General features: G+C 44.4%; 1 protein-coding gene across 1 annotated transcript; it reads right to left on the reverse strand.

The window, feature by feature from the left end:
* Positions 1 to 5,358: 5,358 nt before the first annotated feature.
* Positions 5,359 to 15,214, reverse strand: LSM5 (LSM5 homolog, U6 small nuclear RNA and mRNA degradation associated). Its single transcript, XM_031952789.1, has 5 exons — positions 15,050 to 15,214; positions 13,590 to 13,685; positions 11,057 to 11,084; positions 8,604 to 8,676; positions 5,359 to 5,799 (listed from the first exon to the last, which is right to left on the reverse strand). The coding sequence occupies exons 1-5, from the start codon at positions 15,093 to 15,095 to the stop codon at positions 5,767 to 5,769; spliced, it is 276 nt and encodes a 91-aa protein (XP_031808649.1). The 5' UTR covers positions 15,096 to 15,214; the 3' UTR covers positions 5,359 to 5,766.
* Positions 15,215 to 71,370: the final 56,156 nt, after the last annotated feature.

The raw sequence follows: 71,370 nt of genomic DNA on the forward strand, positions 1-71,370 counted from the left end.
TCGTGACCCTCATCAGAAAGGCAATGAGAAATCTCAAAGAAGTTACATTTTGGAATATCTCCCCACGTCAGGACCCCATCCCAGACATCGTTTTTGATGGCTGGGTCATCGCCACGTGGGAAAATGGAGGGAAGAACATGGATAGAGTGGGCAGAGTCACAACAAAAACCCCTGCTCTGACTGTAAGATTGCTTTTTCTTACTCAAAATATCTACTCACAATTATTTTTTGAGCGTGAATCTGGAGGGAACGTTCCAGGGTGGGAAGAACCTGAAGCAGAAAGCCAGCCGGCCTAGCTGGGACTCTCATCTCTACCACACTGGCTAAGCCCGTGGGGCAGGTCCTAGTTTTCTTGGCCCTCGGTTTCCTCATCTGTAAAATGATGGTTATGGATGTTGGGTTCAATACCAACATGATGTGGGTGCCATAGACGCCCGATGATGGCAGCCCCCAAAAGGTGGGGTCAAGCACCTGGAGTCACAATGGCTGCTCTCTTTGGCAAAAAGTAGATTTATTTAAGGGGAAGGAGTGACAGATAAAATGGAGGGACGCAGTAGACACTGGGAACAGTAAATATGAAATAGAGCATGTGAGGGGCAGGGTCCTCAGTGGAACTCACAGCTAATTACCTAGGAGAAAGGGAGCCCCCCCCCCACCAGAGGTTGGGCTCACCCTTTGCTGGCAGGCCAAACCCTGAAAGGGACTCAGCCCCTAAAAGGGCTAGAAGTGGGGTGGGGGCCCAGTGGGGTCAGGGGAGATGCCTCATGGCATGGAGGAAGGGGAAAGCCCACCAGGCAGAGCTCCGCAGGGGACTGACCTAAGGAGGGCAGCCGCCATGGCGGGGCAGTCACTGTGGGATGACTGTGAGCAGATTTTAGAGGGAAGTTGGAAGCTCCAGGGCATATGACTGGGAGTTCTGATAGGGCATGGCAAGGGGAAATGGCTGGAGACCTCTACAGAGGGAGGGTCTCTGGGGTTTGACAGAGCTTGGATTTCCGACCTCCCCAAAGGTGGGCCCGTGGAGCTATCTCTATCCTGCCTGTCTTAGGGATTCTTTTCTACCAGTTCCTCTGCTAACTACACCCAACCCTGAAGACCCCATCAAAGGGATCGGGCCAGATGACGTGCTATACAATGACTATATAGCACATAATTCCAAAGAACCCAGAAATGCTTTAAGAACAATACACATTTTTACTGTTACTCTTACCAACTGTTATATAAACTGAGGAGGCAGAATTGAGGGAGGGCCGGTTCCAGTCCCAGGACACCAGGCCTAATGATGCTCTTGGTGGTTTAAGGGAGACTGTCAAGGCTCTTCTGCCCACCTCTCTGTTGCCATGGCTGGCACAGCACTAAGAACGGTGCTGGTGATACAATCTAAGTGGAGCTGGCTGTTGGAATCTTTTACAAAGTGTTAAGCCATTAGAGTTAATAGAGACAATAATTATCCAGTTTGGCGTGGTTCAATATGATTGATTTGATCTTAGAAGGAGATATTTTGGGCCAGAACTTGAAACAAGGTACGAAGTACAACTGATAGACAATAATGCTTGTGTTCACACCTCCCTTGACGTTCTTAGGGCCAGAGAGCACTCTGGGAGATAACCCAGAATCCCTCTCTCTCAGAAGAGGAGTTAACCTTTGGGAGATCATATATATGGAGGAGGCTCTTAGAGCTGAAAAGGAATTTCTCCAGAACATTGACTGGGGTCGGAAAGGAGCACTCAAGAAGGAAGCTCACAAGCCCTATCTTCGAGGCAAGAGAGATTCATTGCATCTTCCAATTTGGTGCTGGCTGGAGGCTGAAGAAAGCAGAGGCAGAAGCCAAGGACAAAGCTGCAAGAGCTCTTGGAACCAAGCAGAGAGATAGGCCTGAGCTAACCGGGCTATATTGGAGGACACAATAAAAGATCGGAACTTTTATCAGCTGGCTGCGATTTTGGAGTAATTATTTACTTGTAACTGAAACTAAGGCTGCCTCCAGAAAACCTCCCCGAGAAACCTGCTTTCTCCCAGAAAGAACTATTATTATTATTTTAAAGAAGAGAAAAACACCAACAGCTGGCCATGGAGGTTAACGCATATGCTTGGGTGCAGCCCTGAAGGATGAGCATGACTCCTTGGTCCCCAGGACCGCGGGCTGTGTCTAAGACAGTTGCTTCCGACCTCTTTGTGGGACACGGCCAGCTCTCCCTCTCCTTGGACTTCCACGTCTCTTAAGACGCCACTACCAAGACAAAGTCTCCCTTTTTTCTTGTTCTGAATTTAAACATCAAAAAAGAGCATTTCCATACACCCAGAACACAAGATTCTTCAAGATGGCAGGGGTCGCCAGCCACGTGACCCTGGGTATGTCCCTCAACCTCACTCAGGCTGTTCCCTCAAATCTGTTACACAAGGATGACAACTGTACCCATTTCATAGGTTGTGAAGATCAGATTGTATCGGAAGATGATGGAGAATTTCATCTCATGAAGATCAGGTGATGTACGTCAAGTATTTTGCAAACCTTAAAATGTAACGTAAACGCTTCTTTGTCTGAGTCTCCATGAGCCCAGCTGACAGCTTCCTGGCAAAGACATTGGGTTTGCCATTTCCTTCTCCAGCCCACCTTACAGATGGAGAAAGTGAGGCAGACAGAGCAAAGTGGCTTGCCCAGCTAATGTGAGGCCAGATTCAGACTCAGGAGGGTCCTGGCAGCATCCACTCCAGACTACTGTGCCCCAGACACCCGCTAACTGCTCCCACTACGGCTTTTGCTGCTGGTGGTGAAATGAAAGGGACGGCCTTCATTGTTCTTCATCACAGAAAACTTGCCCAAAGAGGTGAGGCTCCCAGCCCGGAGGCTCTCTGGTCACCCACGAGCCCAAGCAACCCTTTCTCTCGACCTTCCTTGCTGCACTTCTGCAACATGACCCCAACTGTTTCCTTCCCAGGCTCCTACTACAGCGACCATGCTTGAATTCTCCTGGGTCTCCTTCAGTGGAGCTCTGTCCACATCAAACACCCTGGGGGCATCCTCCGAGCCTCCCTTCTGGGTGCTCTTCCCTCCAGCCTCCCTATGATCTCATCTGTCATTTTTATACAGGTGATTTGCAGATCCATGTGACTGCCCTCGTCTCCCACTTGTGCTCCAGTTCCACCATTACCAATTGGCTTTTGTACACTGAGAACTAGATGATTATATTTTATGTTGTGGAAATCAAGGAGACTCCAAATCTATCAATGATAATGAGGGATTTTACTCACCAAGTAAGGTCCAGACCACCCTCCCCCCACCAAAAAAGGTCTGTTAGCTGAGTGATTGAAAGCATGGAGTCTTGCCTTATCTCGAATCTTCACTCAACTGAGAAAAACCACGATTTGTATTTAAAATAACAAAACATTAGCCCCCAAATTCTTGATACCAAATCTATTCTAACCAGTTGGTCAATTTTCTGGGCAATAAAAATAGTCCCATTTGACCAACACAAACCTCACTCAGCCTGTTCCCTCGCATCTGTTACACGAGGATGACGTCTGTACCCATTTCATAGGTTGTGAAGGTCAGATTGTGATCTTCAGATCACATTTAGCAGTTTATTTTTTTCTTCTTTTTTAACTTAATGTTTTATTTTTTCCAATTACATGTAAAGATAGTCTTCAACATTCATTTTTGTAATATTTTGAGTTCCAAGTGTTTCCTACCACTCTCCCTTATCACCGGTCCTCCCTCCCCGAGACAAGTTATACATGTACAATCATGTTAAACATATTTCCATATTACTCATGTTGTGAAAGAAACAATCAGAATAAAAGAGAAAAACCAAAAGGAAGTGAAAATAGGACGCCTCCATCTGCATTCAGTCCCCATAGTTCTCTGTGGACGCTGATGGCACTTTCCATCCCAAGGCTGTTGGAACTATCTTGGATCACTCTATTGCCAATCAGAGCCAAGTCTGTCCCGGCTGATCATCACACAACCTTGCTGTTAGTTGTGTTCAATGTTCCCCTGGTTCTCCTCACTTCACTCAGCATCAGTTCTCGTCTTTCCAAGTTTTCCTGAAAGCCACATGCTCATCATTTCTTACAGAACAATAGGGCTCCTATGTACACAACTACTCAGTCATTCCCCCATTGATGGGCATCCACTGGGTTTCTAGTTCCTTGCCACCACAAAAAGCTGTATGTTTTCACACACGTTTATGATCTCTTTGGGGTACAGGCCCAGTCCGGCACTGCTGGATCAGAGGGGATGCAGTTTCATAGCCCTTTGGGCAGAGTTCCAAATTAGCAATTTGTCTTTCAAGTAACTGAGACTCTGATGACATCCTCCTGGGTGTTTATAAACTCCAGGGGCCCGAGGTCTCTAACATGGGTCCCTTCTCCCACCTCTTTAACACTATCTTCTCATTCTTATTTAAATGAAAGACATGAGAACAATTCTGCATTTGGAGGCAGTGGCAAGGAAGGGGAAAGATCACCTGGGAAGCAAAACCCAGCCCCAGGTCCTGTGGAGCCAGGAGGCCCCTCTTTGTGGCGGTAGGAGGCCCCTCTTTGTGGCGGTAGGAGGGCTGGTTGGAGGACCCGAGTGCAAATCCCAGCTCCGCAGCTCACTAGTGGTGAGACAAGTCATGTAGAAGCAAGGACCCGAGCATTAAAAGCACGTGCTGACCCCACGCCAGGCACCCTGCTGAGCACTTCCCAAGGACTGTCTCATTGGACGCTCCTGACCACCACCCTGGGAGACAGGTAAGAAACCTGAGGGAAGCCAGGTGCATGTGGCCAGCCCAGGGCCCTTCTGGTCTCAGCCTCCTCCTCTGCAAAACCATCAGCGCCAGATCCACGCCCCTATGGCACCAGGGGAGTTTGGAGGGCACATAAAGGCAGGGGGGTGGCTCTCACGCAGAAACATTTGTCCAAAAGCAGCTAAAGGAGGCTCAATAACGTAACTGACCTAAGGATTTCTCTGACTGGAGGAACAACCCAAGGAAGGAAAGCTGTCAGCCCCAGAGCCTATTCCTACAGAGAAGGAAACTGCTCCAAAGAACTTCCAAAGGTTCTTCCCACTGAGGAGTCTCATGTGTTGTACAAAGCTGCTTCCTTTGAAGAAGAATTGGTGGGACAAAAATGCCTGAAGCTCGAAGACCCTCAGCCCCAGTCTTCTGGCACCAGCCAAACTCCAGGCCTTCCCTGAGCCGAGGAAGCTGCCCATTGCGGCTCAGCAGGGGACCTTGAGTCCTGCACAGGGACCTTGAGTCTGCTGCAGTCCACCAACCTCCCTCTCAGAACTGTTTTTACTACAGAAGATGAAATACACAGGATTATAACGGAAACAGTATCAGCAATTATCAACATAATTCTTAATTCACAAACCTCCTGAAATCTTCCATAGATTCCATGAACCTCAGGTTTCTTAAGATCTCTTATTTTCCCGGATTTTCATTATGATGTGGAGTCAATTCTTCCAAGTCTACCACAGAGACAAAATGCTGTTATCTCCCCCTGCCTTTGAAACCAGTAGTGTCATAAATAAAACCAAAGGTAATGAAAAAAAGGACTTTATTTTAGGCTTGGAACATCAAACTGATTTCTTTTAGCAGAAATTCATGATTCCAAATTACAAAAAATATAATTTACAATCCATCCTTGAAGAATTTTCCCTTTAACAGGAAATTTAACTATCAAATATCAACATTAAAAGTAAAAAAAACAAAACAAACAAAAAAACCTCTCCACTTGACAAAAGAAGATCCACATATGACAAAAAGATCCCTTCAAACATCATACTTCAGGTCCTTCTCCTCCAGGAACCAGCTAAATAAAAAAGAAAATAAAAAAAATCATTGCAAAAAAGTTTCCATGAAGTACAATTAGTTGTCATTGAATAAATGTCTATACCTTCGCCACACAAACCTCATCCAGCAATTACTAGTTTAAAAGTTTCCAAAAGAATTTTTCACAAAACCTGATCCAAAATGCTCAGCCCTTCGGGTAAACAAAAGTTCGTCACTCTTTTAAGTTACAATCTTCTCTGAATATTTAGAGGAGATGTGATGTCACTATAATAGTGACATCTGGCTTAATTTGTGAAGTTTAAAGATAAGTAACTAATTTTTTTATGTTTCCAGCAGCCCTTTTTGTGGCTGAAAGGAACTGGAAACTGAGAGGATTCCTGTCAGTTGGACAGTGCTGAATAAATTATGGTATATGAATGTCGTGGTTCTGTAAGAAAGGATCAGCAGGATGCTTTTGGAAAATCCTTGAGAAACGTACATGAATTGATACTAAGTGAAGTGAGTAGAACCAAGAAAATATTGTATAAAGTAAGAATAAGATTATGTGATGATCAACTGTGATCAACTTGGCTCTTTTCAACAATAAGGTGATTCAGACCAATTCCAATAGATTTGGATGGAGAGAGCCATCCACATCTAGAAAGGGTGCTATGGGATTGAGTGTGAATCGCAACATAGTATTTTCCCCCTTTCTGTTCTTTGCTTACTTTTTGTTTTCTTTCTAATTTTTTTTCCTTTTTGATCTGGTTTTTCTTGAACAGCAAGACAATTGTGGAAATATGTATAGAAGAACTACACTTGTTTAACATGTAGGGGAATAGGGGAGTGAAGGAGAAAAATAAAACACAAAGTTTGTAAAGGTGAATGCTGAAAACTATCTTTGTATGTGTTTTGAAAAATAAAAACTATTATAAAAAACTGTTTTCACATTCTAAAAAGGTTACATAACAATACAATTTTCACAAATTGTCAACATTCATATCAAATGCTAAATGTTCTTATTGAAAGATGTTTAAAAATTCTTTTAAACTTATCAAGACTAAAGGAAACTATTATTAGCACAGAAAATATAATATCAATAAGTTAACTAACTAGGATATTGCTTCTCATCAATTTATATAAATATCACTTCAAAGATCTGCCTCTAGAGGGATTACATTCTACAGGAACACAGATCACAAACAAGGCAACCCTTTGGTAAGGATCCTTTCTACCTGAAATGAAGTGGTCCAAGACCCTAACGAGCTAACCATGTACACCTCAGGAAAGAACACAAGGATGGTGTCACCCTCCCACCCCGACCCCATTCTGGCATACAAGGCCGCCGGGCATGGGAGAGCAGAGGAAAGCTGGAGTCAGCAAGACGAGGGCCACGCCTGCCCCAGACATACAGCGGGGCCCCTGTCAGTGGCCCACAAGTCAGTCGGCACCGGGAGGGGATCTCCACCCCAGAAGGAATGCTGCAGGCCCACAAAATGCTGCTGCCCATTTTCCCCATCACTTTCCTCAAGCCCCTGTTAGGGTTCAGGTGGGTCAGAACACCATGGGTCCCACATGGAAATGTCTTCAGCTTGACCCCGCCAGGGCCTGTGCGCCCCTGGAATAGTCTCCGAGAATAATCTAGAATCCCCTCCCATCAGTGAAGCAACAGAGGGAGACGCTGGCCGATGAGATTTCAATCCCTGGACCTACAAGGAAGCTTTAAATCCTGCCCCACTGATGGGCAGGCGACCTCCCCTCCCTGGGGGTCAAGGCTGGGAGCTCCGGCCCTGAGGGTGCGGTCTCTCCCCAGCGCCCACTTGGGTGTCTGCCTAGGAGACGTTCCCAAAGGTGCCCAGATTGTTACTCCTCACACGAGGTGTGGGGCGCTGTGGGCGAGCTCTGGCCCCTGAGCCAAGTCCTGGCATCTCCTCCCAGGTTTTATCCACATTTATCTAAAGACACAGAAAATCACGCCAGCAGTTCTGGGGCCAACACCGTGGACATTCAGTGGGCATTTCTGAGGGCATGAGGACGGGAAGCACTACCCCGCCATAATACCTAAAGTGTCCTGGCTCAGGGGGAAGCCAAGGCCCTGGGGAGGAAGCCACTGCAACCCATCAGGGGGCCAGGCCTGTGCCCTCCCACTCTCACAGCCCAAGAATGCTTCAAACTGGCACCTCTAGTGAAAGAGCACAGTTGCCACGATCAGCTTGCTTTTCCTTACCTGGGGCCCCATAAAACCATGAGCCTAAGGCCCTTGCTAACAGCCCCAGGGCTCTCCCCTCACTTCACCCCAAGCCACTCCTAGAGCTGTTATCCAAAAGCCTTCCAGGTGCTGAGATGCCCCATGACTTTCTACTACATAAAGAAATCAAAGTTGAGGCAGATGACAAATGTTTCCTGCAGATTCTTTCTCCAAGTATTTCCCCATTTATATATGCTAAATGCTTTAGGGATAAGTCATGAATGGAAAAAATAATGCTGAACTAAAATTTAACACAGCAGTTCAAGTATTTTCAAGCTCACCCCAAAAAATCTGCCTGGACTCCACCTACATTCCCCTGACCACCCTGGCCACTCTAACATTAATGGCCGAGACCCCAAAGTCCTCCCAGACGCCAACGACAATCTAAAGAGAAAGTGCAGGATCCAGGATGCTCTGGCCTTTCAGGGCCACCCCTGGTTCACTGGCCAAGACAGGAAGCTTTTTAGGTACTGAATACACAGCCCGGACCTCCACTGCCATCTTAGACGCTCAGTGGCCTCTGGCACCAGTGAAAGCCCCAAGACGACCTCCATCTTTCTCCACACCCAAAGACTACAGCTGGAAACGCGCCTTACCATTGTTATGTTATTTCCATTCAGCAAGATCTGATCAAGCTTGGTGATCCTCCTTCCTTCAGGGGTGATCTCACTAAAGGAAGCCAGAGAATAGAAACTGGGTTAATTTTTGCAACATCAATCAATATTTTCAAAAAAAAGAATTTATTCTCTAACCCAAAAATATTTCCTATTAAAAAAAAAGAGAGGCAGAAGTCCACAAAAGTGGGAAACGGGGCCGGGCTCTTTCCTAAAGGAACCACGGAGGATACTTGGCTGCAGACGTGAAAAGGCAACAGCAGGAGCCAGAAAGCTCCCAACACGGGTGAAAAAGAAGGGGCCCCCTCCTTCTAGGCTCCTGGCCGCCCACTAATCCCATCCCCCTGGCAGGGGCCTAAGACATCAGCTAGGCAACTGTAAGATTTCCATTAAAATCCTATTCTGGAAATAGATGGTGCACGAAGCCATTCCCTTCAACACTCACAACCTCTCAAACCTCCTCAAAACACCAAAAAGAACGTAACTTCAGCTGGCTCTGGTCTGGGGTGCACAGAATCCAAAAAAGGTTTCAAACAAAGAACCCAACATGAACTGATACTGGCTACCCAAAGGCCCCTGCAGCCCCCTTCTCCCATCCCACAGTGAGGTTCCCCCCGCAGACCCAAGATCACAATAAGCCCGACCCTGCACTCGGGGCCCCCGGCCTCTTTCCAGCATCACAGAGAACCTGAATTCAAGCCATGGAAATCTGCTCGGGTCTCGGCGGCCACACCGGCCCCAGCCGGGACGTCTACTCAGAGGCTGCCCCTGAAGGCAGCCCCAGGATCTCCATGTCAGGGCCAGCAGGTTCCCTTACAGAGAAAAGCTTCCCATCAGCCAGGACAGGCCCACAGCTCACACACTGCGCATATTGAGTCTCTTGGCTCTGACTGCTCAGAAAGCCCACCCACTCAGATGCAGAAGGCCCTTTCACTGCAGTGCTGAGGGAGTACCCCCACCTAAAACTAGAAACACCTGAGATGGCAAACCTACCACCCATGCCCCCAACACTCCCGAGCTCCGGCTAGACAAACTCTAACCCTAATTAAGAAATAGCTAACAAAATGCAACAAAACAAAAATGCAAGATAATGTTAATAAGTCGTTTTCTAATTCTTTAAGTAGCCAAAAAGGATCTCTATAAATTTAGTGGCCCTCGTTTCTGAGTCTGACACCATTGCTCTAGACGCATCACACTAAAATGATTTGTAAATGAATATTATGCTCATTTATAAAGTAGCTTCAAGATCAGATACAACAAAGGCAGAAGCTGAACCCTATGAATTCATTTGTTTTCTGAGATTAAGTCAAGAAACTAAGCCGACTTCTCCAAGTCTCTTCATAGCTTGAGCAACCTGAACTCTTCTTCTGCTAAGTTTTTAAATTTATTTTAAACTTAAATACAAAATAAGAAAAGAAAAAAAAAATCACTGCCATGTACATAGGACATGGGAACTTACCTTCCCCCTTCCCGCCTCCAGTATACACACACCCTACATATATATAAATATCTATAAACATATATACACTCATTTACATGTGCATAAGACCACACTAGACTTATTTCCACTCAGCATCTGTTTCACAGCATCTTCCTTCCTAAGTCCAAGTCTTTCCAGGTTTTTCTGAATCAACCAGCTCATTTTCCTATACCACAAGCAATATTCTAGCTCAATCAGAATCTGAGAAATTGAATATGAGTTTCTAACTTTCTACATTCTTTCTATCCCTGGCTACATAGATTTTATTTATACAATAAAATTTTAGTTTAAAATAATCAGAACTATCTATTTTACACTTCAACAATTAAAATCCATTATCACTGAATTTGCTTCCTTTACATCTTTTTTTCCCCAGTTTCTTTAAAGTTCCCGATATTTTCTTCTTCCAAATGAACTTGGTTATTTTTTCTAATTCAATCTGCCCTCCTCTTAACAATTATTGTGATCAGTCTGCCTATCTGAACTAAGCCTTGAAATCCCTAAACTGTTAACAGGATCTATCTTTGTTGAACTGTGTCTACTCTACTTAATACATAAGAAAACAGATTTCATGACAATTAGATTAGAGCAATTACTCCATGACGGTCTGATGGCAAGGTATTTGTAATTTTTAAGTCATAAAAGGAACAGATCTTATGTTGGCTCATTAATATTACCATAAAGGGGCCAGAGGGAGAAAGAGAAAGAAGAGACAGAGACACATAAAGAGAGGTGAGATGAAAAATAGAGCATTTATTAAGAACCTTAAAAGTGCAAGGCACTGGGCTCAGTAATGGGAATACAAATTCAAGCAAAATGAAAGACATTCCTGGTTCTCACTTCCATTCTAATGAAAAAAGGAACTGGAAAGCCAGGGGAGGAGGGCAGGAAGGGAGGGAGCCAAGTGGAAGTGAGGAAGAGAAATCTTCCCAAATCAAATTTGAATAATACTCACAACTCAGTGACATCTTCTAGCACCATGTCTTGAAGTGGCAGTCAAGGAAATAAAAGCAGATAAATATTAGTCCCCTCCCTGTTTTTCTGCCTCTTTGTGTCTCTCTTCTATATCTCTCTATCTACTCTCTTCTGTCTCCTTGTTTCTGTCTGTCTTTCTTTGTCCCTCCTGTGTGTCTGTATCTTTTTCTGTCTTTCTCTGTCTCTAATTCTTTCTTGTCTGTCTCTCTCTTTTTCTATTTCTCTCTTTTTCAGTGTTTATGTTTCTCTTTCTCTTTTTGTCTGTTTCTGTCTCTTCTGTCCTCTATCTTGTTTCCTTCTGTCTGTTCTCTTCTCTGTTTCTTTATCACTTTTCTACTTACCTGTCTCTTCTCTGCCTCTTTCTGAATCTCTTCTTCTGATTCTTTCTTCCAGGCTCTACTTTTTCTCAGTCTCTCTCCTTGTCTCTCTGTGACTGTCTTTCTTTTTCTCTATCTCTGTGTCTATCTCACTTTTTCTTTCTTTTTAAAACTCTGTCTTTTTCTGCCTATTTCTCTGTCTTCTGTCTCTCTTTAACTCTCTTGTGTCTCCCTTTGTTTTCCTGTCTCTTTTTTATCTGTTACTCTATCATTCTTTGTCTCCTGACTGTCTCTCTCACTTTCTCTGTCTCTGTTTCCTCTGTGTCTGTATGTCTCTCTTTTTTCTGTCTATCTGCTCGCTTCTCTCTCTGTATCTCTTGTCTCCCTGCCTCTCTGAATCTCTCTCTGTGTCTGTTTTCTCTGGGTCTGTATGTCTCTCTCTTTTTTCTGTCTATCTGCTCGCTTCTCTCTCTGTATCTCTTGTCTCCCTGCCTCTCTGAATCTCTCTCTGTGTCTGTTCTCTCTGGGTCTGTATGTCTCTCTCTTTTTTCTGTCTATCTGCTCGCTTCTCTCTCTGTATCTCTTGTCTCCCTTTGTGTGCTTCTCTTTCTGTATCTGATTGTCTGCTTGCGTCTGCCTCCGTCTCTCTGAATCTTCCGCCTCTCTTCTTCTTCTGCCCCCTTTTCTGTCAGTTTCTTCCCCTTCCTGCCTCTTGCTCTGTCTCTGTCTCTTTTTCTGCCTGTTTCCCTCTGTACTGTCTCTCTCTCTCTCTTGTCTCTGTTCCTGTCCCTCTCCTCTCTCTCTCTGCCTCCGTCTCTCTCTGAATCTTCCGCCTCTCTTCTTCTTCTGCCCCCTTTTCTGTCAGTTTCTTCCCCTTCCTGCCTCTTGCTCTGTCTCTGTCTCTTTTTCTGCCTGTTTCTCTCTGTACTGTCTCTCTCTCTCTTGTCTCTGTTCCTGTCCCTCTCCTCTCTCTCTCTGCCTCCGTCTCTCTCTGAATCTTCCGCCTCTCTTCTTCTTCTGCCCCCTTTTCTGTCAGTTTCTTCCCCTTCCTGCCTCTTGCTCTGTCTCTGTCTCTTTTTCTGCCTGTTTCTCTCTGTACTGTCTCTCTCTCTCTCTTGTCTCTGTTCCTGTCCCTCTCCTCTCTCTCTCTGCCTCCGTCTCTCTCTGAATCTTCCGCCTCTCTTCTTCTTCCCCCCCTCGTTCTTCCCCCTTCCTGCCTCTTGCTCTGTCTCTGTCTCTTTTTCTGCCTGTTTCTCTCTGTCTGTCTCTCTCTCTCTCTTGTCTCTGTTCCTGTCCCTCTCCTCTCTCTCTCTGCCTCCGTCTCTCTCTGAATCTTCCGCCTCTCTTTTCTTCTGCCCCTTTTCTTAGTTCTTCCCCTTCTGCCTCTTGCTCTGCTCTTCTCTTTTTCCCTTTTCTCTCTGTACTTCTCTCTCTCTCTCTTGTCTCTGTTCCTGTCCCTCTCCTGTCTCTCTCTGCCTCCGTCTCTCTGAATCTTCCGCCTCTCTTCTTCTTCTGCCCCCTTTTCTGTCAGTTTCTTCCCCTTCCTGCCTCTTGCTCTGTCTCTGTCTCTTTTTCTGCCTGTTTCCCTCTGTACTGTCTCTCTCTCTCTCTTGTCTCTGTTCCTGTCCCTCTCCTCTCTCTCTCTGCCTCCGTCTCTCTCTGAATCTTCCGCCTCTCTTCTTCTTCTGCCCCCTTTTCTGTCAGTTTCTTCCCCTTCCTGCCTCTTGCTCTGTCTCTGTCTCTTTTTCTGCCTGTTTCTCTCTGTACTGTCTCTCTCTCTCTTGTCTCTGTTCCTGTCCCTCTCCTCTCTCTCTCTCTTGTCTCTGTTCCTGCCTCTCTCCTCTCTCTCTGCCTCCGTCTCTCCCTCTCTCCGTGTCCCCCTCCACCTCCCGTCTCTCTTTCTAGATTCAACTTTTGAACCACGATTAAAGATCATCACCAAGAACAGCCTAACTGAACTCTGCCAACATGTAACAAACGTCCTACTCTTCACAAGCCTGAGATTTCACACAAGTGACACAACGGGAGGCAGAACAGGCCGAATGCAGCGAGGCCACACACAGCGGTGGGAGCGGCCTCGGCCGCCGGAAATCTCGCGGTTCTTCGGGATGGGCCCCCCACCCCCACCCCCGGCCTGCGGGCACCGAGAGAGAACAAAGGCCCCCGGGCGGCGCGGAGAGAGGCTCCCAAGGATACTGACGAAGTCGTCGAAGCCCAGCAGCGTGCCCACGATCTCCTTGTCGCTCTTCATCACGATGTGGATGCGGGAGCCTATGCACTTGTCAACCAGTTCTGGAGGGGCAGAGACGGAGCGTGTGACAGGTCTCCCGGGCCCCCGCCGGCCCCGCCCCCCGCGTCAGCGGGGACCCCGAGACCAAGGGACAAATGACACCTAGAACCGAGCTCCCCCCCGCGGTGCTTCCTGGGCCTAGGCCGGGTCTTTCCGTCCCCGCCCCCTCGGCTCCCCAGGAGCCGGCCGAGGGAGGCCCGGAGCTGCCCCGCCCCCTGCCCGGGCAGCCCCGAGGACAGGCCGGGAGCGGGTGCGAATCCTGCCCCGGCCGGAAACGGCTCAGGTCCTGTTCCAGGCATGTCCCCGGCTCCAACAGGGGAAACTCTGGCGGGGAAAGGCCCAGAAGCGGATCGGTTTAGGATGCGAAGGGACCTCAGGGCTGGCTGGCAGATAAGGAAACTGAGGCAGGCGGGGGCTCAGGGTCACGTGGGGAGTCTCAGGCAGAACCCGAACCCAGCTCTTCTGGGTGACCCCAAAGGAGGCCGTGGGGCCGCTTGGCAGAGGGGGAGGCTGAGGCCCGGGGCGCTAACGGACTTGCCCGGGGTCCCACAAAGGGAAAAGCCCGGAGATGGGGGCCTCAGGGCCCATTCCCCAGAGGGGGAGACTGAGGCCCGGGGCGCTAAGGGACTTGTCCGGGGTCCCACAAAGGGAAAAGCCCGGAGATGGGGGGCCTCAGGGGCCCATTCCCCAGAGGGGGAGACTGAGGCCCGGGGCGCCAAGGGTCCGGGGTCCCACAAAGGGAAAAGCCCGGAGATGGGGGCCTCAGGGCCCATTCCCCGAGAGAGGGAGACTGAGGACCCAGGGCCTTAACGGACTTGCCCGCGGTCCCCCAAAGGGAAAAGCCCGGAGATGGGGGCCTCAGGGGCCCATTCCCCAGAGGGGGAGACTGAGGCCAGGGCGCTAAGGGACTTGTCCAGGGGTCCCTAGGGAAAAGCCCGGAGATGGGGGGCCTCAGGGGCCCATTCCCCAGAGGGGGAGACTGAGGCCCGGGGCGCTAACGGACTTGCCCGGGGTCCCACAAAGGGAAAAGCCCGGAGATGGGGGCCTCAGGGGCCCATTCCCCAGAGGGGGAGACTGAGGCCCGGGGCGCTAAGGGACTTGTCCGGGGTCCCACAAAGGGAAAAGCCCGGAGATGGGGGGCCTCAGGGGCCCATTCCCCAGAGGGGGAGACTGAGGCCCGGGGCGCTAAGGGTCCGGGGTCCCACAAAGGGAAAAGCCCGGAGATGGGGGCCTCAGGGGCCACGGGACCATTGCACAGAGCGGGAAACCGAGCTCCAAGCCGCCCCGGGACCTAGCCGAGCCGGGCCCGGCAGGCGGAGGGCTCCTAGGCCTCCCCGCCCTCTCCGGGCCCCCTCCCCGACCTTACCGAGCGGCAGCAGCTGGGACGGGTTGGTGGTCGCGTTGACCGCCATGGCTCCGGAAGCGGCGAGGGAAAACTAGTCGGAGTCGAGCCGCACTTCCGCTCTCCCCCCCCCAGGCCCGCTCAATAGAAGAGCGCAGAGCTCTCGATCGCCGGCACGCACACGCCACGTACACACTTACGTCCGCCACACTCACGCACGCCCGCAGTCACGTAGGCGCACACTCACGCGCGCGCCCGCTCGGGCGCGCACCCCACCCCCACCCCGCCCCTGGCTGGCGCATGCGCACGGAAAACCTGTTGCGGTGCCGGTGGGATGAGGCCAGAGCTGGTGCTGCAGGGCCCCCGCCCTGTCTGGCCGCCGGGCGCGGCTGAGACCCAGCCTGCTCTCGCTCCTTTCTCCTCTAGGGGGAGCCCGGAAGCACCAGCGAGGCCCGATGGAGAAGAGTGCCGCAGCCCCCCTCCCACCGAGCTCTGAAACTTCTGGAAAGCCGGAGGGCGGGGGCGGAGGGGGACAGATACAAAGAAACACAAAGCAGATACAAAGTAACCTGCGGAAGGCGGCTCTGGGGCCGAGCCCGGGCGGGAGGGGGAAGGGGGGGGGAAAGAGGGGGAAGGGAGGCAGGGGGGCTTCCAGGCGGGGGACCGAGGCTGGGGCTGGGGTCCCCAACACCCCGCAGACACGAGCCAGCCCCTGCCCTCCCGCCTGTTTCCTCACCCATAAAAATGAGACAAGCGGCACCCCCATTTCTGAGGAGGAAATGACTGGCACACAGTAGGCGTTTAATAAGAAAAATAAAGAAAACCTTCCATGGGGGGGCGAATTCGTCTCTGATCGCTCTCCCCGGCTGTCACACCCACGCCTGGAATTCTCTCCCTGCCGCTTCCTTCCAGCCCCCCCGAACTCCCACCTCGGAAACTCTCCCCGCTCCCCCTCAACTCCATGCCCCCCTTGCTTGCTTTTTGTCCGGTCTATAATCTGTACCTAGTTGTTTAGTTATTGTCCCCCTTATTCAGCCTGAGGCCGTGCAGACCCAGGAGAGTCTGCCCCCCTTTTGTGGCATCCCCGGTCATGTAGCAGTGTCTGGCCCAGGTGACTGATTTTGGGGCGGGGGGCGGGGGGCGGGAGAGGAGCAAGGTTAGGTCATTTTGACCAAAACCGAGTAGGGGAAAGTGGAGAAATGTGGAATCCATCTAGAAACATAAACTGGAGCTTGTTCAGCCTTCCCCACCCTCGTTTCCAATTCTGACACCCCAAAAAGCTGCGGGAAACATCTGTGTACATAAAGACGCTTTTCTTTGTCCTTTTTCCTTTTTCTTTATCATTGGGGGGGGGGGGGGCGGAGAGATACAGCTTAGTCCTGGTACTTAGTCCTGGGTCAAAGGATATTGTGTCAGCTAGGCTGGCCCTTTCGGGCGCCGCTTCCCTCCGCTTTAATGGCTCTTTCCCTCGCCCCTTCCAGCACTTGGCATTTCAGCTGGGCGTGAGGGGCTACCTCAGAGTGGTTCTAATTTGCTTTTCTCTGATTAATAAAGATTTAGAGCGTTTTTCCGTGCAGTTAATGACAGATGTGATTTCTTCTTCTGAAAACGGCCGGTTTCCAGCCTTTTAACCACTTTTCCATCGGGGACCGGCCGAACGACATGACTGGGATAGAATATTATTTTTTAAAATGACAAGGGAGATGGTTTCAGAAAACCACGGCGAGACCCCTGTGAAATAACGCAAAGTGGAGCGAAAAGAACCTTGTCCCCGTAACAGTCATGTTGTGTGATAATCAGTTCTGAATGACTCGGCTCCCGGGATCAAGACAATGATCCGAGAGGACGCAGGATGAAAAATTGCTATTTACTTCCAGAAAGAGAACTAAGAAAATCGGGTGCAAACCGAACTCGAATTTCCTCACTTGATTTTTCTTCCTATTTAAAAAATACGGCTGATCCGGAAATATGTTTTGTATCATTTCACGTGTATAACTGCTCTCATATTGTTGGCTTTCTCAGAGGGGATGGGAGGGAGGGAGAAGGTCTGAAACTGAAAACGGAAAGGGAAAAGAATGCTAAAATAAATAAACAATAAACCAAAGTGTTAACGAATCTATACACACACATACATACACAGATATGTTTGTAGATTGTTTGCTTTCCCAGGGGAAATGGGAGGAAGGGAGAGAATCTGAAACTCAAAACTTAAAGGGAAAAGAATGCTAAAAAATAAGAAACTGAAATGTTAAAATCTACCTCTACACACACACACACACACACACACACACACATATATATTGTTTGCTTTCTCAGGGGGAATAGGGAGAAGGGAGAGAATCTGAACCGCCCAAATTAAAGAGAAAGGAATGCTAAAAAGAAATAAACAATCAACTGAAATGTTAAAATCTATCTAACTATACACACATACATAAACAGATATATAGATATAGCTCTATTTACATTACATTACATATATATATATATATATATATATATATAATTTGCTTTCTCAGAGGGGATGAGAGGAAGGGAGAGTATCTGAAACTCAAACTTAAAGAGAAAAAAAGAATGCTAAAAATAAATAATAAAACAAAATGGTAAAAAAATATCTATACACACATGCATACACAGATATTGTTTGCTTTCTCAGGGGGAATAGGAGGAAGGGAGAAAATCTGAGACCCCAAAATTAAAGAGAAAGGAATGCTAAAAAGAAATAAATAATAAAACAAAATGTTAAAAAAATCTATCTCTACACACACACATATATTGCTTGCTTTCTCAGGGGGAATAGGAAGAAGGGAGAGAATCTGAAATGTCAAAATTAAAGAGAAAGGAATGCTAAAAAGAAATAAACAATAAACTGAAATGTTAAAATCTATCTAACTATACACACATACATAAACAGATATATAGATATAGCTCTATTTACATTACATTATATATATATATATATATATATATATATATAATTTGCTTTCTCAGACGGGATGGAAGGAAGAGAAAGAATCTGAAATTCAAACTTAAAGAAAAAAGAATGCTAAAAATAAATAAATAAAACAAAATGTTAAAAAAAATATCTATACACACATACATACATATATATTGTTTGCTTTCTCAGGGGGAATAGGAAGAAGGGAGAGAATCTGAAACTCCAAAATTAAAGAGAAAGGAATGCTAAAAAGAAATAAACAATCAACTGCAATGTTAAAACCTATCTACCTATATACACATACATAAACAGATATGTAGATATATCTCTATTTACATTTTATATATATATAAATGTTAATGAAATGTTAAAATCTATCTACCTATATACACACACACATATACAGATTTTCTATATTGTTTGCTTTCTCAGAGGGGATGGAGGAAGGGAGTGTATCTGCAACTCAAAAAGAAAAGAAAGCTAAAAATAAATAAGAAACTGAAATGTAAAAATCTATCTACTTATATATACATACATATACAGATATCTACACATACATATGTACATATAGATATACATATATAGTTTGCATTCTCAGGGGATGGGAGGAAGGGAGAGTAAATATCTGAAACTCAAACTTAAAGAGAAAAGGATGCTAAAAATAAATAAGAAATTGAAATGTTAAAATCTATCTATATACAAATATACATATACAGATTATCTATATTGTTTGCTTTCTCAGAGGGGATGGAGGAAGGGAGAGTATCTGAAACTCAAGCTTAAAGAGAAAAGAATGATAAAAATAAATAAGAAACTGAAATGTTAACATCTATCTACTTATATATATACATACATATACAGATATCTATCTGTCTATCTATTTATATATATATATATAGTTTGCATTCTCAGGGGATGGGAGGAAGGGAGAGTATCTGAAATTCAAATTTAAAAGAAAAAAATGCTAAAAATAAATAAATGAGAAACTGAAATGTTAAAAATCTATCTATATACACACATACATAAACAGATTATATTGTTTGCTTTCTCAGGGGGAATAGGAAGAAGGGAGAGAATCTGAAACTCCAAAATTAAAGAGAAAGGAATGCTAAAAAGAAATAAACAATCAACTGAAATGTTAAAATCTGTCTACCTATACACACATACATAAACAGATATGTAGCTATATCTCTATCTATTTAGATAGATAGATAGATAGATAGATAGATTATAGTTTGCTTTCTCAGAGGGGATGGGAGAAAGGGAGAGTATCTGAAACTCAAACTTAAAGAGAAAAAAAGAATGCTAAAAATAAATAAATAAGAAACTTAAATGTTTCAATCTATCTATACATACACACACACACATATTGTTTGCTTTCTTGGGAGGAGTGGAAGGAAGGGAGAGTATCTGAAAGTCCAAACTTAAAGAGAAAGGAATGCTAAAAATAAATAAATAAACTGAAATGCTGAAATCTATATATACACATACATATACAGATTATCTATATTGTTTGCTTTCTCAGAGGAGATGGAGGAAGGGAGAATATCTAAAACTCCAAATTTAAAGAGAAAAGAATGCCAAAAATAAATAAATAATAAAACAAAATGTTAAAAATCTATCTATACACACACACACATATACAGATTATCTATATTGGCTTTCTCAAAGGGGATGGAAGAAGGGAGAGTATCTGAAACTCAAACGTAAAGAGAAAAGAATGCTAAAAATAAATAAGAAATTGAAATGTAAAAATCTATCTACCTATCTACACATACATATACAGATAGATAGCTATCTATATACACACACACACACACACACACACACATATATATATATATATATATATATATATATATATAGTTTGCATTCTCAGGGCATGGGAGGAAGGGAGAGTAAATATCTGAAACTCAAACTTAAAGAGAAAAGGATGCTAAAAATAAATAAGAAATTGAAATGTAAGAATCTATCTATATGCACACATAGATATACAGATTATCTATATTGTTTGCTTTCTCAGAGGAGGTAGAGGGAGAGTATCTGAAACTCAAACGTAAAGAAAAAAGAATGCTAAAAATAAAATTATAAAATAAATAATAAAGAAAAAGAATGCTAAAAAAGAAATTGAAATGTAAAAATCTATCTACCTAAACACACATACATATACAGATAGATAGCTATCTATCAACATATATATATAGTTTGCATTCTCAGGGGATGGGAGGAAGAGAGAGTAAATATCTGAAACTCGAGAGAAAAAGATGCTAAAAATAAATAAGAAATTGAAATGTAAAAATCTATCTTTATGCACACATATATATACAGATTATCTATATTGTTTGCTTTCTCAGAGGGGATGGGAGGAAGGGAGAATATCTAAAACTCCAAATTTAAAGAGAAAAGAATACCAAAAATAAATAAATAATAAAACAAAAGGTTAAAAATCTATCTATACACACACACATATACAGATTATCTATATTGGCTTTCTCAGAGGGGATGGAGGAAGGGAGAGTATCTGAAACTCAAACGTAAAGAGAAAAGAATGCTAAAAATAAAATTATAAAATAAATAATAAAAACAGAATGCTAAAAAAGAAATTGAAATGTAAAAATCTACCTATCCACACATAGATATACAGATAGCTATCTATCAACATATATGTATAGTTTGCATTCTCAGGGGATGGAAGGAAGAGAGAGTAAATATCTGAAACTCAAACTTAAAAAGAAAAGGATGCTAAAAATAAATAAGAAATTGAAATGTAAGAATCTATCTATATGCACACATAGATATACAGATTATCTATATTGTTTGCTTTCTCAGAGGAGATAGAGGGAGAGTATCTGAAACTCAAATGTAAAAAGAATGCTAAAAATAAAATTATAAAATAAATAATAAAAAAAGAACGCTAAAAAAGAAATTGAAATGTAAAAATCTACCTATCCACACATAGATATACAGATAGCTATCTATCAACATATATATATAGTTTGCATTCTCAGGGGATGGAAGGAAGAGAGAGTAAATATCTGAAACTCAAACTTAAAAAGAAAAGGATGCTAAAAATAAATAAGAAATGGAAATGTGAGACTCTATCTATATGCACACATAGATATACAGATTATCTATATTGTTTGCTTTCTCAGAGGAGGTAGAGGAAGGGAGAGTATCTGAAACTCAAATGTAAAGAGAAAAGAATGCTAAAAATAAAATTATAAAATAAATAATAAAGAAAAAGAACGCTAAAAAAGAAATTGAAATGTAAAAATCTATCTACCTAGACACACATACATATACAGATAGATAGCTATCTATCAACATATATATATAGTTTGCATTCTCAGGGGATGGGAGGAAGAGAGAGTAAATATCTGAAACTCAAAGAGAAAAGGATGCTAAAAATAAATAAGAAATTGAAATATAAAAATCTATCTACCTATCCACACATACATATACAGATTATCTATATTGGCTTTCTCAGAAGGGATAGAGGAAGGGAGAGTATCTGAAACTCAAACGTAAAGAGAAAAGCATGCTAAAAATAAATAAGAATTGAAATGTAAAAATCTATCTACCTATCCACACATACATATACAGATAGATAGCTATCTATATACATATATATATATAATATATATACATATATATAGTTTGCATTCTCAGGGGATGGGAGGAAGGGAGAGTAAATATCTGAAACTCAAACTTAAAGAGAAAAGGATGCTAAAAATAAATAAATAGAAATGTTAAAATCTATCTATATGCACACACACATATACAGATTATCTATATTGTTTGCTTTCTCAGAGGGGATGAAGGAAAGGAGAGTATTGGAACTCAAAGAGAAAAGAATGCTAAAAATAAATAAGAAACTGAAATGCTAAAATCTATCTACCTATATACACACATACACATACAGATAGCTAGCTAGCTATAATTATATATATATAATTTGCATTCTCAGGGGATGGGAGGAAGGGAGAGAATCTGAAACTCAAACTTAAAAAGAATGCTAAAAATAAATAAATAAGAAACTGAAATGTTAAAATCTATGTACCTGTATACACACACACATATAAAAGATATCTATCTATCTATCTATCTATATAGTTTGCATTCTCAGTGGGAAATAGGAGGAAGGTAGAGAATCTGAAACTCAAAGAGAAAAGAATGCTAAAAATAAATAAACTGAAATGTTAAAAATCTATCTCTACACACATACATATAGAGATTTTATATATATATATATATATATATATATAGTTTGCTTTCTCAGAGGGAACGGTAGAAAGGGAGAGTAAATGAAACTCAAATTTAAAGAGAAAAGGATGCTAAAAATAAATGAATAAGAAATTGAAATTTTAAAATCTGTACACACACATATACAGATTATCTGTATTGTTGCTTTCTCAGAGGGGATGGAGGAAAGGAGAGTATCTGAAACTTAAAGAGAAAAGAAAGCTAAAAATAAATGAATAAGAAACTGAAATGTTAAAATCTATCTATACACACATACATATAGAGATTATATATACACAGAGAGAGAGTCAGAGACAGAGAAAGAGTCAGAGACAGAAACAGAGTCAGAGACAGAGTCAGAGACAGAGACAGAGTCAGAGACAGAGACAGAGACAGAGACAGAGTCAGAGACAGAGACAGAGAGAGACAGAGACAGAGACAGAGACAGAGACAGAGTCAGAGACAGAGACAGAGAGAGAGACAGAGACAGAGTCAGAGACAGAGACAGAGACAGAGACAGAGTCAGAGACAGAGTCAGAAACAGAGACAGAGTCAGAGAGAGAGACAGAGAGAGATCTCTCTGCACACACACACACACACACACACACACGGGACGGCGTCGGTTGCGGAGGGATTTAGGCGCCAGACTGAGGGATTTACATTTTGAGGCGCAATAAGCCGCCCGGAGGCTTCGGGACCCGGCCCCGCGGCGGCCTCCCGGCCCCCGCGCAGGGTGCGAGGGCCGCCTGGGGGACCCGGCCCCTTGTTCCCGGGCCGCGCGTGTGACCGGTGCGGCCCGCGCGCCCCGGGGACAGCTCCGAAGGCGAGCCGGGCCGGGAGCCGGGCCCCTGGGGCCGAAGCGGAGGTCCCGGGCCGGAGCCGCCTCCCTCGCTCTGCTGTGCGGGAGAAGAGCCCCGGGCAGCCTCCGTGACTCCCCTCCGGAGAACGCGCATCCCTCAGGGAGCGGGCCGGGGGGAGAAACGGGGCAGAGGCTGCAGAATAAATCACAGATTAGGGCTCGCAGACTAGAGAGGGGCAGTTTGTCTGGGAGCCCCAGCGCCGGCTCAGAGCCAGGAAGACCGCGCGCCCAGCCTCCTGTCGGTGCCAGTGACCTGGCGCCGCGGCCGCTCGCCATTAGGGAAGGGGAAACCGAGTCCGGGAGCCGGGCCCGCGGGGAGAGCGGGCACTCGGGGCGGGGCACCAGGCACGCCCCCCCGATGGAGCGGGCGGGAGGAGGGCGGGACCGGCCCGGAGCCCGAGCGTGGGCCCGAGCCGGCCCCTCTCCCTCCCGGGACCCCTTTCCCGCTCTTTCGAGTGGCTCAAACCCCCTCTGAGGTCGCATCATCTGGGCGATCCCGGGCAAGTCCCTTCGCTCCCCCGGGCCTCGGCTGCCCCTCGGTCCGCGGCCTTTGAGGCGCCTCCCAGCCCTGGGGCTGCGTACTGTGAGGGACGGGAGCGCGTCCCTTCGCCTCCCGGGCCTCAGCTTCCCCCTGCGTCCCTTCGCCTCCCGGGCCTCAGTTTCCCCCTCTGTCCCTTCGCCTCCCGGGCCTCAGTTTCCCCCTGTGTCCCTTCGCCTCCCGGGCCTCAGTTTCCCCCTCTGTCCCTTCGCCTCCCGGGCCTCAGTTTCCCCCTCTGTCCCTTCGCCTCCCGGGCCTCAGTTTCCCCCTGTGTCCCTTCGCCTCCCGGGCCTCAGTTTCCCCCTGTGTCCCTTCGCCTCCCGGGCCTCAGTTTCCCCCTGTGTCCCTTCGCCTCCCGGGCCTCAGTTTCCCCCTCTGTCCCTTCGCCTCCCGGGCCTCAGTTTCCCCCTCCCCGCTCTGGGGCTGGACACCGTGAGTGATTCGGGGCGTTCCTTTCACCTCTCAGGGCTCTGGGCCGCCGTGTCAGACTACATGGGGCAGAGAAGGAAGGCGCCCCTTTGCCTTTACCCGGAGGCTGTTTTCTCCTCCGCGCGCTCCCTACATCGGTAAATCTCACGTGCAGCCCACAGCCCCAGAGCCTAGCACAGCGCCTGGCACACAGTAGGCGCTTAATAAACGCTGGAGATAGACTGTGAGATGTCTTTGCTGCTTAAAAAACAAAAAGGCATCGGTACCATTTTAAAAATAATAATAAAAAAAAAAAACAAACACCTCGGCCACTTCTGCGCAAACCTTTGTGGGTTAAAAAATAAAAAAAGGCATCAGTACCATTTTAATCTAAGAAAAATTCTCGGCCACGTCTATGCAAACCTTTGCTGGTTAAAAAATAAAAGAGCATCGGTACAAATTTAATTTAAAAAATATCCCGGGGACTTCTATGCAAACCTTTGCTGGTTAAAAAAAAGGCATCAGTACAATTTTAATTTTAAAAATCTATCTCAGGCATTTCTATGCAAATACAGAGATTAAAAAAACTGGTTTTGCTGGTTAAAAAAAAGGCATCAGAACAATTTTAATTTTTAAAATCCCTCTCAGGCACTTCTCTGCAAACCCGTAAACAGTCTAGGAAAAAAATTGTTTTTAGTTAAGGGGAAAATATAATTGGCTGGAGAAACTATTTTTTGTTATTTTACTGAGATTTCATATATTTTGATATTTCGATGCATCGATGATCTCATCCAAGTGGGCGCCTTTTCCCCCTCCTTTTCTCCTTCACTCCCCCCTTCCCCCTCCCCTATTCTCTCCTTATCTCATCCTGTTTATGCCCATCCATAAATCCTGGCGGGGCGCGGGGCGGGGCGGGGGGGCGGGGGAGGCGAGGGGGGCTCCTAGCCCCGCAGTTGGGGACTTGTTGATTCATTTATCCGGAGCCGGTTTTTGTTTTCGGATGGGAGGGTTTCTCCTATTTCCCAGCAGCCTCTAGGCGTCGCTCTCGGCAGACAGACCTGGGCGGGAGAGACAATGCCCCAGAGTCACCCTGTCTCTGCAATGCGGCGGTTTGGGGAGTTGGCCCGAGGAAGAAAGAAAAGCCTCTGCCCAACTTTCTGGCCGCCTCCGCCCCGGGCCCCCCGGCCCCCAGACCCTCAGGCCCCCGGACCCCCGGGCCCCCAGACCCTCAGGCCCCCAGCCCCCCAGACCCCCAGGCCCCCAGACCCTCAGGCCCCCGGACCCCCGGGCCCCCGGGCCCTCGGACCCCCGGGCCCGTCTCCTTCCCCCGGGGCTTAGCTCCTCTTGGGCCCGGAGGAGCGAGTCTCCCAGGGAGCCGCCCCGCGGGACTCGGGGAGCGCCTCCCAGAGGCGCCTGCCTGGTTCCCGGCACCCTCTGCGGCCCCGGGGCTGCCTGGCAGAAGCGGGCCACAGCGGCCCGGGACCAGGCGCTTCAGATGGTCCTTTGTGAGAGGAGGCCGTCCCAGCGGCGGCGGCTGCCCCGGCCAGCGGCCCAAAGGTCACCGGGCCTGCAGAGGGACCCGCCGCGGCCGAGCGGACCAGAAAACCAAACGTTTCCTAACTAGAGAAACAACAAAAACACAGAAAGAAACCATGGCCGGGAAACGGGTTGTTCCCCCAGAACCACCCAAGATGGAAGCAGTCCCGAGCTCCAAGGTTAGGGCCGGAGGGAGCCCGAGGGGCCGCGGGTACAGCCCCTCTATTTCTCGGATAAGGAAGCTGAGACCGGGGTCACACAAACAATTAGTGTCAGACACAAGATTTGAACTGAGGACCCCGGGCACCCTGGCTCTCTCCTGGCGCTCTCAGTGCCTCCGAGTCCCCTGAAGCTTCTGCAGCCTGGCCCGGAGAGAGCGCCCAGAGAGCAGAGCCTCCAGTGGGTACCCAGCATGGGGCCGGCTAAGAGACCACCCTGTCCCTCAGGGCTCAGGACCAGGTTTAATTAGTTTTCTTTGAGTTTACTTATTAAAAGAAGAGCTTCAACAAGAGGGAAGGAAGTTGTTGGATAGTGAGAAAATAAATTTTAAAAAGTATGGGGAAAAGAAAGAAAATAGCATCAATGACCCAAAAAAAAAAGAGGGGGACACAAAACAGGGAAGTGTTGCTACTACTTGTTAAATTAAATAATATTTTTAAGTAGCTGAAAGAACAAACTGCTTTGTAGTCTGTCCCCCTCCCATCCACCTTGACTGTCTCGGTGCTGTCCCTGTCCAGACCTTCCTCCCCTTCCATCAGGCCCTCAGAAACAATGGCTCTGAAACTGCCAAACTCCCTTTCATCTTAAAGCTCTTTTCTCATTCTTTTCATCTTTTGACCCTCAGAAAGCCATGACTCCCTTCAGACACCACCGGCCTCAACTCCCTTTCCAGTGCCCCCAGCTAAGGAGAGACAGGCAGAAAGAGAGAGACAGAGACAGAGATACCGAAGCAGAGAGAGACAGAGACAGAGAAAGAGAGAGAGACGGGTGCAGAGAGAGACACAAGGAGAGAAACAGAGACGGATACAGAGAGACAGAGAGACTGAAACAGAGACAGAAACAGAGAGATACCGAAGCAGAGAGAGACAGAGAAAGACAGAGAAACAGAGGGAGAAACAGAGAGAGACAGAAGAGAAACAGAGATACCAAAGCAGAGAAAGAGAAACAGAGGGAGAAACAGAAAGAGACAGGAGAGAAACAGAGATACCAAAGCAGAGAGAGACAGAGAAAGACAGAGAAACAGAGGGAGAAACAGAGAGAGAAACAGAGAGAGACAGGAGAGAAACAGAGATACCAAAGCAGAGAAAGAGAAACAGAGGGAGAAACAGAAAGAGACAGGAGGAGAGAAACAGAGATACCAAAGCAGAGAAAGACAGAGAAACAGAGGGAGAAACAGAGACAGAAGGAGAGAAACAGAGATACCAAAGCAGAGAAAGAGAAACAGAGGGAGAAACAGAGAGAGACAGGAGAGAAACAGAGATACCAAAGCAGAGAAAGAGAAACAGAGGGAGAAACAGAAAGAGACAGGAGAGAAACAGAGATACCAAAGCAGAGAAAGAGAAACAGAGGGAGAAACAGAAAGAGACAGGAGGAGAGAAACAGAGATACCAAAGCAGAGAAAGACAGAGAAACAGAGGGAGAAACAGAGACAGAAGGAGAGAAACAGAGATACCAAAGCAGAGAAAGAGAAACAGAGGGAGAAACAGAGAGAGACAGAAGGAGAGAAACAGAGATACCAAAGCAGAGAAAGAGAAACAGAGGGAGAAACAGAGAGAGACAGAAGGAGAGAAACAGAGATACCAAAGCAGAGAGAGACAAAGACAGGGAGAGAGAGACAGAAAGAGATGCAGAGACAGAGACGGAGAGACAGGGGCAGACAGAGAGAGAAACGGAGGCAGAGAGAGGGAGGGTTATGCCGAAGCCCTGGCTCCCCTCGTCCCTCCGGCTCTCTCCCCACTTGGAGATCCCCACGTCCCCCCCGGGGGAGACCCGTTATGTTGTGCTTTGGAACTGCGGGCCGTGCGGGCCGTGGGGCCCCCGGCCCCGGGCCAGAATATTCTCCTTCCTTCCCCGGGCGGGTGCGGGGCCGAGCTCCGGGCCATTTTGCCCTCCCCGCCTCCAGCCCTCCCAACAAGGGCTTCACTGAGCACGCGGCCGCCCCTCGGACGAGGTCCCGAGAACCTCGGGCAGCCCGCGCCCCCCTCCCCTCCCCCCTATTCATGTGCTGATGAATAGAGATGGAAGAAAGGCAGAAAGCGGCCGAGCCGCGCAGCCCCGTGTTATCTTTTCTCACCTAAGCCCGGGCGGCGGCGGAAAACATTCCCTTTCTCCCTAATTGATTCCCTGTACCCCTCTCGGCTCGCCTGCGGTTTCCATGGCAACCGTTCCCCTCAGTCTCCCGGCTGAGGCCCTCACCTCATATGACTCATCCTGTTTTAATGAAAACTCTGAGCCCAACTTCCAGGACCTCCTCTCTCTCCCCTTCTCCCCGGCCCGCGCTGTTTAGACATCCCCCGCCGCCCCCTCCGCTCCCGCCTCCGATGGGGAGCTGACCTTTCTCCCTGCCAAGACTACCCTCTCCCCGCGTATTCCCGTCCCCTCTCATCTTCCTCAGCAAATTGTCCCCTCTCCCGTCTGGGGCTGGGGGAGCTGAGGGGGGTCTCTCTCTCTCTCTCTCTGTTTCTCTCTCTCTTTGTCTCTCTCTCTGTGTCTCTCTCTGTCTCTGTCTCTCTTTTTTCTCTGTCTCTTTCTCTCTCTGTCTCTGCCTCTCTGTTTCTCTCTCTTTGTCTCTCTTATGTCTCTGTCTCTCTCTCTCTCTCTCTCTCTCTCTCTCTCTCTCTCTCTCTCACACACACACACACACACACCCCTCCCCTCTCAGCCTTTTTCTTACTCCCTATAAACAGGTCTATGTTTCCCCCAAACTTAAAATCCCTCATTTGCTCTAAACATCCTGCCTTATATTTCAATTTAATAAACATTGATTTGAGCACCTACTATGTGCCCCACACGGTGCTAAGAGCTCAAGATACAGAAAAGAGGTAAAAGACTGAAAAAAGGACAAAAAGCCCTCGCGTTTTTTACACTCTAATGGGGGAAAACAAATATATCCCCCCCCCCCAAAAAAAAAGCTGTATTCAGGAGAAATAGGAAGTCATGAACAGAGGAAAGGAATTTGAATTAAATGGGGAAAAGCTTCTTGTCAAAGATGGACTTTTAGTTGAGACTTAAGGAAGGCGTGGCCTTTAACTTAAAGTCATGGACACCCTGGAGTCAGGAGGAGCTAGTTCTGTCTCTGCCTCTGACCCCCTATCTCCGTCCATCTCTTTCTCTCGGTTTCTCAGTGTCCTTCTGTCTTTCTCTTCTGTCTCTGTTGTCTGCCTCTGTCTCTCTTCGTCTCTGTCTCTGTCTTTGACTCCCTGTCTCTGTGGGTCCATCTGTCTCTCTTTCTGTTGCTCGTTGTCTATCTTTTCTCTCTGTTGTCTGTCTTGTCTGTCTCTCTGTGTGTCTGTATGTCTTTCTCTTTCTCTGTTTCTCTGTCCCTCTGTCTCTGCTTTTTTTCTGTCTCTCTCCATCTTTCTGTTGCTATCTCTAACTTTCTCTTCCCGCTCTCTGCCTCTCCCTTTGTCTTTCTGTCTCTGTTTCTCTCTGCTTTTCTGTCTGTCTCCCTCCCTTTCTGTCTGTCTGTCTCTCTCTTTCTGTGTGTCTATCTCTGTCTTGATCTCTCTCTCTTTTTCTGTTTCTGTCTCTAACTTTCTCTGTTTCTATCTTTCTGTTCATGTACCTCTGTTTCTCAATGTGTATCTGTCTCTGTCATGTCTCTTTTTGTCTCTCTGTCTTTATCTCTCTGTTTCTGTCTATCTCTGTCCCTCTGCTTTTCTATCTCTGTCTGTCTCTATGTCTCTATCTCTGTCTCTCTTTCCCCCCGTCTCTGTCTGTCTCTTTTTCTCTCTTCTCTATGTATTTATGTTTCTGTCTGTGTCTTCCTCTGTGTGCCCTTCCCTTTCTCTTTCCTCTGTCTCTTTCCATGTTTCTGTCTTGTCTCCTCCTGTGTTTCTGTCTTGTCTCTTTCTGTGTTTCTATCACTTTGTCTCTCTATTTCTCTTTTTTCTCTGTCTCCGTGTCTCTCTCTCCTTGTGTCTCTCTATATCTCCATTTATTTCTGTTTCTGTCTTTTTGTGTCTCTCTGTCTCTCTCTGTCTGTTAGTCTTTCTCTGTGCCTCTGTCGTCTCTGTCAGTCTGTCTCTCTATTTTTGTTCTGTCTGTTTCTCTCTGTGTCTCTCTGTGTCTCTTTCTGTCTCTATCTTTTTCTATATCTCTTTCTGTCTGTTTTCCTCTCTGTCTCCAGATCTTTCTGTCTTTATCTCTCTCTATCTTTCTTTTTCTATGTCTGTATCTGTCTCTCTATTTCTTTCTCCGTTTCTGTCTATTTGTCTGTCTCTGAATGTATCTTTCTTCTCTCTCTGAGTCTCTGTGTGTCTGTTTCTCTGTTTCTTTCTCTCTGTCTCTGTCCCTCTGTTTCTCTGATTTTCTATCTCTCTATCCATCTCTCTGTATCTCTGTCTGTCTGTCTCTGTGTCTCTCTCTCTGTCTCTACCTTTCCCTCTCTTTCTATCTCCATCTGTCTTCCTGTCTCTGTGTGTCTCTCTCCCTCTCTCCCTTCCTCTCTCTTTGTTTGTTTCTCATTCTCTGTCTCTCTTTGTCTCTACCTCTCTGTCTTTTTATATGTGTTTATTTTTGTCTATTTTTCTCTGTCTCTATCTGTCTCTCTCTCTCTCTCTCTGTCTTTTTCTCTGTCTCTTCTTTTGGTTCTGTTTCTCTCTGTCTTTCTCTGTTTCTCTATCTGTGTCTGTCTGTGTGTGTCTCTGTCTCTCTCTTTCTCTGTCTGTGTGTTTGGTTTTCTGTCTCTCCGTTTTTGTCTCTCGGTGTCTTTTTCTCTGGATATCTGTCAGTCTCTCTCTGTGTGTCTTTGTCTCTCTTGTTCTCTCTGCCTTTCTCTCTCTCTGTCTCTTTGTGTGTGTATCTCTTTCCATCTGTCTCTCTGTTAATCTGTCTCTTTCTATATCTTTGTCTCTCTCGTTCTCTAGTTTCTGTCTCTGTCTGTCTGTGTATGTGTGTGTATGCCTTTCTGTCCCTCTGCTTCTTCTATGTCTCTCTTTGTCTTTATCTCTCTGTCAGTCTCTCTCTCTCTCTCATTCTCTCTATCTCTCTCCCTATATTTCTCTCATTCTGTCTCTGTGTTGTATCTCTGTCTCTGCCCGTCCATCTGTCTTTCCCAATCTGTCTCTCCCTCTGCTCTCTTCTGTCTCTGTCTCTTTTGTCTATCCCTATCTCTGTCTGTCTCTGTTTCTGTCTATTGTTTTTGCCTGTGTCTCTCTGTCTTTCTCTGTGTCTTTCTCTATATCTTTGTCTCTCTCTGACTTTCCCTCTCTGTCAGTCTATCTTTTTCTGTGTCTCCACCTTTCTTGTTCTCTCATTTCTGTCTCTCTCTCATCTATCTCTGTCTCTGTCTCTCTCATCTATCTCTGTATGTCTCTGGCTCTCTCCTATGCCTCTGGCTCTCTTCTCTCTGTGTCTCTCTGGTTTCCTTCTGCCTCTCTCTGTCTGTCTGTTAATCAGTCTGTCTCTCTTTGTGTCTCTGTTTCTCTCTCTTTCTTGGTCTCTGTCTTTCTGCCTCTGTGTGTGTATGTCCCTCTGACTCTCTCTCTCTCTCTCTCTGGATCTCTTGGGTCTGTCTCTATCTCTCTATATCTATGTCTCTCTCTCTCTCTCTCTCTCTCTCTCTCTCTCTCTCTCTCTCTTTCTCTCTTTCTCTCTGTCTCTCTCTCTCTGTGTCTCTCTGTCTCTGCCAGCACCTTCCCCTCCGTCCATATTCTCAGTCCTCCAAAAGTCTTCGTTCCCTTTAAGCTGAGGGCCCAGCCCTGGACCACAACCTCTCCAGACCTCCAGAATCTCTGTGGTCTCAGAGCCGCCAGATCAGGTCAACAAGCATTTATTAAGCACCTGCCACAGACCAGACATCATCCTGTATCTCAGGAATACAAAGAAAGGGATGGGACACTCCCTGCCCTGGGGAGCTCCCAGTCTATGAGGGAAACTCCATGCCCGGCTGTGAACAAACAGGACAGACACAGGGCGGCCCAGGGGGGAAGCCACCAGTTCCAGAGGGGGAAGACCCTTGGGCAGGGCCTTCAGCTCCTAACACCATTTGCTCCTAAGCTCCTGCACCCTCCAAGCCCTTCCAGTCAAGAGGGGAGAATCTCGCAGCTAGGAGGCCAGGAAAGGCCTCCAGGAGGGGAGGCCCCGAGCTGTCTTGGGGGAAAGGTGGAGATGAGGAAGGAGGATGCTCTAGGCATGGGAGGGATGCCCTTCATCCTCCTCCTTCCTTTTCTCTGGTCAGGCAATTGGGACTGAGTCACTTGCCCAGGCTCACATAGTCATAAATATTAAGTGTCTGAGGCGGGACTTGAACCCAGGACCTCCTGACTCCAGGATTGGTGCTCTAGCCACTGTGCTACCCAGCTTATCCTTCATTTTTTGAAAAGGCCTTTGGTGACATCACGAGCAGAGTCTTGATTGCACGTGAATAAAGTTTAAGGGAGGCAGGATTGCAGGAAGCCTCAGCCCCCGTGTCTCTTCCAGAGAGGGTCTGGAGGTGAGAGGAGAGCCGAGCTTCCTGGTGACGGCCAGGACCGAGGGGGGACTTGGGATCTCTGGTGTCTGACCAGGCTCTGGGCGCCCCCGGGCACCCGTTGGAACACTGTTCGGGCCCATCGACTCCTCCCAACCCTTAACTCAGCCCCGGCCCCTGCTGCTGAGCTGGGTGAGAATCCACCCAAGGCGGACGAGCGACCCCGAAGGGGCTCGCCAAGCCTCCCGTCCTCCCTGAACACCCCGGCTCTGGGGATGGAGAGACTGGGAAGGCAGAGGGGACTCCCGGTCTCCAAATCCCGGTAGCCGAAGAGCAGCAGCCACCTCAAGAGAAACAGGGAAACTCAGGTTTAGCTGCCCTTGGAAATCCCATCAGTTTTACATGAGGCGAAACCTCTATAGCCAGGGAGTGGCTGCTCTGCAGGGCTGCACAGCCCCTTCCCCTGTGAGGAAACACTGTGGGCTGTGAGGAGGGGTCCCGGGGAGAGCTTCAGAAACATCCGGGAAGGCTTCGATAGACGGAGCAAAAGCGGAGTGAGCAGGACCACAGAGTGACGTATACAGAGACAGCAACATGGTGAGGGCAGTCGGCGGGAAAGACTGATGGGTACCGAGGACAGCTCAGGTCCGAGGGACTCACGAAGAGAAACGCTTTTCTGGGGGCCCAGCCTCAGACTGAAGCACATACACATGGGCACACACACGTACATTCCCTTCCTGAGGATCAGAGACGGGCAACGAAGGGTCAGGTACAAGGGGAAAAGCAGAGAAGCCGGCGGCGGGATCGTAGAGGGCCCAGAAAGGAGTAGAATGTGAGAAGACTCAGGAGTAAGGAAGGGGTCGTGTGATGAGGGTTGTCAATAAACTAAGCATTTTATCCTGGCTCCTGGAGGGGATCGGGAGCCACCGGAGATCACTTAGAAGGGAGCAGCAACAGGGTTAGGCCTGTGCTTTGGAAAACCCATTCTGGCAGCTGGAGGGGGCGAGGAGAGAGGTGAGGAAGACCTACAGAGGTGGTGGCTGTGGGGGTGGAGAAGAGGGAACGTGAACTGAAGAGACGGCGTCAAGATTGAAAGGACAAGATTGAATATAACATGTCAGTGCAAGGAAGGGAAGGGAAGAGAAAAGGGAAGGGAAAAAAGAGAAGGAAAAGAAAGGGAAGGGAAGGGAAAGAGAAGAAGAGAGAAAGGGAAGAGGAAGGGAGAAGGGAAGGGGAAAGAAAAGGGAAGGAGGAAAGAAAGATAAGGGAAAAAAAGAGGGAAGGGAAGGAAAAAGGAAGAGGAAGGGAAAGGAAAGGGTAGGAAAAGAAGGGAAGGGAAAAGGAAGAAGAGAGAAAGGGAAAGGGAAGGGAATGGAAGGAAAGGGAAAGAAAGGGAAGAGAAAAAAGGGAAGGGAAGGGGAAGAAAGGAAAGGGGAAGGAAACAGGAAGGGAAGGGGAAGGGAAGAAGAGAGAAAAGGAAGGGAAAGGAAAGGGTAAGGAAAAGAAGAGAAGGTAAAGGGAAAGGGAAGAAGAGAGAAAGGGAAGAGGAAGGGAGAAGGGAAGGAGAAAGAAAAGGGAAGGGGGAAAGAAAGATAAGGGGAAAAAAGAAGGGAAGGGAAGGAAAAAGGAAGAAGAGAGAAAAGGAAGAAGAAGGGAAAGGAAAGGGTAGGAAAAGAAGGGAATGGAAAGGGAAGAAGAGAGAAAGGGGAAGGAAACAGGAAGGGAAGGGAAGAAGAGAGAAAAGGAAGGGACAGGAAAGGGTAAGGAAAAGAAGGGAAGGGAAGGAAAGAGAAAGGAAGAGAAGAGACAAGGGAAGGGAAGAGGGGAAAAAAGGGAAGGAAAAAGAAGGGAAAGGAAGGGAAGGGAAAGGGAAAGAGAAGAAGTGAGAAGGGAAGGGAAGGGGAAAGGAAAAGAGAAGGGAAGGGAATGGAAGGGGAAAGAGAAGGGAAGGGGAAAGACAGGGAAGGGAAAAAGAGAAGGGAAGGGAAGGGAAAGGGAAGAGGAAGGGAAAAGAAAGGGTAAGAAAAAGAAGGGAAGGAAAAGGGAAGAAGAGAGAAAGGGAAGGGAAAGGAAAAGGAAAGGGTAAGGAAAAGAAGGGAAGGGAAAGGGGAAGAAAGGAAAGGGGAAGAAAACAGGAAGGGAAGGGAAGAAAAGAGAAAAGGAAAGGAAAGGAAACGGTAAGGAAAAGAAGGGAAGGGACGGGAAGGGAAAGGAAGAGAGAAGGGAAGGGAAAGGAAGGGAAAAGAGAAGGGAATGGGGAAAGAAAGGAAAGGGGAAGGAAACAAGAAGGGAAGAAGAGAGAAAAGAAAGAGGAAGGAAAAGGAAAGGATAAGGAAAAAAAGGAAGGGGAAGGGGAAGAAAGGAAACAGGAAGGAAACAGGAAGGGAAGGGAAGAAGAGAGAAAAGGAAGGGAAAGGAAAGGTAAGGAAAAGAAGGGAAGGGAAGAGGAAGGAAGAGAAGAGAAAAGGGAAGGGAAGGGGGAAAGAAAAAGAAGGAAAAGAAGAGAAGGGAAGAGAAAGGAAGAGAAGAGAAAAGGGAAGGGAAGGGGGAAAGAAAGGGAAGGAAAAAGAAGGGAAAGGAAGGGGAGGGAAAGGGAAGAGAAGGGGAAAGGAAGAGAGAAGGGAAGGGAAAGGAAGGGAAGAGAAAAGAGAAGGGAAGGGGAAAGAAAGGGAAGGGGAAAAAGAGAAGGGAAGGGAAAGGGAAGAAGAGAGAAAAGGAAGGGAAAGGGAAAGGAAGATAAGGGGGAAGGGAAGGCAAGAGAAAAGGGAAGGGGGAAAGAAAGGGGAAGGGGAAGGGAAAGGAAGGGAAGGGGAAGGAAAAGGAAGGGAAGGAAAAGAAGGAAGGAAAGGAAGAAGGAAAGGAAAGGGAAGGAAGGGAAAAGGAAAAGAAGGAAGGAAGAAGAAAGGAAAAAGAAGAGAAAGGAAAAAGGAGAAGAGAAAGAAAGAAAAGAAAGAAAGGGAAGGGGAAGGGAAAAAGGAAAGAAGGAGGAAAAGAAAGGAGAAAGGGAAGGAAAGGAAAGGAGAGAAGAGGAAGGAAGGGTAAGGGCGGAAAGGGAAGGAAAGGGAAAGGGAAAGGAAGGGAAGGGAAAATGGAAGGAAAGGAAGGGAAAAGGAGAAAAGGAAAGGAAGGGAACGGAAAGGAAGGGAAATGGAAGAAGAAGGAGGGAAAGGAAGGAAGGAAAAGGGAAGGGAAAGGAAGGAGGGAAGGAAGGAAGGAGAAGGGAAGGAAAACAGGGAAAGGAAAAGAAGGGAGAGAAAAAGGGAAGGAAAACAGAAAGGAAAAAAGAAGGGGGAAAAAAGGAAAGGGAAGGGAAGATTAGGGAAGGAAGAAGGAAGGGAAGAAAGGAAACAGGACAAGGGAAGGGAAGGAGAAAGGAAGGGAGAAGGAAAGGGAAGGGAGAAGGGAAGGAACGGGAAGGGGAAGGGAAGAGAAAAGGGAAAAGAAGGGGAAAGAAAGGGAAGGAAAAGGAAGAGAAGGGAAGGGAAAGGGAAGAAAGGAAAAATGAAGGAAAAAGGGAAGGGAAAAGAAGGGAATAGTATTGGCTGTATCACTCAGGGCAAGTCACTTTATTTCTCAATGCTCTAAGCAACTGTCTAAAATTATAGATTGAAAACAAAATAAAAAGTGCTGATCTCTGTTGGTAGAAGGAATTTCCTTCTCCAGGACTCCCTTGTGACAGTGAAATCATAGATCTAGTTTCTATTCATTTTGATAAAAAGTAGAATGTACAAGACCTAAGTTCAAATCTTGCCTTGGATTCTTACTAGCTGGATGGCCTAGAATGAGCCACTTAAGCTTTATATACCTTTAGAATGAAAGGGTGGTTTCCAGTAGCCTCCTTCCAACTTCAAATCTATGATCCTTCGACTCAAGCCAAATTCAAACCATCATTTGAATTTGTCCTCACTAATGGTTCCCATACCCAAGCCCTGTTCCTAGCCTTCTTCTACCCACTAAGTCCTGACAGAGATTGCAACTGCAGTTCCAGAAGTGATGGTATATTCTCCAAAATCATAAGCTTCCCTCGTAGAACAGAGAAAGAATATTAATGAATTGAGGGTGACATTTTTATAGATCGATTCATTAATCTCCAACACCATCCCTCAATTTCCCAGCGTTTTTAGTGTCTCTACAGTGGCTCTCTGTCTGGCACTTTAATTAGGGATCACATTTGTCTTATAATAAAAAGGAACAAAGAAGTATTAATCAAAAGATGTCCAACTTGGAAGGGAGCTCGGAGGCCATGAAGATCGCTCGGTTCTAAGGTAGAATGGCCTCTACAGATAGACTCCATGGATGATCATTCAGCTTTGGCCCAAAGATGCCAATGAGAGGGAGCTCAACCACCCAAGGGCAGCCCCGTCCACCTGGGATCACACCTAGGTTTAGTTGGCTGATTATTCCTGACCTCAAGCTCTGGGCCGCCTCTTGCACACCTTGATCTGTCCCTGGGAGCATCCCCGTAGGAGAGATCTTCAGGTGCCGCAGCCAGCTCCCGAGTTCCCCCAGCTTCCTCTCCTAGATGCGGCACTTGGTGCCTTCTACTGCTCCTCCCGTGGCATGAACCCCAGGCTCGTCACCAGCTTCCTTCTGGAGCTCCCGGCGCGTCATCATTCCCCGTAAATGGAGGGCATGAGAGCAAACTCGTCAGTCCTGCCAAGGGCTCACATGGGAGTTCGGGGACCTCTTCCCCATCCTCTCTCATTCTCGGCCTTGCCAAACTGCAAACACTCAACATTTGCTTTCTTGTCTGCCATATTTTAATTGTTGATCTTTTCTCATCAACTGAGAGGGAATTTGGGTTCTCCCTTGCACTAACCACTCCTTGCTCTTCCCCCCATTAACCTCTTGAGTTAAAACCAATTTAGCTCTGCACTGCCCACTCTCTTGAATCATCCCTAGCCTCCTTATTATCCCTAGCCTCACTAATTATGCCCAACCAAGCCCCGGCTTCGGATCCCTCCCACCCTTTACCACCTTAGTGCCTACACACGTTCTACTGAAGGAAGGTGGGAAAAGCAGACTGAGTCCACTAAAATGTGTGTTCTGTGACTCCCCGAACCCCCACTGCTGCTGGGCAATCCTTCTGTGCTTGTCTTCCAGTTCCTGACCCATTCTTCACAGCAGCTCTTCCCAACCTTCCCATCCCTCCTCCAACCTCCCATGGCTTCCCCTTCCCCATCTTCTCAACCAAGAACCTTGTCAATGTTACTGGAAAAACCGAGACCGTCCCCTGAGATCTCTCCTTTCTCCCCTCTTCCTCTTCTCCTGTCTCTCAGGGGTTTGGGGGGCTCTCTCTTCCTTTATCCTTGTCTCACATGATGAGGTGGCCTTGCTCCTAACCAAAGCTAACCCCTCTACTTGCCCAAGTGACCCCTTCTACCCTCTGTCACTCATTCTCAGTCTCTCCCCATGGCTGGATCATGCTCTGCTGACTACACACAAGCCCACGTCTCCCCCATCCTTACAAGGCTTTTGCCACTTTTGTCCTGTATTTCTTCTGCCCTTTGTAGCTAATCTCCCCTGAAAGGTCCTCTACACAAGAGACCTCCACTTCCCTCCTTTGCCTCTCTTCTCCATCCCTCACGATCCAGCCTTCATCCTCCCCAGAAACCTCTCTCTGAAGTAATTCCTGCTCCCTGAGTTGCCAGCTCCAAAGGCCTTTCCTCACTCCTCATTCTCCTTGACTGTCTCTAGCCTTTGACCAGATGGATCACTTCCTCCTTCTCTCTCTGCTCTTCAGCTATCCCGCTTTCCTCATGCTCTTCCCATCAGTCCCTTTTGCTGGGTCCCTCAGGCAGAACACTCCTTCTAACCGTGTGTCTCTCTCGAGGCTCTGTCCCGGGCCCTTCTCCCTTCTCCCTTGACGGCCCTTCTCCCTTCTCCTTCGACATCCCTTCACTTGGGGACTTTGTTAGCTCCCACGGATTAAATGACTCTTTCTCATGTGGATGATCCTCAGATCCCCCTTTCCACCATCAAGCTCTCCAAGGTGAGATCTCCAGCGTCCGGTCGAGGTCTTACACTCAACATGTCCAAAGCTGAACTCAGCAGCTCTTCCCCTGAACCCTCCTCTCTCCTCCCCCTCGCTCGGGCTCCCCACCCAGACTCCTCACTGCCTCCATCCAGGCTTTTGTCAAGGCCTGCTGATTCCCTCAACTCATCCCCTGCTCTCCTCGGACACGGCCCCCACCCTGGTGGGCCCTGGGTCATGACAGTAGCTGCTGGGGCTGGGGGAGTGCGCCCTGCCCCCAATCACCTTCTCCACTTCATAAAGCCCACTTGGGACCATGTCCAAGCCCTGGCCTCCCCGTCACTTCCAGAAGAAAATACCAATGCTCTGCTTGGCGTTCAAAGCCCTTCATCACCCAGCCCCTGCTCCCCCAGCCTTCCTCCCCAGGATACAGCCTCCGGGCTGCTCCATAATCAAGCCGCTCCAGGCTTCTCTCTGGTGTCCACCCAAAATGGCAGGTTCTCTCTCCTCATCCCTATCCACCAGCAAGTCCCAATTAAAACCCCATCTCCTTCAGAAACCTTTCCCAACCCTTCCTAATTCTACTGCCTTCTCTCTATTCATTATTCCCCATTTATCTCACATATGACTCCTGTGTATGTATTATCTTCCCCCCCCCCCCCATTTTGCAGAAGAAACTACCTTCTGCCTTTTTTTGTGTCCCCGGCACTTAGCACAATGTCCCACCCATTGCTGTGGCTGTCCAGTCCCGTTCTGCTCTTTGGGACCCTGCGGACCGCAGATACTGTCTTTAGGGTTTTCTTAACAAAGATCCCGGAGTGATTGGCCATTTCCTTCTCCGCCAAATTAAGTCAAACAGGTTAAATGGCTTGCCCAGAGTCACCCAGCTGGTAAGTGTCAGAGGCTGGATTTAAACCAAGTTCTTCCTCACTCTTAGGCCCAGCATTCTAGCCAGTGAGCCACCTGCCTCCTAGAAGGTGCTTAATAAATGCTTATAAAGTGGTTTATATCATGTGATATTATGTAAGATTAGTTACCTTACCAACTTATGAGTTCCATTACTACCACTGGTGCCGAATTTACTATTTCTGTTAAGTTTATACTCAGAAGGCTCAAGAATTTAAAATATCTGGCCATTTCATTTTGAGTTTCTATTGTTCGATGCTTCGAGTCCAGAATATTATTATTTGTGCCCCTTATTGTACACTTTTGCTTCCAAAAGATCATCGAGGCACCTTGAGTAACTTCTAGGTGGGCTGCCCTGAATTACTTACAATTATTTCATTTTAAAAACTAGAATCAGATTGACTATCCATTTGGTTCTTTTGTTCATTCTCTATTCTTTGGATCCCTCTTGGTTAAAACCTGAGTCCAACCTATAAAGGTTTTACATATGCTGAATTGATTTTTATATGGTACAGGTTAACACTTTTTTTAAAAATCCTACAACTTGAGCAGATTTTGTGGGATTGTGTCATTGCCTGAACTCTACAATGCAGTCTCTTTGTTGACCATTTATATCTGAGACAGTGATAAATCAAAATATAATCAAATTATATATTCAGAAATTTGCATCAGTAGGGGCACTGTAAAAAATAAAGTTGGCTTTTAGGGTTGCCATAATTTTTTTTCTCTTTAAAATACTATGTGATTATTTTTCTTGTGCAACAAGATAACTGTATAAATATATATACATATATTGTATTTAACATATACTTTAACATATTTAACATGTATGGGACGACCTGCCATCTAGGGGAGATGGGGTGGAGGGAAGGAGGGGAAAAGTTGGAACAGAAGGTTTTACAAAGGTCAATGCTGAAAAATTACCCGTGCATATGTTTTGTCAATAAAAAGCTATAACAATAAATTAATAATTTTTTAAAAAAAGATTAAAATAGCAATACTATGTGATTTCATATAACTAACCTCTTCATCCGAATTGTTTTCTTCCATTTCTTGAAGTGGCCAAGAGACTGCAGTCTCTTAAACTTTATCCCATGGGTCAATTTATTTTAATCCCATACAACAAGTATTTTATATTAGAACCAAATGAATATTTTCAAATTGGTGAACATGTTCTTTGTAGATATTGGAGAAATCTTCATTTTTGTAGTTTAAATGTTGAGAATTTTGAGGAGCTGAGCTTCTAAATAAACTTTTTTTTTCCTTTTAACATAGGCCCTCCCACCTTACATGCAGAAGCTGTTCTTGGTCTGTTTGGTCTTCCTTGATGAATGTTTAGCTATTGTGGGAATCTAATTCTGTTTTTTCCAACAACTATTACATTTTAATTATGGGTTATTTGTATCTTTACTATTGGAGAAATTCCTATTAAATTAATTAGATGGAATTTTTATTGGTTTCAATATATTTCAATATAGTTCAACAAGCATCTATTAAGCCCTTCATATGCACCAGGTATTATGCTAGACACCGGAGAGAGAAAGAGCAAGTACATCGGACAGTGTCAGACTGATTCAAATCTGACCTCCGACATGTAAGTAGCCCTATGGCTTTGGTCAAGCTGCTTAACTTTGGTTTGCCTCAGTTTCCCCAACTGTAAAATAGAGATAACAATGGCCTCTGAATTATAAGGTTGCATTGAAGATTAAGCGAGATAACATTTGTAAAGTATTTTATAAATTTTAAAACCTTGCATAAATGTTAGCTATCCCTGTCCTCCTCCTCCTCCTCCTCCTCTTCACAATTATTTTTTTTTCCTCACAATTATTATAAAATCTGGATTTTTCCTTGAGGCAGAAGCCGGCTGGGTGACATTTACCCTGGGTCCCCAGCTCCATGTAGACCCCTTCTCCCTTTTGGGGCTACCACCTGGACTGCTTGCTTTTCCCCAGTCGCCACGAGACCCCCGCTCCTCTCGCTCGCTCTATCTCACTTGGCATCTTTTCATTTGTGTCTTTCCACTCTGTCACAGTCGTCACATTTGCTATTTCCTTTGGCACCATAACATTCCATTACTTTATTATGTTCTAATTTATTGAGTCCGTCGACAGACAAAGAGCTGGGCCCAGCATTGATTAGAGAGGGAGGGACGGGGAAGAGAGTGGGCTCATTTCCAGTTAGATAACAGTGCAGGCTTTCAATAACTCTAAGCTGCCCCTGAAACAAAAAACCCACCATTTCTCACCCCAATATCCTCTCGGGGTGGCTATCTGGCTGCCAATCGTGAAACGGCTCTGTCTCCAAAGTATTAAAATCACAGGAGACCCAACAGCAATAAAGCCACGGATATTAAACTCAGCAGACAGCGCCGTATCCTCGTGGGGATCTGATCAGAAGTGGACAGAAAGATAACACCCAGAATATGGGAGGTGGGAGGTGGGAGGTGGGCAGCGAGAACAAGGGAACTTTCTAAGTCCGTTCTGAAGTCTGGTCATTGGGGGACCCCGGGCTCAGCCAGCTGACCCCAAAACAAAACCCAGAGCAGAAGGGGTTCTCACCCTCACCCCAAGCAAAAACAACCAAAAGCCCAGAGCAAAAGCCCTTAGACTTCTGCCAGTCTCCTTTTGGTTGTTACTCCTTGATGGCAATTGATTTGACTTGGGGCAAGAAAATGATTATGACCCAGTATAAATATTCCAGACAAATGCCCTCCTTAGTGGAGGACCAGCACTGATCCGGATATGTCCAGAATGCTCAAGTGTTGTCCATCCCACTAGGCCTTTCACTTGGAGTCTGACTGACACAAGAGCTGGAAATGTGTTGAATATCCTAGGATGTATTGGCCCAGAAGAGCTCATTTTTGTTAAATGTATTTTTCTTTATTTTATAAAATGTTTCCCAATTATAGTTTAAGACATTTTTAACATTAATTTTAAAAAATTTTGAGTTCTAAATTTTCTCCTATCCTCTGGTCCTTCCCTATATCTTAAGAAAGCGTTTAAATATGATATTAATCCTGGAAAACATATTTCCATATTAGCCATATGCAAAAAAAGAAAAAAGAGTAAAATAAATGTGCTTTAATCTCCACCCAAAGAGTTCTTCAGTTCTCTCTCTGGAAATGGATAGCACTTTTCATCAGATGTCCTTTTCGATTGTCTTAAGTCAAAGTCTTGGGCAGAGTGACTGAGTCCTTCACATTTGATCATTCTTATAATGTGCTGTTACCATATAAGATGGTCTCTTGGTTCTGCTCAAGACTTCCCAGGTCTTTCTTAAATCGTCCCCACTGTCATTTCTTATAGTACATTAATATTTCATCACAACTTGTTCAGCCATTCCCTAAGTGATGGACATCCCCTCAGTTTTCAATTTTTTGCCACCACAAAAAGAGCTGCTACAAATATTTTTGTCCATATGGGTGCTTTTCCCCTCTTTTTGATCTTTTTAGTAGCAATACAGTCATGGTATTGCTGGGTCAAAGGGGATGCACAATTTGATAGCCCTTTGAGCATCGTTCCACATTACTCTCCAGAATGGTTAGATGAGTTCACAGCTCCACTAACAATGTTTCAGTGCCCTCATTTTCCCACATCCACTCAATTTTTGTTGGTTTCAATATATTTCAATTCAGTTCAACAAGCATTTATTAAGCAACATTTTCCTTTTGAGTCATGTTAGCTGATGGGATAGGTGCAAGGTGGTACCTGAAAGTTGTTTAAAAAACTTACATTTCTCCAAAAAGTGGCAATTTGGGACATTTTTCTTGTACCTTTTGATAATTGCTAGGCTGTCTCACTTTTTCAAAAGTTGTACCATTTCTCCAACATAGGAGCAGAATTAGCAGCAGAGGTGGCAGAAGCAGCACAACTGAGTCACAAAGATTTGATTTAGACGAGGGTCCCAGTGACAAAAAGCTACAACTTAGGCCAGAAAGAGAGAGGAAGTAATGTCAAGGGAACCTGAAGACGGTAGAAGGACAAAATACCAAAGGGAGAAGAAAAGTTACCTTTGTAGGAAACCCCAGAACCAAGAAATGGAGTCAGATCCAAAGAGGGAACCAAGGACCAATAATACACAGAACTAAGATGTAAAGAGCACACTTGTTCCACAACCCACACTGTACTGGGAGTCATATGAACTTTGCAGGTCTGGTGATGGAAGTGGGAAATAAGAGCTCAATTAAGAAGTAATTTTCAGGTTTCCCCCCCCAAAATCCCTAATATGGCGTGTCTGAAAAAATACACAGGTTTCTGAGGAAGGTTGGGGTACTTGGATCCCTAATAATTCTTTGTCTACACTGGAGGCCTGAGCTACAGACTAGCATTCAGAGCAACTGCATAGCTCTCTGGGGGAGATGAGACACACAAGAAAAGTTTCTTGATTTTCAAAGGGTTGGGATATGAATTCTTTATTTCTCAGATGCATATAGGAGAGCTAGAAATGAATTAAATTCAAATGCTTTCAGGGCCTAAGCTCTAAGCAGGGAAGCAAAGAGGAGGTTAAAAAAATCACTAGTTATTGAGAAGCCTTGACTTTGAATCTTGTCTGTATGAGCTAGGAATATTTTTATGTATATAGTATTTTCCCCCTTTTAATACCTTAATTACAGACTAACTACTTAAGGACCTTTATTTAGACTAATATCCCACAGTGGATTTTCTAGGTCAAAGGATGTGATCAGATTTGTGATCCTTATTATATAGAGATGACTTAAATTTGAAGCCATCAACAAATATTTATTATGCACTTACAATGAATTGTAGTTACTGGACCAAGAGCTAAGGATACACACAGAAAGACAAAAACAGATCCTGGCCTCAAGGTTCTTACATTCCAGCCCTCTGTTTTAAACAAAATGAAAATATAGCAGCCCCTATAGCTCACTCTCTCACACACACCCCCATTCACACCAATTGGTAGAGTTGACTATTCCTCCCATAAGGTTCCATAAGGTTCCCTGAGGTCTTAGGACATCTACTAATATTGGTCACAAGCCTGATACTGGTTCTTCCTTCCAGTATCAGTCAGGTTCTATCAGATTGCTTAGAAAGAAAAAGAAAAAGAGTTTTTACAAAACCATCTCGCAAAACGAGGAGATTTTCTGCCCTCCCCTTATCTACACAAGATTTCAAGAGAAATTAGGTTTAGACTTGAAGTCCAGAGGTACTCTTGAAGAAAATACATGAAAAGGATTTTGTACATTTGCAGTATCTCTTGTATATGTGCAGTATCTCTGCACTCATGGCCCCAGCTATTATTTTTCTCCTTCATCCCTTGAAGGAGTTGTCACCAAGTTCACTTCTGGAGACGGTATGATCAGTGGATTAGTTGCTCCCTTATTTAGCTGGATAAAGCATTAATCTAATCCATTCATATGGATGGATATGAATCATATACCCAAGATTAGGAATAAAAAAGAAATGAGAAAACAAGAAAGGAAAGGAGGGAGGGAGAGAGGGAGAGAGAGAGGGAGGGAAGGAGGAAGGAAGGAAAAAAGAAGAAAGAGAGAGAGAGAGAGAAAGAAATGAAAGGAGAAAAAAGGAAAGAAAAAAGAATGAGTGAAGGAAAGAAAGAAAAAGAGAGGGACAGAGGAAGAAGAAAGGAAAGAAAGAAAGAAAGAAAGAAAGAAAGAAAGAAAGAAAGAAAGAAAGAAAGAAAGAAAGAAAAGAAAAAAAGAAAGAAAGAAAGAAAGAAAGAGAAAGGAAGGAAGGAAGAGAGAGAGAAAGAAAGAAAAAAGAAAGGAAGAAAGAAAGAAAGAGGAAGAAAGAGGGAAGGAGGGAGGGAGGGAGGAAAAAGGAAGGAAGAAAAGAGAAGAAGAAAGAAAGAAAAAAGAAAGAAGAGGAAAGGAAGAGAAAAGAAAGAAAGAGAGAGAAAAAAAAAGAAATGAAAGAAGAAAAAAGAATGAATAAAAAGAAAGGAGGGAGGAAGAAAGGAAGAAGAAAAGAAAGAAGGTAAGAAAGAAAGAGATAGAAAGGAAGGGGAGGAAGGAAGAAGAAAAGGAAGAAAGGAAAGGAGAAAAAGGAAAGAAAAAAGAGGGAAGGAAGAAAGAAAAGAGAGAGAAAGAAAAAAGAATGAATAAAAAAGAAAGGGAGGGAGGAAGGAAGGAAGAAGAAAAGAAAGAAGGTAAGAAAGAAAGAAAGAAAGAGATAGAAAGGGAGGGAAGGAAGGAAGAAAGAAGAAAAGGAAGAAAGGAAAGAGGAAAAAGGAAAGAAAAAAGAAAGGAGAGAGGCAGGGAGGAAGGAAGGAACAAGGAAGGAAAGAAGGAAGGAAGGAAGGAAGGAAGAAAAAGAATGAATAAATGAAAAAAGAAAGAAAAAAAAAGAAAGGGAGGAAGGAAGGAAGAAAAAAGATAGTGAGAAAGAAAGAAAGAGAGGGAGGGAAGAAGGAAGGAGAGAAGAAAGAAAGAAAGAGGGAAGGAATGAGGGAAGGAAGAAATGAAGAAAGAAGAAAAGGAAGAAAGGAAAGAAAAAATAAAGGAGAGAGGCAGGGAGGAAGGAAGGAAGGAAGGAAGAAAGGAAGGAAGGAAGGAAGGAAGGAAGGAAGGAAGGAAGGAAGAAGGAAGGAAGAAAAAGAATGAATAAATGAAAAAAGAAAGAAAAAAGAAAAAGAAAGGGAGGAAGGAAGAAAGAAAAAAGATAGTAAGAAAGAAAGAGAGGGAGGGAGGGAAGAAGAAAGGAGGGAAGAAGGAAGAAGAGAAGAAAGAAAGAAGGAGGGAAGGAATGAGGGAGGGAAGGAAGGAAGAAAGAAAAGAAAAGGAAGAAAGGAAAGAAGAAAAGGAAAGAAAACAGAATGAATGAATAAAGGAAGGAAGGAAAGAAAGAAGAAGAGGAAGAGGGAGGGAGGGAGGAAGAAAGAAGAAAAGGAGGGAAGGAAGAAGAAAGAAATGAAAGAAGAAAAAAGAATGAATGAAAGAAAGAAAGAAAGAAAGGAAGGGAGGAAGGAGGAAGGAAGAAAGGAAGGAAGGAAGGGAAAGAAGGAAGGAGGGAAGGAAGGGAGGAAAGAAAGAAAGAGAGAGAGAGAGGGAAGAAGGAAGAAAGAAAAGGAAAAAAGAAATAGAGAGAAAGAAGAAAGAATGAATAAAAAGAAAGGAAGAAGAAAAGAAAGAAAGAGAGAAAGGGAGGGAGGGAGGGAAGAAAGAAGAAAAGGAAGGAAGAAGAAGAAGGAAGGAAAGAAAGAAAGAGAGAGAGAAAGAAAGAAACAGAGAGAGAGAAAGAAAGAAAGGAAGGAAAGAGGGAGGGAGGGAGGGAGGGAGGAAAAAGGAAGGAAGAAAAAGAGAAGAGAGAGAAAGAAAGAAAAAAGAAAGAAAGAGGAAAGGAAGAGAAAAGAAAGAAAGAGAGAGAAAGAGAAAGAAAAAAGAAAGCAATGAAGGAAGAAAAAAGAATGAATAAAAAAGAAAGAGAGGGAGGAAGAAAGGAAGAAGAAAAGAAAGAAGGTAAGAAAGAAAGAAAGAAAGAAAGAGATAGAAAAGGAGGGAGGGAAGGAAGGAAGAAAGAAGAAAAGGAAGAAAGGAAAGAGGAAAAAGGAAAGAAAAAAGAAAGGAGAGAGGCAGGGAGGAAGGAAGCAAGGAAGGAACAAAGGAAGGAAGGAAAGAAAGAAGAAAAAGAAAAGAAAGAAAGAAAAGAAAGAAAGGAGAAGAAAAGAGGAGAAAGAAAGAGAGGGAGGGAAGAAGGAAAAAGAGAAGAAAGAAAGAAGGAGGGAAGGAAGGAAGAAAGGAAAGAAGAAAAAGGAAAGAAAACAGAATGAATGAATAAAGGAAGGAAGGAAAGAAAAAAGAAAGAAAGAAGAAGAGGGAGAGAGGGAGGGAGGGAGGAAGAAAGAAGAAAGGAGGGAAGGAAGAAGAAAGAAATGAAAGAAGAAAAAAGAATGAATGAAAGAAAGAAAGAAAGAAAGGGAGAAGAGAAGAAAAGAAAGGAAGGAAGGAGGAAGAAGATGAAGAAAGAAAGAAAGAGAGGGAGGAAGAAGAGGAAGAAGGAAAAAGAAATAGAAGAAAGAAAGAAGAACTAAAGAAAGGAAAAGAAAGAGAGGTAGAAGAAAGGAGAAAGGAGGAGGAGGAGAAGGAAAAAGAAGAAAGGAAGAAGAAAGAAGAAAAGGAAAGAAAGAAGAAAGGAGAGGCAGGAGGAAGCAGTCAAGAACAAAGAAGGAAAGAAGGAAGAAGACAGAAAGAGAACACTAAGAGAGAAAGAAAGAATGAGGAAAAGATAATGAAAAGAAAGGAAGGAAGAAGAAAAGAAAGGGAGGAAGGGAAGGAAGAAAGAAGAAAAGGAAGGAAGAAGAAGAAGGAAGGAAAGAAAGAAAGAGAGAGAAAGAAAGAAGTAATGCAAAGAGAAGAGAAGAAGAAAGAAAGAAGAAAGAAAGAAAGACAGAAAGAATGAAAAAAGAAGGAAGAAAGAAGAAAGAAAGAAGAAAGAAAGAAGAGAAAGAGGGAAGAGAAGGAAGGAAGTAGGAGGAAGGAAGAAGAAGAAGGAGGAAGGAAGGAAGAAGAGAAGACAAAGAAGAATAAAGAAAGAACAAAGAAAGCTGGAGAGAGGAGGAGAGAATGGAGAAAAACTCATGGAAGAGTGGGAACATGAGGAACCATTTATTCCTTTAGTAAGAAAGAGGCATTAATAGGAGCTGGGGTTAATTAGTGACTTGAGGAAAGCCCAAGCTTGGCAATCAGCAAAATGCTCCTCAGACAACAAAAGAGTACCCACTTGAGCATCTTACATTAGATTCAGGAAATGCAGGCACCACTTCTGCCCCTTTCCCACTGCAGCTCTCTCGCCCTGGGACTTCCCTCAGCACCTTCCCATCCCGGGGCATCCCTCTCTGGTCCCCTTCCCCACGGGGAGTGGTTAAGCTAAGCTCTGAGCCCTTAGCACCAGGCCTTGGACAAAAAAGAGACCAGGGCCTAACTCTAACCTCGGTGTACTTAATGGAAGCTTATTATAGGAAATAGTGAAAAGAGCAGCTTCAGAAGCAAACTGGGAAAATCTCCCTAACTCGATGCAAAATGGAGCCACTGGGACCATAACAACCGCCCAGAGAAACCCAACTTTGCAGGGCTTTAGCATTCTGCTCCACACCAGAGAGACCATTAAGCCAAAAGAATGGCGATGAAATGGGTCGCTCACCTCCTGACAGAGGTGAGGAGCTTAAAACGCCGAAGGGACAGACATGAATTTTCAGACGTGATTAATATGGGAATTTGTCAGCCAAGGACTGAGGGATTTTTTAATTAGTTTCTGTTGTGCCTTTTTATTTGCTTAATGGGACAGGGTGGGCTAGGAGAGGAACAGATTAATTTTTTAAATGCTCTTGATTGAAAAAAAATGTTTTTTAAAAACAAAGCTAGAGCCAGGGTCCCTGTGTGAGACTGCCTATGATGCCATCTGCCAAATGTCCTTCTGTTGCCATAGCAACTAAACCCTCATGGATATGCAGGTGAGGCTATGAAGGACCCACCATTTTCTCCTCTTAGAGAAGGGCATTTTTAATGGGGCTTTTTTAGTACTATTGATAATAACAGCCTATACCCTTTTGGCACCGCAGAAAAATGCCTATTTATCTCAACAAAATAGCCCACTTAGAGCATTATATTAACTATTACTGGGATGTTGGCCAGAGTAAATGCAGGGGCTTTTATCAACTTTCTAAGGGATTTGATAATATTCTAGAGGGGAAAAAAAGGTTTGTCTTCCTGTGCATTTCTCTAATGATGAGGGAATCTGAATCTCTTTTTGAAAGCTTAACAACTTGGATTTCTTATCTTCAAAATCTCTATTCATGTCCCTTGACTAGTTCTTCAAGCCTTTTTAATTGCCTCTGACACTTACTTGCCATCCCGGCAAATTATTTCACTTCTTTGTGCTTATTTCCTCATCTGTAGAATGGGAATAATAATGGCACCTCTGCACATGGCTGCTAGAAGGGGAGAACATGTTTAAAGCAGTTTGCAAACCTGAAAGGAAAATGGTCCTGGCTGTTCCTACTTTGATAGTTATCTATCAGTCCCTCAGAATGTCAGATTTTTATCAGGTATCTTCACTGGAAATATTGATTCTCAATCTCTTTCATTTAATCTAAATTTTTGTGTGCTGCAAAATCTAATCATCTTCCATATGATTATATGTATCATGATACTATATATATATAATAATCATAATACAGTCACTTTACTTCTCACAAAGACATCACCTTAATCTAGGAAAGTAAAGACATTTCAGTCACGTCCAACTCTTTTCGGCCCCATTTGAGGTTTTCTTTGCAAAGATACCGGAGTGGTTTGCTGTTTCCTTCTTCAACTCATTTTACAAATGAGGAAAGTGATGCACACAGGATGAAGTGCCTTGCCCAGGGTCACACAGCTAGGAAGTGTCTGAGACTAAATTTGAACTAGGGAGAAGGCATCCTGGCTCCACCATCTTTAACCCAAGTTATGAGAAGGACTTCCTAACTGGTCTCCCTTACTAACGTCTCTCCCCTGCAGTCCATCCTCCCCTCAACTGCCAAAGTGATTTTCATAAGTACATCTCTGATCATTCCCCAGCCTACTCAATAAACCCCAGTGACGACTTTCCTTCTGGGATAAAATATAATCTTCTCTAGTTAACTTGTAAAAACCTCCAGAATCTGGCTCCCAGCCCTATCTCCAGCCTTATTGGGATGACTTCCCCCAAATTGTTCCTCTTCCTCTTCCTCCCATCTCAGGTCTTTACTCTGTCCATCCCCCTGCCTGGAATCCCGTTCCTCCTCACCTCCACCTCCTGAATCCCTCTCTTCCTTCAGGATGAAGCTCACGAGCTTCCTTCCACATGAAACTTCCCTTTCCCATTGCTAGTGCCTTCCTTCCAAACTACTTGGTCTTTAATTAATTTGTACATGTCTGTCATGATTCTCCCTATTTTTATTCTGTCTCTACCTGTATACATTTGTGTTGTCTCCCCTGTTAGAATGTAAGCCCCTTGAGAGGAAGAATTGCTTCAATTTTTTGTATTTGTGTCCCTGGAGCAGCTGGGTGGTGCAGTGGGTAGGACTCTGGCTCTGGAATCAGGAGGACCTAAATTCAAATTCTACCTCAGATACCTATTAGCTGTGTGATCCTATGTGAGTCATTTCATCTTGTTTAACTCCATTTCCTTATCTATAAAATGGGCTAGAGAAGGAAATGGCAAACCATTCCAGTATCTCTGCCAAGAAAACTTAAATAAAGTAAAAAAAAAAAAAAGTCTTTCACAACTGAACAACAACCAAACAACAAAATAATTGTTTGCCTATTTTCTCCCTTATTAGACTGTGTGCTCTCAAGAGCAGACTGACTGTTCCTTGTTTTTCTTCATTTCTCCAGCACTTAGCAAAATTCTGGCACTTAGTAGGCACCTAATCAATCCTCAGGCCTTTGGGACAGAGGAGGCACTTAATCCTCGGGCCTTTGGGAAGGGAGAGACTTGTCTCACACAGACACAATATGGCCAGGGACACGTGAGCCCTTGCTGTTTTTCAGCCTCTATTGTGTTTGTCTCCTGATCATAAGTTAATGAATATTGGGAATGGAACAGATGAGATAACCACCTTATGGTTCCAAAATGTCGGGACAGGCACCAGAACTACAGCCGATGACGTCCACAGCAGTCTGGCAGTGGCCAAGACTGGTGAGGAGCCAGTGACCCTCAAGCCCCAGCACAGCTGGGCAAGCAAGGGGAGGAAAAGCAAACCTTGTAAGCTCAGAGAATGCCCAAGAGAGACAGTGGGCAAAAGAAAAAGAGAGGGTGCAGACAGGATGAAATCGGAGGGCAGGAGCCCTCTTAGCTCAGCTAAAAACAGTTTTTGGGTTGAAAAAGAACCAGTTTTTATCTGAATACCCCTTTCTTCCCAAGCCAAGCCTACAGAACTACCCTTCTTCCCCCCAAAATCCCCAAAGAAAACAAAAAGACAACAAAACTTACTCTTACTGATCAGTATATGTATATGTATAAATGAAAGTGTGTATATATATATTGAGGGGGAGAGACAGAGAGAGAAAGAAGAGAAGAGAAGAGAAGAGAAGAGAAGAGAAGAGAAGAGAAGAGAAGAGAAGAGAAGAGAAGAGAAGAGAAGAGAGACAGACTAACAGAGACAGAGAGAAGGGAAAGGAGAGGGAAGGAGAAAGGAAGAGAGAAATAGACAGGAGAGAGAGGCAGAGACAGAAACAGACAGAGAAAGGGAGGAGAGACAGAGAAAGAGGCAGAGACAACTTCATATCATACAAAACCTTACAAAGTAGTTGAGTATCTCTAAGGAACTGAAAACCTTATTGTAAAAGGGACCGAGGGACCCACTCAGGACATTTTGTTCTTGTTCAGGATGCTATTCAGGCTCACCAAGGGCCCACTGACCACTCTTCCATTTACTCTTCTCTCTATTTTAAAAAGTTTGCCCTCCTTAGCAGATGGACTGGGCTGGGTTTCAAATGCATCTGTGTGTCCAAACCAGAAGTGGGCTCTAGAGCCCAGAAACACATAAGTTTTGTTCTCTCCCTTGGTTTCCCAGTTCCATACAGAAAAGAGTTTCCCAAAAGTCAATGCGACATCATCTTGAAGAGACACGTATGTAGAGGTGAAAATCACCAAAGTCCAAAGACAAAATTAGGCTGATTGGACAAACAAAGGGCATTCCGCAGAGCGTACCAAAGACTACTGCTTACTTAGTACCCAACAAGCGCCCAAGCTGGTGTTCAAAATGGCCTTCCTTAACCCAAAGGCGACAAAGAAAATTGGCTTCTTATCTTGGAAAGAAACCTGTTACCCAGAGAGCCTCCCATTTACATTCCTTTTAGAGATCATCCAATTTCACGGCTTCTGCACTCACCTCGGTGCTGATAACCCCTCCTCTCTCCACCAAATCCTGTCTCATGGATATGACCACAATCCTCTAGGCGAGACCATCATTAGCATAAACTTCAATTGCTGAAGAATCCCATCCATTTCACAGGATTCTCACCCTCAATCTTTCCTCTATAATCCATCCTTCCTGCTTTGGACCACAAACTCTTTCTTGCAACTTCTCAAGGAGCTGAAACTCCCTCATTACAGTATTGCTTATTAATTACAAATCATAGGATAGAGATATTTTTAAGTTTTATTTTTTCTTTTTCTTTTTTCTTTCTTCTTTTTATTATACTTTAAGTTCAAATTGCCTCTCTCTCTCCCTCCCCATGATGCATTAGTAAAGGTCACCATGTGATATGATATCTATCTATTGATCTAGATCTATCTGGATAGATAGATCCATATCTAGATATGGATACACGAGATACAAAATCATACTGTGTTTACTTCTATTTACCAGTTGTTTCTCTGGAGGTGAGCAGCATTTTCCTCCAAAGATCCTTTATATTTTATCTGATTATTTAAAGAATCCAGAATAATTTGATTCACTATAATTTTTGAGAATAAGAATGTCTGTTACTGTATGTATACAAACAACATTCTCTTGGTTCTGCTCATTTGGCTTTTCATTACTTCCTACAAGTCTTTCCATGGTTTTTCTAAAATCAACCAGGGCATCATTTCTGACAACACAATGTTCCATCACAATCATATACCATCACTTGTTCAGCCATTCCTCAGTGGATGGGCATCCATTCAGTTTTCAGTTCTTTGCCACCACAAAGAGAGCTGCTATAAATATTTCAGAATATATAATACTTTTCTTTGCTTTCCCAGTCACCTTGGGGAAAAGAACGTAAAATGAAAGGTATATACAATGTAATCTCTTTGGAAGCTAATTCCAGATTGCTCTCCAAGATGATCAAATCAGTTCATAGATCCATCAATGGTATATGAATTTTTCCACATACTCCAACATTTGTCATTTCCCCCTTCTATTCTGTTAGCCATTCTGATAGGTATGAGATGATATCTCATTGTTTTAATTTGCATTTCTCTAATCAATAATGTTTTAGAGCATTTTCATATGACTATATATGGTTCTGATTTCTTCACTGAAAAATTGCCTGTTCATATCCTTTGACCATTTGTCAATGGAGGAATGACTCATATCCCTATAAATTTGACAAAGTTCTCTATTATTTGAGATAGGAAACTTTTATCTGAGAAATGTATATTTTTTTCCCAATTTTCTGCTTTCCTTCTAATATTGGCTACATTAATTTTATTTGTACAAAACCTTTTTTAATTTCACCAAAATTATCCATTTTACATATTATAGTATTTTCCATTTCTTGTTTATCCATAAAACAGGAATGTGTTCCAAGTTCTTTAGTTTTCTCATTACATTTCCTTTTATGTCAAGGTCATGTATCCATTATGTCTTTATCTTGGTAAATAGTATAAGATATTGATCTATATCCAGTTTCTGCCAAACCACTGTCCAGTTTTCCCAATAATTATTTACCAAATAATGAATTCTTACTCCCAAATCTTAAATCTTTCCTTTTCTTAAACACAAGATTACTATAATAATTTGCTATGTATATGTCTATTCTATTTTAGTGATCCACCTTTTTATTTTTTAGTCAGTACTAGATAACTTTGATAATTACCACCTAATAATATAGTTTTAGCTCTGATACTGTTTTCCCCCCTGAGGCCTTTGGGGTTAAGTGACTTGCCCAGTGTCACACAGTCAGGAAGTGTCAAGTATCTGAGACCTGATTTGAACTCAGGTCCTCCTGAATTCAGGGTTGATGCTCTATCCATTGCACCACCTGATACTGCTGATTCCTTGATCATTGTACACAGTAACAGAAATATTGACAATGATCAACTGTGAATGACTTACCTATTTTCAGCAACACAATTCAAGAAAATTACAAAGAAATCATGTTGAAAACTTCTATCCTCTTCCAGAGAAAGATCTGATTTAGTCTGAAAAAAACTGAAGCATTCTTCCTTTTATTTCTTTACTGGGGGAGGGTCTTCTTGTGTTTTCTTTCACAAAATGACTAAAATAAAAATGTTTCAAATGACTGTACATGTATAACCAATATCAAATTGCTTGCCATCTTGGGCAAGGGGAAGGAAAATAGGAAGATAGGAAATTTGAAGATGAATTTTAAAAATTATTTCTACAAGTAATTGGAGGAAAATAAAAATATCAAATAGATATATTTTTAAATCCCACCTCAGATACTTAGCACCTGTTCAGTCTGAGGCAAGTCACTTAACTTCTCTGAGGCTCAGTTTCCCCATCTGTAAAATGAAGAAAATGGATTTGTTGATCTCCAAGTTTCCCCCGAGCTCTGAATCTATGTCCCTATTATCCCATTGCCATTCTCTAGATCTATCATTCAGAACTTCCTCTTTCTCTCTCTCCCCTAATTACTAGAAACCAACTCTTCCAGTGCATGAGAATAAGTAAGCTTCCTAGCAATCATACTCCTTCCTGCTTCCAAAACTTTCCCTTTCCTTTGCTTCTTCCCTTGAGACCCAACTCAAGATGAAACTCCCCCATGAAATGACCCCAACCTACAGAGGTCTCTCTATTCAAAGTATTAAATTTTCGGTGTGAGAGTTTATACCTTGGGAATGAAGGAATGTCGCCGATCAGGGCCCGATTTGCTCTTTTGTTGCTTGGCTAGACTTGAGAAAGTCAGAGATTAAGTGTTAATAATGGATATTAAGCTTTGATTTGTGCCATTTGACCTTTTTTCCTCAGCATTTACCAGCACACTCCTGCCCATGATCTCCTCACCCAATGACCAAGGATTGGCCACTTACTTCAGAAATTACAAAAGTGAAACCGCTCCCTCTTCAGTCTTTCTTTTCATCTCAAACCCCCTTGCCATCACCCCCAACTCTGCGATATATGATAGTCAGGCAGCCTTGCCAACGTTTTCAATGAGCCCTTCATCTCATGCCCTCTCCTTGGTTCCAGCAGATTGCCCCCTGACTCATCCCTTATTTCTCTTTTATACCTCTCTCTCCATCCCTTCTCCATATATTGGTGCCTTCCATTCTGCCTCAAAATGCCCACCTGTCCCCCATCTTTAAGAACCTTCACACTAACTTCTTCTATCTTAACTCCATCTTCTAGGGAAACCTCTAGGGACAAAGACTGCTCTGATTGTCAACCTTCTCACTTAGTCCTCAAGCTTTTGTTATCCAGTTTAGAGTCTCAGTCTATGCTCCTGTTCTATCCTGAGGCTGCTTGTTAACTGACAAACCCAATAGTCTGCTCCCAGCTCCCATGCTTCTTGCCTTCTCTGCTGCACTTGATACTTCGGACCCTGCTCTCCTCCTCCTGGCTTTTGCTGATCCTGGCCTCTCCTGGTTCTCCCCTGCCTGGCTGCTCCCTTCTCATCAACTATATCATGTCCTCTAGAAGTGGGTTCCCCAGGCTCCTCTTCTTTTTCTTCATCTCTCTGTCTCTCTTTGTCTATGTATCTCTCTGTCTCTCTTCCCCCATCTCTGTCTTTCTCTGACTTTCTCTGAGTCTGTCTCTGTCTCTCTCTACCTCTCTCTGCCTCTGTCTCCATCTCTGTGTTTCTCTCTCTCCCTCCTTAACTCCCATGACTTTTACTATCCCCTCCCTGCAGATGACTCCCAGATCATTATCTCCAGACCATCTCCTGGGCTTCAGGCCCATCTTACCAACTGCTTATGTTGATATTCAAGAGACATTTCGAAATCAATAACATGACATTTAATAGGGATAAATGTTAAATCTTCTAATTGGGCACCAAAAAAAATAGCAGCTGAAAGAAGAATGGATCAACAGTTTTTCTGAAAGAGCCAAGGCTTGTTGTGCACCAGGAGCCCAAAGTGGGCAAGCAATGTGGCGTGGCAGCCAATAAACCTTGTTTAATCATGTGCTGCACGAACAGGCCCTGAAAAGAGAAGTGAAGAAAAGTTCCACTTTGCTCTGCCCTTCTCCGAGCCCACCTTAAACATTAAGCTCTGAGCATCATGGTTTACTAAGGGTATCGATAACCTGGACAGTATTCAGGGAACAGCAGTCAGGAGGGTGAAGGATCCAGGACCCATATGGATCAAGTGAAGGAGCTTGGGATGTTTAGTCAGGAGTCAGAATGCACCAAGGAGGACATGAGAGCCATTTTTAGGTTTGGGTGAAGATGTTGCAGGGAAAAGGACGAGCTCCATTGTGTTTAACCCCAAAACACAGAACCAGAAGGATGAGATTAGAATTCAAAAGAGGCTCAACGAGGCTCAATGTCAGGAAAAATTGCCTGGCTACCTTTCAAGGAGAGTTCTCCAAAAAGGGTGAAAGGGAATGGGCTTCTCAGAGAAAAGGGAGAGGGAAGAAGGCACCCCCTTGGAGAGCTTCCTGCAGAGACTGGAGGACCACTGCTTACTTCTGCTATGGGAGGATTCCTTTAGGGCAGTGCTTCCCAAAGTCTGGTCCAGAGCATCCTTGGAATCTCTGAAATCCTTTCAGAGAGTCTATAAATTCATAATTGGTTTTTATTTTTAATGTGATCAATATCTATAACTATAACCCACATAAACAAAAACTCTTTGGGCAGATCCTCAACAATTTTTAATAGGATAAAGATATTGAGAACAAAAGTTTGAGGACCACTGCTTTAGGGTGTGAAGTACATTGGATGGCTGCTGAGACCCCTCCTAATTAGAACATTCTATGATCCTTTAAGGTCCAAACCAGAACTCATGTGTTATCTTTTTTCATTATCCCACTCATCTCTCAAATTTGCATTTCTCTAGAAGGCACCACCATGCTTCCAGTCTCCCAAAGTCACACCCAGGGTATTCCCCTCACTTCCTCACACTCTCTCACCCACATGTGCAGTCAGCTCCACAATCTGGCCATTCATCTCTCCACTAAATCTCGACCCCTTGTTCTCTCCTCACACAGCCTTCACCTTAGTTCTTACCCCAATGACTTCTCACTTAGGAAATGGTAATCGCCTCCATTCTTTTCCCAACTTGTCCATTCTCAACCCAGCAGCTGCCAAAGGGATTTTCTTAAGCTCACATTTCTCCTACTCAATGATGTCTAAAGGCTCCCTATGATTTCTAGTATCAAGTACAAACTTCTCTAGTTGGTTTTGAAGACCCTCTTCAATATGGTCCCCATGGATCTTTCCCACCTCCCTGGGAATCGCTCCCCATCTTCAACTCTGCAACACAAACTCACCTTCTCTCTGTTCCTCCCAAAGGGCCTTTCCCCTCCTGTCTCCCTGAATTGTACTGGACGTTCTCTCTCCCTAGAATGCACTTTCTCCCCATCTTTACCCCATACACATCTTCTTTTCCTTCCAGACTCAACCCAGTCACCACTCCTACCTGAAGCTTCCTTTCCTGAGCCCACACCTGCTAATGGCATCCTTCCATCACTCCCTAGTATTTGACTCCCTTGTATTTGTCCTCTTTGTGTCTTTATCCACAGCCTAGGAGTAGCTGGGGAGCCAGTCTTGTTTTGGTTCGGTGGCCATGGCTCAGAGACAAGGCTTCATCTCCGAGCCCTAAAATGATAAAGGGCAGAGAAGGGGCCCAGATGCAGCATCCCTCAGGAAAGGTTCCTCACCTGGGGGTCAAGAAAATCACAACTTAGAATGTGTCCCTTTTGTACATATGCACACAGGTTTGTTCCGACATGCACGTGCACATGATTATATGTGTATCCGTGTACATGCACCTTACTTTGTGCATGTATAGATCTTTATATTTACATGAGTTTATGGAGGGATGGACGTGTGAGTATGGGCTGCATCCCCAGAGCCTGACACAGAACCGGGAACTTATTGGGTTCCATTAATTCATATTTGTTTTTCTTTATAAGTTTTTTGAAAACTGAGCCCATCTCAGAACCCAAAGAGTTAACAATATCAGCCCTTCTCTGCTGGTCTTTATAATGAGTCACTTGAACAATCTCTGGCGAAGGTATCTGCAGATCATTCCTGGCTCCTGATTGGCTGCACTTTCTAAAAACCTGCTCCAACGTTCCCTAGCAACACTCTTCCTCCAAGTCAGGGGGGAAAGGAGAGTGTGGGGGTGGGGTGGGGAATCATGGAGCTTCATTGTCTGTTCCGGGCCCCTACTCTCCCCCTACCCCGGCTCCCACACCACACAATCAAATAATAACTCTCCTAGAGATTTCTTCTTTGTCCTATAATTCCGCCATCTTCTCGCCTCAGAGGTACAAGGCAGGCTTTTCAGAATCTCACTTCAGGAGCCCCACATCCACCCAATCCATCAATTACCTCTAAAAATCCATCTAGCTTTAATCCTCCCACACACAATTTAAGATCCACACCTGGGATTTATAAAGTCAGGGGGAAAAAAATGCCCTGGTCTTGCTATTGAAAGTTCTTGGTAACCATCCTCAGCAGGCTGATCCTGAGGGGTCTTAACCTGTGGCTCATGAATAGATTTCAAGGAGGGGGGCGGGCCTGTAAAATTAAGTGGGGAGAAAATGACATCATTATTTTCCCTACCCTTGAAATTAAATGTAGCATTTCAATTTCTCAAAGCAGTCTCTGAGCAGGACTCCAGAGCCCCCTCCCCATCTCACCCTCCCACCCAATATGCTAAGGGGCCATTGAAAAAATAAACAGTTAAGAACATACAAAGTACACTAAGCTTTTGTGATATAAAGTTGAAACGAGACATAGTTCCTGCCCTTTGGGGTCCCTCCGATTTAATGGGGGAAAGGAATAGAGAGCATATTCACAAATAATTGTGATACAAAAGGAAAGATGTTCATTATAAATATAGGATTCAGGCAAAGGGCTATGTGTGAGAAATGTGAAGAGGGACACATGATTTTTTCTAGCTCAAAGAGGCTGGAGAATCATTGTATGGAGGGCAAAGGACACACACATAGCCAGGGAGGGCAGAAATTTTAATTTAGTGGCGGTCCCAACATATTTAGGTTCTTGTTCTTTTGTTTTCTGTCTTTGTAATTCCATCATTCAGCCAGCTCTTTGTTCCTTTGTTGCTGTTATTTTTCAGTCCTTCACAGGTCTCATTCTTCCTGATCCTGTGGACAATAGCATATCTAGCCCTTCTATCCTCCAGCCTCCAGAACTCTTTCCAAGCTCATGTCCTTGTTTCCATGGCACTATCCATCTATTTCATCCTCTCCCATCCCTTCTCTTTTTGTTTTCAGTTTTTCTCAACAACAGGGTTTTTTTTTTTCCCCAATGAGTCTACTTCTCTAATTATGGGGCCAAAGTAATTAAGCTACAGTTATTTGTTCTTCGATGAATAGTCTGATTTAATTTCTTTAAGTATTAACTGATTTGGTTTCTCTGCTGTCTGAAGTCTTCTCCAGCATCAGGATTCAAAAGCATCAGGGCTGCATTCAGGTTTCTTTATTGTCCGAATCTCACAGCCGTGCATTACTACTGGAAAAACCATGGCTCTAACTAGCTGAACCTTTGTTGCCCAGTGATGTCTCTGCTCTTTCACATGCTAGCCAGCTCTGCCATAGCTTTCCTCCAAGCATTTTTAAGTTCAGAGAGGCAGCCCCGATCTGCAGCCCAAATATATAAAATCTGACAATCCTTCTCCTATTTGCTGGGAAGGGTTGGGACCGGTTGTCTAGATTTTAGTTTTTTTGATTGAGCCAAATATATAAAATCTGACAATTCTTTTCCTTCTATTTGCTGGGAAGGGTTGGGACCAGTTGTCTAGATTTTAGTTTTTTTGATTGAGCCAAATATATAAAATCTGACAATTCTTCTTCTTCTATTTGCTGGGAAGGGTTGGGACCGGTTGCCTAGATTTTAGTTTTTTTGATTGTTAAGCTTTTATACTCTCCTCTTTCACCATCATCAAAAGACTTCTTCCTTTTTCTTCTCTTTCTACCATCAGACTGGTATTTTCTGAACTTCTAAGTCTGTTGATATTTCTCTCAGCAACCTTAATTCTGGCTTTTGATTTGTCTAGTCTGGCATTTTGCATGACATCCTCTGCACTTAAGTTAAATAAATAAAGTGACAATATACAACTTTGCCATACTCTTTCCAATCTTAAACCAATCAGTTGTTCCATGATCTATTTCTACATCCCATGTTCCATTCTATTCCATGTTCTAGTTCTACAATTAGAACTGTAGCTTTTTAGCCCTCATTCAAGTTCCTCAGGAGACAAGTAATTTCATCTTACTTGCCACATTTTATTGGGATTCACACAAAGTCCTTAGTGTAGTCACTGAAGTAAAAATAGATGGATTTTTTGGGGGGGACTCCCTTGTTTTCTCCATAATCCAATGAATATAGACAATTTAATCTCTAGTTCCCCTATGTCTTTTAAAACCAGCCCCCAGTTGTTGGTTCACATACTGGTGAAATTTAGATGGCAGAATCTTAAGGATCACCATGTGGGTGATAGTAATAGGAACAATTGTTCAGTAATTTGAACTTTTCATCACAATGCCCTTCTTCAGGACTGAGATGTAATCCAGTGGCTATTGTTACGTTTTCCAAATTTGTTGGCACAAAGCATGCAGAACATACAGTTCCATCTTCCAGGATTTTAAACAACTTAGCTGGAAGTCCATCTCCTCTACCACAAGGCTTCCTCAGGCCCTCTTGACTTCATTCTCTAGGATGTCTGGTTCTAAGATCAGTAACCATAATACCACCAAGATTATCAGTAAGGTTAAGATCTTTCTTGTAAAGTTCTTTTGTATAGTCTTGCCACCTCTTCTTAATCTTTTCTATTTCTGTTAAGTCCTTACTCTTTTTGGTCCTATTGTGGCCATTTTTGCATGAAACCTTTCCTTGATATCTCTAATTTTCTTAAAGAGATCTTGTCTTTCCCATTCTATTGTTCTCTTCTATTTCTTTGTATTATTAATTAAGAAATAGTCTTAACATAAATTGTGTGATGATCAATCCTAATGTTCTTAAGAGAGACCTTGAGAATGTCCTTTTTCTAATCACCACATGAGAACTTGTAAAATCTTTACACTAGTAAAGCCCTCCTTTTCTTCTGAGGGATTCTTGCCCATAGTAGTCCATGTAGTGGTCATCTGATTTAAATTGAATTTAAATTGATTCCAGGTTCCCATGCAACATTGATATGTGCAGTGCGGGACTTTGCTTTTGTCACCAGACACATGTGCAATTGAGCTTCCTTTCAGCTTTGCTCTAGCCCTTCACTCTTCGCGGAGTTCCTTGGAATTGTCCCCCACTGTCTCCAGAAGCAGGTTGGACACCTTCTGATCTGAGAGTCTCACTTTCCAGTGTCATATCTTCTATGAATTTGATCCCCTCCATTGGATTTTCTTAACAAAGATACCAGAGTGTTTTGCCATTTTCTTTCTCATTTCAGCCATAACTCTACATGCTGACCTGTCCATTTGGGGTAATCATGCAGGGCTTAATTTATAATTTCATTGAGCTACACAAGCCCCTCTGCTACTACAAGGTAATGATTCAGGAAGGCTTAAAAATCCCTTCAAAAATCCTCATTCTATGGGTCAATCAATAAGCATTAAGAACCTACTATGTGCTAGCCACCACTGGTGATCATAAAGAAAGATAGAAGGACAATTCCTTCTCTTAAGGATTTCCCAATCTAATTGGGGAGGCAACAAGCAAACAACTAGGTATAAGTAAGATAAAGGGGGGAAAATCTAAAAGGGAAGGCAAGGAGGGCTTGGCAAATGTTTGTTGATTATAATTAAAAGGAGGTTAGCAGCAGATTGTTATTAAAATCCCCTACTCCAAAATTAATTTTAATGCTTCTTTTTGAGGATAATGGCCCTGAAATCCTGCTGCAAAAATCATTCAAATCCTTCATTGTGATTTAAAGTTTTTGTTTCTTGCATTTTATTTATTTTTGCCACATTATCAGTCCCCCTCCACTTTCCCTTTCACCCAACTGAACAATAAAAAACAAAATAAAATAAAAATCTTCTCCAAAAATAAACAAAATCAGCAAAACAAATTCCCACATTGGCTCCTTCCAAAAACAAGTCTCTCTTTACCTTCTGAGCCCATTTCCAACTGCCAATGGAGTGGGAACCCCACTCCATCCTCAGGCCCTCGGGCATCATGGTTTCACAGTCATTGAGCAGACCTGGAGTCTTTCTGATTTGTTAGAGTCAATAAACATTTCTGAGCTCCTACTATGTGCTAAGTACTAAGTGCTAAATGCTGGAGAGGTAAAAGAAAGGTAAAAATAGTCCCTGTCTATGAGGAGGTCACAGGTTAGAGAGGGAGAAAACATGTAAAAATTATGTACAAATATCTACGGGATAACTGGTCAATGATCAACAGAAGGAAGGATGTTCCTCCTGAATCACTAAGGGAGATCAGGGAAGGATTCCTGGAGAAGGGGGGATTTTCCCCGGGACTTGGAGGAAGGCAAAAAGGCCAGGAAGCACAGAGGAGGAAGGAGAGAATTGAGGAGGTTGGAGGGGGAACAGCCAGAGAGAAAGTCTAGAACAGAAAGGTGGGTGTCCTGCTTGAGGACCCTGGATGTTAGGGCACGTGGAGGGAGCTAGGGTGTGACATGGATGAAGGCTGAAAAGGTGGATGTGGAGGGGAGACAAAGTTAGACAGGAAGGGTTTGAAAGCCCACCAGAGGATTTCACATCTGTCCCTGGAGGCGAGAGGGAGCCACGGAAGTTTGTTGAACTTGGGGATGACAATTACTTTAGTTGGATCCCTTTGACAGCTGAGTGAAGAACGGACTGAAGTGGGGAAAGAGTCGAGCCAGGCAGGTGCTCCCTCCAGCAGTTCAGTTCAATGGTCAAGGCTTGAGGTGAAGAGGAGAAATGGGTAAAAGAGGAGGAAAGGGGGCCATTTGTGAAAGATGTTACATTAGTTTATTGGGGTGAGCTACACCTCCCACATTAAGCAGTCGTTCAGTCTGGGACAAGCCACTTAACTTCTCTGAGCTCAGTTTTCCCATCTGTAAAACGAAGGAAATGGGTTTTTTCATCTTCAAGTTCCCTACCAGCTGTACATCTGTCCCCATTATCTAGAAATCCATGACTCAACTTTCTCTTTCTCTTCCTATTATTACAAACTAATTCTTCCAGTGCTTTAGAATGAATCCTGCTCTTGAGTAACCCCATGGAATCCTTATTTCCAAAACCTTCCTTTCCTCTCTTCTTTCCCCTGAGACCCAATTCAAGATGCATTAAGTTAAGTGTCTGAGACAGCATCTTGAATTGGGTCTCAGGGGAAAGAAGAGAGGAAAGGTCCCTCCATGAAGGGACCAGCCCACAATGGTCTCTCCTTCACTCAGAGGTCCTAGAGCAATTCTATGGCCTTCAACTGTTTGCTTGTTGCACCTCAAATGTCTTGACTCCTCTCAACTAAGAACAAGAGCTAGAACTTTAAAGTTTGCAAAACACTTTATGCTCATGCTTCACAATAGCCCTGGGGGACAGGTGCTATTCTTCTGCCCACTTTATAGATGGTGAAACTGAGGCAAGTAGGTTACACTCCTGTTAAGTGTCTGAGTGTCTGTTAAGTTTACACACAAAAAGTTTACACCCCTGTTAAGTATCTGAGACAGCATTTGAACACAGGTCTTCTTGACTACAAATTCCATGTTCTATTCACTGTGTTTCTGCCTCTGATTTTAAAATTCTAATGATTCTAATGAGATTCTAAGTTTCTTAATGACAAAAAACTTTGTAGCTTCCTTACAGTACCGGGGACACAGCAGGGACACTTACTGGGTGGTGGGTTTGTGGGGTGCTCAGAGAAGACCAGCATCTCTGGTGCAATGACCTGCTCCATCCTTTTCAAAGCCGTTCATCTGCCTTTGGGGCCCACCTTCCTCCCAGCTCTCACCTGTGGCTCCAGGAAGCTGTAACGCGACCCAGCAGGATGGTCTCCATGATTGAGCAAACCCAGACCGAGGGTAACCCCCAGGTCTCACACTGCTTGGTGAGCTAGGGAAACGTTGATTTACAAATTAGGCAAATTAATTTCTTCCAACACCATGAAGATGGCTAAAGTAGGGGTTTGGAAGAGCTCAGAGCTTGGTTAGACCTTAAGGAAATCTTCTTCATCTCAAGCCATTACCAGAAATCCTGACATTTGTCTTGCAGGACACGGAAGGCTGATGACTTTGTGCAATTCCACTTCACTTAAGTCATATCCACATCCAAGGCAAGACATTACCCCTCGATGTCATTGCTCCCCTCCAAAAACTAGAGAACAACAGCTCAAAAATGGTGAATTACATCTCCGTTTTCCTTTGAAATCTTTCCTTAAAAAGGCCCCAGAACATGGCAAAAGTTCAGAATCCCATATGACTGTTCCCCATTTATCAGGCCCTTCTTTACATAAAGCCTAGATTGCAGTTTAATTAGTTGGAGCTTCTACTCAACACTTCTTGAGATTTCCTCTAGGAAATGGCAACACTTTTCCTTCCAGTAATTTCAATGACTTGCCCAGGATCACACAAACAGATTGGGATAGAGCCAGGGCTGGACCCAAACTCTGACTTCCAGAAGTCAGCTCTTCAGCTCTTCCTAGACCAGGGGACTTCAAGGATGGGCAAGTCCCAGCATGAAAAACCCCGAAATTACTCTTCCTGAGGCTGTCAGGTCACATCCATTTTTAGAAAATCTATTTGGTCCCTACTGAGTGTAAATATCAGGGCTTCCCCTTTGATAAGAAGGCCAGGATTTACTTTGGGGGACTTCTCATTTCTCTGGATTGGTCCTTTTTCTGATAATCTAGGAAAGTTTTTCCTGACACCATCTGCTAGGTTAACAGTAACTTCCCTTGCCAGGCCCTAGTTCGAGAAATTTAACAAGCTTATTTAGTGGATTTTGTTGATTCCCTTTTTTGCTTCCCTTAAAAGTTATTCTAAAATTTTCCTGATCTCCTCAAAGCCCCCACAAAGAATAGGCTGGAGGTAGCTTGTACAAGCTCACTAAATTAAATTTTGTTTAAATTTTGTTAAATTTTGATTATAGGCATTTAGATCTTGGGAATGAGTGAATGCCATCAATCAGGACTAAATTTATTATTTTGTTGATTCCCTAGACTTAAGAAAACCATAGAGAAAACATTAATTATGTAAATCAAGCAGATTTAGGCCATTCATACTTTTTTCCTCTTTCACAGAATTGGTTGTTAAATATTTACCAGCACCCTCCTACTCACACAACCTCCTCATCCCAGTCTATCAGGCAAGGACTTGGCCACTTGCTTCAGTAAGAAAATTGAACTGCTCCCTGTGAACCCCCTCTTTGGTCTTTCTCATTATCTTAAACCCCACTAGCATCATCTCCCACTCCCTGCTTCTTTCCTTAACAGCTGAGAGTCAGGAAGCCTCGTTCCATGCCCAGGTCAATGGCTTTACATGTGCCCTCTCCTCGGTCCCAAAAGATTGCCCCCTTAATTCTTCATCGTAGCTTTTCTCTCCATTCCCTCTCTTTATATTAGTGCCTTCAAACATTTCTATTTGTCTGCCATCTTTAAAACCTTCCCTGGGCTTCACTAAGATTCTGGATCTCTCCTCAACATCCCAGTGAAATCTCTAGGAAAAAAAAAAATATCTAGGAAAAACAGACGGTCTACTTGATCTCTGCATCCATTCTTCGGCCATGGTTCTCAAGCTTTGGTAATCTAATTTAGAGTCTCATGCCTCAACTGAAACTGTTCCGTCTAAAACACTCAGCTACCTGCTGATTGACAAAGCCAACAGTCTTTTCCATTGCTCTTTCTTCTGCCCTCTCTGCTGCATTGGATTCTTCTGACCATCCTCTCTTCCTCCAGGCCTTTAATGAGCCTGTTCTCTCCTGATCCTCCTCCTGCCTGGCTGCCCCTCTTCTCAGGTTTCTTGGATAGATAATCACCTAAATTATGTCCTCTAATGTGAGTAGTCCCAGGTTTTCTTCTTCTCCTTCTCCTTTTCCTCCTCCTCTTCCTCCTTTTTCTTCTTCTTCTTCTTCTCTTCCTCCTTTTTGTTCTACTTTCTTCTTCTTCTCTTTCTCCTTCCTTTTCTTTTTGTTCTTCTTGTTTTCTTCCTCCTTCCTCTTATATTTGTCCTACTTTCTTCTTTTTCTTCTTTTCTTCTTTGCTTCCTTCTTTCTTTTCTTTTTGTTCTACATTTTTCTTCTTCTCTTTCTCCTTCCTCTTTTTGTCTTACTTTCTTCTTTTTCTCTTCCTCCTTCCTCTTCTTTTTGTTCTACTTTCTTCTTCTTCTTCTTCTTCTTCTACTACTACTACTACTACTACTACTACTACTACAATGATGGTGATGATGACTACTACTACTTCTACTTCATCTTCTTTTAGCTTTCTTGCATCTCTCTGCATCTCTCTCTGACCTTATCTCTCTCTTCCTCCTCTCATTCCTCTCTTTTCTCAGTCTCTCTGATTCTCTTTGTTTTGTCTCTCTGACCTCACCAACTCCTTGAATTTAGTTATTATCTCTTGCAGAAGACTCCCAGATCAATACCTCTAAGCCTCAGTCTCTCCTGAGTTTGGGTTGCACATTATCAACTGTCTATTTAGATGTTTCAAATTTCAATGTTCAAGAGACATATCAAAATGAACAAGATGGCATTCAATAGGGATCAATGTTAAATCTTCTAAATAGGTACAAAAAAATCAACTCCACAAGTGTAAGATAAAAGGGGCATGGACCAAAAATCCTGAAAAGATCTGGGGATTCTAAGACACTGGGAGCCCAATATGGATAAGCAGAGCTGTGTGGCAATCAATAGACCTTATCAATCTCATGCTGCTTTAACTGGATGATATTCTCAATTCTACCTGTGATACAGGATCCCCCCAGGCTTCCTGATGGATGCTGCATCTGGGCATCTTCTCTGCTATTTAGCATCCCAGGGGAGAGAAAGATGGATTGTTCCGGAGACACTAAGCCATACTGGTTCTGAGACTGGCTCAAAGGGAAGTGAGAGATGGCCCTGCTCTTCTCATGGCTCACCTTGGTCATTACATTCAACTCTGGGCATTATATTGATGAAAGGCATCAATAACATAGACAGTGTCCAGACAAGAGTCATCAGTGCATGAAACATGTGGCTCAACAGAAGGAGCTCAGGATGTACAGCCTAGCCGAAAGAAGGATGAGAGCCATCTGCAAGGATGGGAAAGGATGTCAAATGGAAAAGGGATTAGATCAATTCTGTTTGCTCCCCAAAAACAAAACCAGGGAGATGGGGTAGAAGTTTAAAAAGAAGCCAAATGAATAAATTGTGGTATATGAATATTATGGAATATTATTGTTCTGTAAGAAATGACCAACAGGATGATTTCAGAAAGGCCTGGAGAGACTTACACGAACTGATGCTGAGTGAAATGAGCAGGACCAGGAGATCATTATATACTTCAACAACAATACTATATGATGACCAGTTCTGATGGACCTGGCCATCCTCAGCAACGAGATCAACCAAATCATTTCCAATGGAGCAGTAATGGACTGAACCAGCTACGCCCAGAGAAAGAACTCTGGGAGATGACTAAAAACCATTACATTGAATTCCCAGTCCCTATATTTATGCACACCTGCATTTTTGATTTCCTTCACAAGCTAATTGTACAATATTTCAGAGTCTGATTCTTTTTGTACAGCAAAATAACGTTTTGGTCAGGTATACTTAATGTGTATCTAATTTATATTTTAATATATTTAACATCTACTGGTCATCCTGCCATCTGGGGGAGGGGGTGGGGGGGTAAGAGGTGAAAAATTGGAACAAGAGGTTTGGCAATTGTTAATGCTGTAAAGTTACCCATGCATATATCCTGTAAATAAAAGGCTATAAAAAAATAAAATAAAATAAAAAGAAGCCAAACCAGGCTCAGTGTCAGGGAAAATTGCCCAACTTCCTTCCAATGAGGGCTGTCTGAAAAGCACCAAAGGGGAATGGGCTGCCTCGGGAGGAGGACGTAGGGAAGAGGCAGCACCTGGGAGGGCTCCAGCAGAGGTTGGAGGATCACTTATTACTTCTGCTATGGGGAAGGTTCCTTTAGCAAGTGAATTGCACTTCATGTCTATTGAAATGGCTACTAACTTGAAAATTCTTTGATCCTCTAAGGTACAAAACAGAAGTCATGTTATCTTTCCCCAAGCCTACCTGTTTCCCCAATTGCCCCGTTTCTATGGAAAGACCATTTTTCCAAATTCACACCCAGGGTATTCCTCTCCCTTCCTCACTCTCTCTCACCCCCCATGTCCAGTCAGTTCCCCAGTCCGGCCACTCATCTCTCCACCAAATCTCTCCCATCTGACCTCTGCTCTCTCCTCACAGTCTTCACTTTAGTTCCTGCCCCAATCATTTCTTACTGAGATAATGGCAATGGCCTCCTATTCAGTGTCCTTGCCTCCAGTCTTTCCCCATCCAGTCCATACTCAACCCAGTAACTACTGAAGGGATGTCCTTTAGCCAAGATCTGACCTTGTCACTCTCCTTCAGTGCTGTTCAGTGCCTCCATAGGGCTCTAGAACCAAGGACAAACTTCTCTAGTTGGTTCCCTCTAATATGGTCCTGATGGAGCTTCCCCACCTCATTGGGAATTGTTTCCCATCTTCAACTCTGCAACACAAACTCATCTTCTCCCTGTTCCTCACACACAGCCTTCCCCATCACCTGTTCCCCATCCCCAGAATGCACTTCCCTCTCACTTCTGCCCCAGACACCCCTTCTTTTCCTCCAAGACTCAACCTGAAGCCTTCCTTGCCTGAGTCCATGTCTGGTAATGGATTTCCTCCAAAACTCCTTTATATATGACTTTCTTTTCTACCTTTAGAAAGAGAAGGTAGCCTTCTCCCGAAGGCTACAAACACATAAACCAGTTTATATGTGTCCATATATACCTGTGTGTCTGTCTCCATGTGCGGGTGTCTTATCTGAATATATTTGCATCCCCAGGACCTTACACTGGACATACAAGTTTCCATTAATTCATGTTTATTTGCTTATTTGTTTTCTTTCATATACCGATGGAAAACTAAGCCCATCTCAGAACCCACAGAGTTAACAAAAAACAGCCCTTCTCTCTGGTCTGTATAATGAGCCCCTTCAACAGTCTCTGGCGTAAGGTATCTGCAGATCATTCCTGGCTCCTGATTGGCTGCACTTTCTAAAAACCTGCATCAATGTTCCCTAGCAACACTCTTCCTCCAAGTCAGGGGGGAAAGGAGAGTGTGGGGGTGGGGTGGGGAATCATGGAGCTTCATTGTCTGTTCCGGGCCCCTACTCTCCCCCTACCCCGGCTCCCACACCACACAATCAAATAATAACTCTCCTAGAGATTTCTTCTTTGTCCTATAATTCCACCATCTTCTCGCCTCAGAGGTACAAGGCAGGCTTTTCAGAATCTCACTTCAGGAGCCCCACATCCACCCAATCCATCAATTACCTCTAAAAATCCATCTAGCTTTAATCCTCCCACACACAATTCAAGGTACACAGTTGAGATTTATAAAGTCAGAAAGTGGATGGGGAAAAAAATGACTTAGTCTTGTTACTGAAAGATCTTGCCAACCATGTGCCATTAACTAGCTCTGCTTTCCTAAATTATCAATTAAATCATGCCCTCTAAATGTGAAGTTCACTAATTTGCTCTTCTTCTTTTTCTTTTTTCTTCTTTTTCTTCTCTCTCTCTCTCTCTCTCTCTCTCTCTCTGTCTATCTCTGTTTCTCTATTTATATATATCTCCATTTCTCTGTCTCTGTCTCTCTATTTATTTATCTCCATCTCTGTCTGTCTCTGTCTCTCTCTCTCTGTCTCTCTGTCTCCCTTACTCTGTCTCTTCCTCCTTCTCTGACCTCACCAGCACCCTGAGTTTAACCACTATCTCTCTGCCCGAGACTCCCACATCTACATGTCCAGCCCCAACCTCTCCTGAGCTTCAGGGTCACCTCACCCACTTTCTATAAGTACTTAGGATTGCATTATCTCAGAATGTCTAGGATGGCACTCAGTAGGGGTCGATGCTAATCTTCTAACTGGGCATAAAAAATCAGCTTCTTGGGGGAGTTTAGTGGACTCAGCCCCGTATGGGTGAGCGCTGTGGCAGGGCAGCCAAAAACGTTATTAAATCTTGTGCTGCATAAAGAGGGACACAGCCCATGATCAGAGAGTGGAGAAATAACCCCACTTTATGGGTCCATCTCGTAGCCCATCTAGGATGTGCTATTGTGGTTCACCAAGGACACTGATAACGAGGGTTGTTCAGAGAACAAAAGGGCGAAGGATCATCTGTTAATGACATATTGGAGGAACTTGGGATGTTTAGTCTAGAGTAAGGAAGCATCAAGGGTGAGAGCTATTTTCCAGTGTATGTCAGGAGGACATAGAAAAAAGGGATTATTATCTTTCCTGTGCAACAAGAGAACTGCATAAATATGTATACATATATAGGATTTAATATGTATGGGTCAACCTGCCATCTGGGGAAGGAGGTGGGGGGAAGGAGGGAAAAGTTGGAACAGAAGGTTTTGCAAGGGTCATTGTTGAAAAATTACTCATGCATATGTTTTGTATCTAAAAAGCTATAATAAAAAATAAAATTTTTTAAAAATAAAGAAAAAAGGGATTTGATCAGTTCTGTTTGGCTCCAGAAGGCAGAACCAGGAGGACAAGGAAAAAGCTGGAAAGAGGCTCAACAAGGCTCAATGTCCAGAAAATGCCAAGGGGAAAGGGCTGTTTAGAAAAGAGGGGTAGGGGGGAGGCACGTTGGCTTCCAGCAGAGCTTGGAGGACCACTTCTCACTTACATTATTGAGGATTCTTTTAGGATATGAATTGCACTAAATGACAGTTGAGATCCCTACCAACATGGAAATTCTTTAATTCTGTGACCTCCAAAACAGAAGTCATGTGTTACTTTTCCCATTAACCCCACCCATCTCCCAAATTGCCCCATTTCTGTTGAAAGCACCACCATTTTCCCAGTCTCCCAAATTTGCCCCCAGGATATTCCTCTCCCTTCCTCACACTCTCTCACTCTCATGTCCAGTCAGTTCCCCAACTGGTCATTCATCTCTCCACCAAATCTCTCCCATCTGAACCCTGTTCTCTCCTTGCACAACTTTCTGCCCCAATCACTTCTCGCTTAGGTAATGGCAATGGCTTCCTAATTGATGTCTCTGCCTCCGGCCTTCTTTCATCTAGTTCATCTCCAACCCAATGGGATTTTCCTGAAGCTCACATCTTCCCTTGTCACCCTCCTACTCAGTGATGTCCAGCGGCTTTCTATGGCTTCTAGGGCCAAGTACAAACTTCTCTAGTTGGCTTTGAAGGTCCTATGCAATCTGGTCCCAACCCATCTTCCCCACCTCATTGGACATTGCTCCCCATCTTGAACTCTGCAATACAAACTCACCTTTCTCTGTTCCCCTGCTCCCCTCCCGTCTCCCTGACTCTATATCAGACCTTCCTCATACCTAGA

This window comes from Sarcophilus harrisii, chromosome 1 (assembly GCF_902635505.1).
Source record: "Sarcophilus harrisii chromosome 1, mSarHar1.11, whole genome shotgun sequence".
Lineage (NCBI taxonomy): Eukaryota > Metazoa > Chordata > Mammalia > Dasyuromorphia > Dasyuridae > Sarcophilus > Sarcophilus harrisii.

Coding starts and splice junctions, on each gene's coding strand:
- LSM5 (XM_031952789.1), bottom strand. CDS start 15,095: ATGGCGGTCAACGCGACCACCAACCCGTCCCAGCTGCTGCCGCTCG. Junction 8,677..11,056: donor CTAGAAGATGTCACTGAGTT/GTGAGTATTATT, acceptor GGCTTCCTTTAG/TGAGATCACCCCTGAAGGAA. Junction 5,800..8,603: donor ATGGAAATAACATAACAATG/GTAAGGCGCGTT, acceptor TTTTTTATTTAG/CTGGTTCCTGGAGGAGAAGG.